Source organism: Pectinophora gossypiella, unplaced genomic scaffold (assembly GCF_024362695.1).
Source record: "Pectinophora gossypiella unplaced genomic scaffold, ilPecGoss1.1 Pgos_33, whole genome shotgun sequence".
In the NCBI taxonomy this organism is placed as follows: Eukaryota; Metazoa; Arthropoda; class Insecta; order Lepidoptera; family Gelechiidae; genus Pectinophora; species Pectinophora gossypiella.
In genome coordinates this window covers 1025446-1097534 of record NW_026063243.1, presented here as the reverse complement: position 1 = coordinate 1097534, position 72089 = coordinate 1025446, and the positions used below count along the sequence as shown (strand labels likewise).

Genomic DNA, 72089 nt, shown 5'->3' with positions numbered 1-72089 from the left:
TGTAATAATGATATGATAAAACTTATTTTGGAAAATTCAAAATTAGAGAAATGTCTTACAAAAAGGGATACTAGGATCCAACAACTCATGCATATTTGCTCATCTACGCAGCTACCTTCACTGCCTGAAGTTACTGATACAATGGAACAACAACACTCTCAAATAATAGATAAAAATGAAGAATCTAATCCTAACAATGACACTGGGAATTTCAATAAACATAACATAAATCTTAAGCACAATATAGACCTATCTCAATATTGTCGGTTCTCTCCAAAATTTTTGAAAATGCACTTGCTAATAGAATAGAGACTTTTTTTGTATTGAACAACTTTTTTACTAATCGGCAATACGGATTTAGAAAAAACTTTAGTACAACTATGGCAATACGTGATCTGGTGGGTAACATTCATCAATGTTTGAATTCTGACCTAAAATGTATGGGTATTTTTTGTGATCTTAGCAAAGCATTTGATAGTGTTAGTCATGATATATTACTTGAGAAAATACAGTACTACGGGGTGAGGGGTGCCGCTTATAATCTAATAAAATCATATTTGGACAATCGAACACAATACGTACAACTTCAATATAGCCATCAGGATACTGGTGAAGATGTTAAGGTGAAATCTGACAACATGGTAATAAAATATGGCGTACCTCAAGGATCAGTATTGGGCCCACTTCTATTCCTGATATATGTTAATGACCTTTCCGTTAATATAACTAATGGGACTGTTTATCTATATGCCGATGACACGTCTATATTCCTGGCAAACGACACATTTGATGTCCTTGACGCGACAGTGAAACACACGTGGAAAGAGATCAGTGACTGGTTTAAGGCAAATGGGCTAAAAATGAACTGTGACAAAACTCACTATGTCACCTTCAAGCGCCATACAAACAGTCAAGACTTTGATTTCTCTCTTTCAGCACAAAAAATGGAAACTGTCCGCTTTCTCGGCGTGAAATTAGACAGTCAGCTCAGGTGGCTTCCTCAAATAGAGCATGTGAAAAAAAAATTAGCAAGTGCATGCTATTCATTAAAATCTATGCGTAGGTTGGTTGACTCCCAGACTTTGAAGTTAATGTATTACTCCTACTTCGAGAGTATAATAAGATATGGACTCGAAGTGTGGGGAAACTCAACGGAGATCACGGGAATTTTGCTTTTGCAGAAAAAAGCTATGCGTATTTTGGATAATGCTGGCTATCTGGAGCATTGTAAGCCTATCTTCAAAAAACACAAAATATTAACGGTCGTTTCGCTTTATATATACTTAACACTAATTAGAACTTTTAATGATAAACATAAATATTTAGAGGTAAATCAGAACCATCGGCGTCAAATGCACAGAGGAAAACTGGTGCAACCTCGATATCGTTACGGCGTTTTTAAAAGTAGCTTTCCTTATCTTGGTATCCGTTTGTATAACGCGCTTCCTTCTTGTATACGTGATAGTCCAGGTCCAAAAGAGTTCTCGTACAATCTAAGAATTCTGCTACTTGCTAATCCTCTGTATAGTCTGAATGAATTTTTTGACCTTTGCGAAACATCAAAATAATAATTTCGTTTTTTTTATGCAATACATGTTTTATTATTTATTTATTTATTTATTCCTATGATATATTATTGTAATTTTTGCTATGTTGGTTAACTATATGTGCGTGTCTTACTCTATAATTGTCATAGTAATTATTGTTAATTTAAGAGTAATTATTATGTGTGTGTGTGTGTCTCTTATGTTTGTATTTATTGTCCTGTAAATGTATTGTGAACTAAATAATTGAATAATGTACCTATTGTTACCTTAATTAACTTATATTAATTTGCATCCGATGTATATGATTGGTTATTTGCAAATAAATGAATTGAATTGAATTGAATTGCTACAGATCGAGGCACGGAGTTCCTATCAACGACATTTAAAGAGGTATGTAAACTCTTAAATATTGAACAACTAAACTCCACAGCTTATCACCACCAAAGCATAGGAGCGCTGGAGAACACCCACAAACATCTGGCAGCTTTCTTACGTATACAAACGGACAACCATCCAGGTACGTGGAGCACGTGGTTACCATTTTGGAGTTTTTCTTTTAATACCACAGTACATACCGAGACACAGTACACACCTTTTGAACTCGTATATGGTAGAAAATGCTGTTTGCCTAGTAATTTGACAGGACATGCTGTAGAGCCATTGTATAATCATGAAAATTATGGTTGTGACTTAAAATATCGCATTCAGTCTTCTCAAAAGAACGCAAGGAATAATTTGTTAAAGAGTAAGATAGATAGAAAGAAAAAGTATGATGAAACATGTAACCCAATAGTTTATAAAACAAATGACTTAATTCTAGTAAAAAATGAAGTAGGAAATAAGCTAGATAATATTTACTTAGGTCCATATAAGGTATTACAAGACCTTTCTTCTAACGTAGAAATTGACGTCAATGGTAAGAAAATGTTAGTTCATAAGAATAGAACCAAGTTTTATTTTACTGATTAAGATGTATTATTTAAGTTCTACTATGTTTCTTAATTATCTTGTAATGGTTCAAGGCTAACATTGAAAAAAAAATGTAATGATTTACTATTTTATTTTTTTCTTTTTGTGAAAGGAGGTGTAAGGTCTAAAGACTATATTCTCTATATAGGTACTTATTATTCTTACTAAGCTACTATAATCTAATATGTTAATTTACTAATATAAATGCGCATTCTTTCGTCATTACTCGAGTCGTTTACTTGTCTCCCCGTTCCCTCCTCACATATTTCCAACCTACTACTGTGCATGGACAAATGGACACAACACTGGGACATGCGGCAACCTACGGATATCATCTATCTGGATTATGAGAAAGCGTTTGATCGAGTACCTATAAAAAGGCTTATAAGTAAACTTGATCACTTTGGAATCAGGGGCAAACTTTTACAATGGATTACTGACTTTCTGACCAACCGGATATTCAAAGTAAGAGTAGGAGAAGCGCTGTCTGATGCCCATAATGTTTATAGCGGGGTGCCGCAGGGATCTGTGCTCGGGCCAATTTTATTTGGTATCTTTGTTACTGACCTGAAGAGTGCTATAAATTCGAACTTATCGGTATTTGCTGACGACACTAAACTTATTGCAAATCCTCTTGTAAGTCACAACGTCATTCAGAGGGACCTGGATCGTATCTCCCAATGGACTAAGGATTGGCTTATAACACTTAATGCTACGAAGTGCACTGTCTTGCACATAGGCAGTAATAATCCTAAACTTAGTTATACTATTGACTCTACGAATATTCAGCCAGTGGAATCGCAAAGAGATCTTGGCGTGACTATTACACATAATCTGAAATGGGATGAACACATACTGAATATAACTAAGAAAGCTAACTCCTTACTATATATCATCAGAAAGGCATTCTATGTTATAGATAAGGAACTGTTTATAAAACTGTACAAAACCTATATTCGTCCACTATTGGAATACGCATTTCAAATATGGTGTCCGTACTTTAAAAAGGACATAATTACACTCGAAAAGGTTCAGAGACGAGCAACTAAGATGGTCAGTTCACTGCGTGACAAAACTTACGAAGAAAGACTCTCACTTCTAAACCTTACTACACTTGAGCAACGCAGAAAGCGAGGCGATCTTATAGAGACATATAAAATATTACATGACCATTACGATGTGGAACAATTAAAGGATATCTTTAAACTCAGCAAAAATGTGAATCTGAGAGGACATTCATTAAAGCTGTACAAGCCTTTGTGTGCTGGTAACCCAAAACATAATTTCCTGCCAAATCGCGTTGTGGACTCTTGGAATAAGCTCCCAGAATCAATAGTTAGTGCACCATCAGTGAACTCCTTTAAACACAGACTAGACATTTACAATAGAAAATAACAATCTTAAAAACAAGTGCAGTGAAGTACACGCATCAGCTCTGAGCTGCTAGTGTACATAAACAAATATAATAATAATAATAATAAAATATAACCGACAGAGGGATTGCGTCCTCTAACATGATGGACTAATGTTATGGGCGATAGGCTGATCCCTTATCACCATAAGGTTCATCATATCCATCTTAGGACTTCGTATCAACAGTGGCTGCAAGTTGTCTTTGATTACTTGTGGCTCTGCCCACCCCATTTGGGATTACGGGCGTGAGTTTATGTATGTATGTAATAATAAAATATAAATTATTACTTAATAAAATAGAACAACAAATCTTCAATTAATAACGAGCCTTAATCCTTAATAACGAGCGGCTGAGTGGGTGGTCAAGGCGCACTTCTGAATTATTACGATTTCTTACTGATGTATTGCTCTGCTCGTGTCTACCATCAGAATGGATGTACCAATTTCCCAAACCCTGGAGGGAGTATTTTCTTCCCGCCTCCGTCACATTTTACGTTTTATATTTGCGCGGGAATGTAACTCACCAATCAGGTGCTACCTCCACAGTTAATATCCCTACAGATGGCGCCACTGTTAATCATAGACTAAATACCGCAGAATAATAACTAAATACCATTGTTAGAGCATAGATTAATAACTAATAACTGGACAAGTGTTACAAAATATGTTTGATTTGTTTAAAATCATGACAACCTTAATGTCAAAACATTGCTTCACTGCACTTTTATCTTGTATTTGCTCATTATTATTCGTATTATTCGCGTTCACACAAGAATAATTATTGTCCGCCGCCATTATGCAAAACAAAAACAAAGCGACACCAGCGCCGCTACCGGTGGATAATGTTACTATTTTACGATATGATCGCTAACGTTTGGCCATATCATGAAGTAGTCATGCATTTAGTTGGTCATATCGTTAAACGTTTTGTGTTCATTGATCTGGCTAAACCACATCATGATGTGGCCAACGAATGTTGTTCTATTTCATGAAATACGACCATTTCATGAAATGGTCGATCATTTCATGAAATGATCAATTCTATGATATGGCCACGATGTATATATTAGGTGATTTCCAAACTACCCAGGAGGTACACCCAGTAGCTCGCTTTTTTTCACGTGGTTCCCCCGCTAATCGAGGCCGCATCCACCTACTTATATGAGAAGTAGGTTCTATCTAATGAGTTAGCAATAGTCATTCAATAAGCAGAGAAATGTGAAAGAAAAAGCAATTTTTAACTAAGCAATTTTCAGCAATTAGCATGCAATAAGCAAAGCAAGTAATTGTCAAACATAAGCGAGTTGTATAATTTAAAGATATTATTGACAATAACAAACATGTACTGAGTTTGTTAATACTTACATTGAGTTATCATCGCTAATTTGACCAAATTATTAGTACAGGTTATCACATTCACTAAATGAAAAATTAAGCAAAATTAAAAATTTTGAAAAAACCCACGACGGTAAAAATCTCATCGAAAAAGAATAAAATAACTCAAAACCCCCGACTTAACCCAATTATTATGTAACGAAATATTATATTAGACTTAAAAATACTTTCTAAAAAGAGTTGATATCTCGAGACATCGGTAATAGATATACTTAAGTACCTAAACAATGAATATGGATGTTTACAGTTTTTTCCTAACGTGTCTGTTTCTCGAAAATATACTTAAATGTAGCGATAATAATTTTACCATAATACATAACCGAGGAATATCCGTCGGGGGCTGCCATTAACCCAGCTAAAGTTTTTCTAGTGACGTGAATACAATTATTGAAGAATTGTAGATGTTTAACGACGACATAAAATACACTTATGAGTATGATTAAATTTTTGTTGAAATTTCATATAGAAAAGGCAGCCCCCGACGGATATTCCTCGGTTATGTATTATGGTAAAATTATTATCGCTACATTTAAGTATATTTTCGAGAAACAGACACGTTAGGAAAAAACTGTAAACATCCATATTCATTGTTTAGGTACTTAAGTATATCTATTACCGATGTCTCGAGATATCAACTCTTTTTAGAAAGTATTTTTAAGTCTAATATAATATTTCGTTACATAATAATTGGGTTAAGTCGGGGGTTTTGAGTTATTTTATTCTTTTTCGATGAGATTTTTACCGTCGTGGGTTTTTTCAAAATTTTTAATTTTGCTTAATTTTATTTCAGACATTTTAGAGAGCATATACGAATCATAATCTATATAATGTGTAGGTAAGATCTCGCAAAACAATAAGTGTGATTCATCCTACCACATAATATTAAGTCCCTTATTATATTATATTATACAGTTGCTTTCTGTTTAAAGTTACCTCTATAACACTCATCTGAGAACATGCACCAATCACCCACGAACTCATTCCTGAAATCCGCATTGAAATCAGACAATACGTTTTAATTTTAATAATATTGCAATATAAACGTTTCACACTAATATAGCAGCGCCTCCTAGTGAGTTAATATCATAAGACTTATCTTAGACCATGCACCATTCAACTACGAACCCATTGCTGAAAACCGCATTGAAATCGGACAATTCGTTTTAATATTATTGCAATACTATTTTTCACTAATATTGTAGCACCCTCTAGTGAGTTAAAGACGTAATTTTTATTATTTGGGAACATGCAATAAGCTACCACGTACACATTGCCGAAAACAGAATTGTAATCGGACATTTCGTTTTGATTATATTGCAACATTGTTTTGCACTAATATTGTGGCGCCCCTAGTGAGTTACAGCCATGACACCTGTCTAAGAACATGAATTCATCAAACACAAACCCGCTATTGAAAACCGCCTCAAAATCGGATCATTAGTTTAAAAGATAGGTGGTAACATTACTTTGCACAAACGCACACACAAACATCTCTCACCCTAAACGCATATACCTGCTCCGTTCCGTCGTGGGTAATAAATGTAATTAAAATTATACTAACCGTAATTAACAACACTTTGCTTTACTTAATACATAACATACATAAACTGCCTATATACGTCCCACTGCTGGGCACAGGCCTCCCCTCAATCAACCGGAGGGGGTATGGAGCATACTCCATCACGCTGCTCCACTGCGGGTTGGTGGAGGTGTTTTTACGGCTAATAGCCGGGACCAACGGCTTAACGTACCCTCCGAAGCACAGAATCATCTTACTTTTTCGGACAATCAGGTGATTCAAGCCTGAAAAGTCCTTACCAAACAAAGAGGACAGTCTCACAAAGTGATTTCGACAATGTCCCCATCGGGAATCGAACCCGGAACACCAGATCGTGAGCCTAACGCTCTAACCACTAGACCACGGAGGCTGTTTACTTAATACTACCTGATTATTGAGTGATGGGTTCAACTTTATGAATTAAATGAGGATTAATTGGATGAATTTGATTCACTTGACCACACAATCCACGTGCCACTTATAGTCGATCTTGATTTTTCTTTAATCTTCTCTTTAATCTTCGCCAATCACTTCGTATTAATTTATCTACAATTTATTGATTGTGATCTGGGATCTTCTCTGAAATCTGGCTCGAAGGACCATGAATATGCCATCAGGCAAAAAGGCATATCAATGCCTTTTTACTGATTTTTAAGGGATTTAGGTAGCAATGAAACAGCACCGTGTTCGACGTAATTACGTGTAATCAATGGAACCGAAAAAAAAAACGCCTGTCAAAAACAATTAACTAATAAAAACTATTGCAAATAAATTGCTATTATAAATTGAAGAGGCGTTTCGGATAATATTTATTCTAAACACTAATATTGTGGCGCCCCCTAGTGAGTTACAGACATGACACTTGTCTAATAACATGAACTCATCAAACACAAACCCGTTATTGAAAACCGCATCAAAATCGGATTATTAGTTTAGAAGATAATTAATAACATTTCTTTGCACAAACGCACACACAAACATCTCTCACCCTAAACGCATATACCTGCTCCGTTCCGTCGTGGGTAATTATACAGTTGCTTTCTGTTTAAAGTTACCTCTATAACACTCATCTGAGAACATGCACCAATCACCCACGAACTCATTCCTGAAATCCGCATTGAAATCAGACAATACGTTTTAATTTTAATAATATTGCAATATAAACGTTTCACACTAATATAGCAGCGCCTCCTAGTGAGTTAATATCATAAGACTTATCTTAGACCATGCACCATTCAACTACGAACCCATTGCTGAAAACCGCATTGAAATCGGACAATTCGTTTTAATATTATTGCAATACTATTTTTCACTAATATTGTAGCACCCTCTAGTGAGTTAAAGACGTAATTTTTATTATTTGGGAACATGCAATAAGCTATTACGTACACATTGCCGAAAACAGAATTGTAATCGGACATTTCGTTTTGATTATATTGCAACATTGTTTTGCACTAATATTGTGGCGCCCCTAGTGAGTTACAGCCATGACACCTGTCTAAGAACATGAATTCATCAAACACAAACCCGCTATTGAAAACCGCCTCAAAATCGGATCATTAGTTTAAAAGATAGGTGGTAACATTACTTTGCACAAACGCACACACAAACATCTCTCACCCTAAACGCATATACCTGCTCCGTTCCGTCGTGGGTAATTTTTTTTTTTTTTTTATTTTTTTTTTTTTTTTTTTTTTTTTATTTTTATATAATTTGGAGAACTTACAGACTAATTATACATTAAATGAACTAAATATACATGAAACAATGCTAATAACAAGTTCCCGCCAATAAATAAAAAGGTAGGAGAGAAATTAAAATAAGATAAGAAAAGTGGCTAGAATGATACATAAAGATAATAGCTAACAAGGAAAAGGAAAACAAAACCCTAAGTCAGTTCGAATGCAGGTGGGTTAGTCTACTAATCCAATTTAACTTAACCATTATTATTTTATGAGTATAATTATAACATGAGTAAATTTATTGAGTCTCAAAATATTCTTGTGTTAGAATTCGCTTAATAGATGCAATACTAGTGTGGAATAAATCTATGCTGTTAGATGATTCATTAAAAGAGTTGCTCGCACGTATGAGAAACGCATTAGATCTATAGTTAGTTCTCGATCGTTGTATGTGAAGCAATGGACGCTGCCTTAAGCCTAGAGTGTTAGTCCTCAAATATATTGAAGACAGGAGCTCAGGACTGTCGTACGAGCCATTCGCCAGCCCGACCAGGTAACATATATCACTGATATTTCGCCTTGTGTGTAGGGGTAAGAAATGATAGCGCCTACAGCGATGAGAGTAGTCAGTAGACCTTTGTCTCGATTTAAAATCTAAGTAACGCAGAAACCTCCTCTGAATGCACTCTATTCTATTCCTATAAACGTCGTATTGCGGATTCCATACGAGAGAAGCATACTCGAGATGACTTCGCACAAACGCACAGTAAAGTATCTTTATTGTCTTTAGTTCCCGAAAATTGGCAGATGTTCTCATTAAGAACCCCATGGCTTTATGTGCTTTTGCTGTAATACTTTCGATTTGCTTATCAAATAGTAACTGAGTATCAAATATGACTCCCAAGTCTCTGATTGTTTCAGTCTTAGTAATGTTTTTATCTTTTAAAATATATCCCTGATTAAAATTTGTTCTCTTCCGCGAGTATGACATGTAAAAACATTTAGGTATATTTAGGTCAAGTTTGTTTGCTGAGCAATAATTTTCAAAACGATACAGATCGGCTTGTAGGTTAGTAATATCATTAATATTCTTTATAACTTTTAATATTTTCATATCATCTGCAAATAATAATATTTTAGAATGAAGAAAGCATGACTGAATATCGTTAATAAACAAAATAAATAGCAAGGGACCCAACAAGGAGCCTTGAGGGACACCCGATGGTACTGGTATCCAATTGGAAGTATAACCTGACAATACAATAGCCTGGTTGCGGTTTTCGATATAGGAAGAGAACCATCTATAGAGATTACCATGTATTCCTGCATGGGAAAGTTTCCTTAAAAGTACTGTGTGATCTATACGATCAAAACACTTGCTATAATCGGTATAGATCACATCCACCTGATATCCATCATCCATTCCCCTGGAAATAAAGTCACTCGCCAGTATGAGATTCGAAGTTGTTGAACGTCTTTTTAGAAACCCATGTTGAACATCACTGAACGAACTTCTCATCGCAGTGTAAAGCTGGTTATAAACTACTCTTTCCAACACTTTGGCGAATATGCATAATTTGGATATTGGTCTGTAGTTTCGAACGTCATCCTTTTTCCCTTTCTTGTGAACAGGGGTGATAAAGGCGGATTTCCAAATACCGGGTACAATACCCTCGTTGACCGATCGCTTAAAAAGGATTGTAAGCGGTACTACCAGCTCTTTAGCACACGTGACAATAAAAATAGGTGGAATAGAATCTGGGCCTCCGGATTTATTCAAATCGATAGTTTTTAGCAGTTCGAGGGTCTCAGAGGTAGAAATTTCAATTGAGGAAATACTGCAACTGGTGCCAACACTGGGTGGACAATACGAATTATCATCATTACCGTTCAGAAAAGTAGAATTGAAATACTCCGAAAACAGATTGCATATAGTGTCACCCGTATTGGCAGATATATCATTATATTTCATAGTGCTTGGAAAGGAGGTATCTTTATACTTACTTTTAATATACGTCCAAAATGACTTGGGGTCCTTGGCAATTGCGAACTCTATTCGAGACATGTACGTGTCAAACGCTAATTTTTCAACAGCAAGTTCGCGTTGTCGTAAGAGTGAGAAGGAAAGATAATCAGAACGATTATTGTAAATTTTATATTTACGATGAAATTTATCTTTTTCTTTTATAATTTTTATAAGGGCTGGCCTGTACCATGGAGGGTATGAACTAGGCCTGACGCACTTTCTCGGAACAAACTTGTCTCTAATTTCGTAAAGTCTGTCATAAAATAGGCTGACGGCACGTTCAAGGCTACAAGATTCTAACAAAAGAGACCAGTCGGTTTCACATAAAGCCAATATTATATTCGCATAATCCCCACGATTGAACATATACTTTAGTCTTTTAGGCTCCTCTAATTTATGTATCTGCACAAAATCAGCCTCAATACATAGCGACTTGTGTTGCTTATCTTCCGGCACCAACGGCAAGTTACATGCACACACATTAATGACCTCATTTGAAAGAGCCAAATCCAATATACGCCCGATATGGTTAACTTCTTTATTATACTGGTTTAAACAGCAACAGTTTAAGACGTCAATAAGATTAGTGACTGATTCACAATGATTATTTATAACAGGACGAAGCTCACGCTCTAAATTAGTAGGAGTCCAAGTTACATGATTCTGTAAATTAAAATCACCCAGCACAATAAATTTATCACAGGGGTTAGCCATGATAATATCACTTAATTTATTGGCAAAGTTATTTAACTGTTGACTAATAGAATTACCTAAGTTCTCATCGCATATGTATACTATGCACACATGAATTTTATAGATGACCTTAGGCCTTTTATTTGTAACTGCTAATGACAGCCACAAATCCTCAGCAGAACTACTCCAATCCGGTCTTTCCATAACTGTCAAGTCCCGCCGTACAGCCAACAATACACCTCCACCCTTCTCCTGCTGAGTGCGCTCATAATCACGATCCCGCCGGTAGACGAGGTATCTCGAGTCAAATAACTCCGAACTGTGAATGCTATCTAATAACCAAGTCTCGGACAATGCTATTACATCATAAGAATTCAAGTAAACATTTCTCAAAAACTGACTAGTCTTGGTACGCAGGCCACGTACATTTTGATAGTAAAAATTAAGCCCCGGCATTTTTATATATAGCAATAAAAATATAAAATAAGTAGTAGTACACATTACAAGTAATATGAAGCGACGTAGACATAAATAAAACTTCAACTACGAAGTAGTTAGTAAGTAATAAACCAGTTGCGATATTGAATAGCAGAGTAGGCATAAGTGAACCGGTCGTCCGGTAACGAGCTAACAAAAGGCCCGCACGATTAGCGTCAAGCGACAATGCATATTCATAGAAGGCAATAGCGTTCAATATACGGTAATTGTAATCATCCATATTGCAGTAAAATATCAATTTTATACCCACTTCGACCCAACAACCTACACAGTAGAAGCCACACTCAGTGTTTCCCAAAGATTGCACACCTGCATTCAAACTTAACATAGCGCTTAGACTTATCATAAACAAAAGCAATAATAAAAACAAGGAAATAATAGGTTTGAAGGTTAGACAGGCAATAACTTTGATAGGTCTTTCTCCGTCTTTATATGCAGTATTGCTGATTCGTCGTCTCTTCGCACAAAAATCTTCGAAGTCTTCACCCAAACATACTTGAAACTGTGTTCATCAGCCATCTTCTTGGTCTTAGATAGGAGAGCCTTGTTTTTGACAGTTAGATGGTCGTTGACAAAGATCCTCTGAAACCCTTCCAATCCCAAGTTGGTAGGCATAATTGATTTATTCTTCATAGTCAGCCTAGCGGCAGCTATAAAGTCTTCTTTTACGTACCTATTGTTAAAACACACTATGATAGGCTTAGTATGATTAGGGTCTTTGGTCTGGACGCGCGTAACAAAGTTGATTAAATTTTTGGATATCGGGTATTGGACTTCTCTTCCCACTTTGCAAACAATATCGATCAAATTTTCACCTTTCGTCTGAGGCACTCCTTTAAGTTCGATATTATTTAATCTATCCCATTGCTCCTTCTCATCCTGCACCACAACCAGTTTATCTATTGCAGACTGCATCGATTCCAACTGAACGACTCTAGACTCCACCCTCTCTAAGCGAGTCGCGAAACTATCCACAGCATTGTTAGCCGATGTAACAGCAGCCTTTAAGTTAGCAAAATCATTCTTGAGCTGTTTAACATCATCTATTAATATAGATAATGGAGCAAGTTTGTCCGACAAAAGTTTAATTTCTTTAAGCAGTGTCTCGTAGTTTGCCTCAGGAGATGGTGGAAGAGGAGAAGCTGGAATTTTGCACTTCTGACAACGCCATGTAGCCTTTCTACCCCCCAGTTGACGATAGCCTTTCTCCGTGATGCCGCCACAGTGGAAATGCATCTCTTGGTTGCAAGTGCTGCATAGCGCTCCATCCGTCATCGGGTCTCCGCAAAAACACTTTTTTAATTCAGAGCTCATGATGAACTTTGAGAACCACTTATTTTGTTTGCACTCGAGACCGCACGGAACACGTTCTTGTGGTAAGGCGACAACACCGAGACTGCAATATAAACGTTTCACACTAATATAGCAGCGCCTCCTAGTGAGTTAATATCATAAGACTTATCTTAGACCATGCACCATTCAACTACGAACCCATTGCTTAAAACCGCATTGAAATCGGACAATTCGTTTTAATATTATTGCAATACTATTTTTCACTAATATTGTAGCACCCTCTAGTGAGTTAAAGACGTAATTTTTATTATTTGGGAACATGCAATAAGCTACCACGTACACATTGCCGAAAACAGAATTGTAATCGGACATTTCGTTTTGATTATATTGCAACATTGTTTTGCACTAATATTGTGGCGCCCCTAGTGAGTTACAGCCATGACACCTGTCTAAGAACATGAATTCATCAAACACAAACCCGCTATTGAAAACCGCCTCAAAATCGGATCATTAGTTTAAAAGATAGGTGGTAACATTACTTTGCACAAACGCACACACAAACATCTCTCACCCTAAACGCATATACCTGCTCCGTTCCGTCGTGGGTAATAAATGTAATTAAAATTATACTAACCGTAATTAACAACACTTTGCTTTACTTAATACATAACATACATAAACTGCCTATATACGTCCCACTGCTGGGCACAGGCCTCCCCTCAATCAACCGGAGGGGGTATGGAGCATACTCCATCACGCTGCTCCACTGCGGGTTGGTGGAGGTGTTTTTACGGCTAATAGCCGGGACCAACGGCTTAACGTACCCTCCGAAGCACAGAATCATCTTACTTTTTCGGACAATCAGGTGATTCAAGCCTGAAAAGTCCTTACCAAACAAAGAGGACAGTCTCACAAAGTGATTTCGACAATGTCCCCATCGGGAATCGAACCCGGAACACCAGATCGTGAGCCTAACGCTCTAACCACTAGACCACGGAGGCTGTTTACTTAATACTACCTGATTATTGAGTGATGGGTTCAACTTTATGAATTAAATGAGGATTAATTGGATGAATTTGATTCACTTGACCACACAATCCACGTGCCACTTATAGTCGATCTTGATTTTTCTTTAATCTTCTCTTTAATCTTCGCCAATCACTTCGTATTAATTTATCTACAATTTATTGATTGTGATCTGGGATCTTCTCCGAAATGTGGCTCGAAGGACCATGAATATGCCATCAGGCAAAAAGGCATATCAATGCCTTTTTACTGATTTTTAAGGGATTTAGGTAGCAATGAAACAGCACCGTGTTCGACGTAATTACGTGTAATCAATGGAACCGAAAAAAAAACGCCTGTCAAAAACAATTAACTAATAAAAACTATTGCAAATAAATTGCTATTATAAATTGAAGAGGCGTTTCGGATAATATTTATTCTAAACACTAATATTGTGGCGCCCCCTAGTGAGTTACAGACATGACACTTGTCTAATAACATGAACTCATCAAACACAAACCCGTTATTGAAAACCGCATCAAAATCGGATTATTAGTTTAGAAGATAATTAATAACATTTCTTTGCACAAACGCACACACAAACATCTCTCACCCTAAACGCATATACCTGCTCCGTTCCGTCGTGGGTATAAAAAATATGTGTTTTTATCAATTGTAACAATGCTTGCATGACCTAACCAACCGTTGGTGTTGTGGACGCCAATCTTCAAGAGACAAGTGGACGGGTGTGAGGAAAACTGGCAAGATGAACACGTCGGTGTGGGTGCGACTGGTGCACGGGAGAGAAGTGGTGCTAGTTGGCAGATGGAATTAGGCATCACTCTCTTGCTTCAGTTAAGTTCCACTCAGATCAGGTGGGTTGTCGCGTGGATGAACATCGCATGGGTTGGAGTAATTCTGAGTAGAACTGTCCATGTTGTTCCCTTCATCGTAGGCACTTCAGTGGACTGTGGATCAATCAACAATAGTTACAAAAAAAAAAGAAAAAAAAAAAAAACGATAAATAAAAGACGTAGTCACCACTCAATGTGTATTGCAAGACTGGAGTACCGACATTAATTACAAAAGTGTAAAGAAATACATCTACCTGCTTTCTTAAATATATACCAACACCTCCACCCTTAAAACTACATTACATTAATCAGACCAAGCTGGGTATACAATCACAACTGTTTTTTTTATTGTGTACATATAATTTTATGCTTGTAATGACAATTATAACAATTATGTGACTAACTATGAAATGCCACTTAGGTATAATTACAATTAACTACCCCAGACAATTGAAGGTAACTTAAGCATAATCATCAAAACCATATCTAACAGGAGGCCTAACCACTCTTCGTGGTCGGCTTACACAAGTCCTGTTCTCCGACACACTGGGTGGTGTTTGAGAGCTTAATGTCGTAGCCGATGCCGCCTGCGTGGCGGCCGGTGACACCGGTGTCGTCAATTCTGCAAGCTCCTCCAGGCCCTCCTCCGGTTCGTCTTTTTCCTCAACGGGTATTATCAACGAACTAGATCGTCGAACGGTAGGTATTTGCGGTGTACGTATATCTAAGGTTACATCAGACACCCTACGCCTTAATTGGCCGATATGCCTATGTACCTCGAGTCCATTATCGCATTTGACGGAGTAATCAGTATTCCCTAATTTGTCTATGACCTTACCCGAGAGCCACTTGTCCGCGGAGCGGTAGTCGCGGCACCACACACTCTCGCCCGCCGCGAGCTGGCGGTGCCTGCGACTGTCGTCCCCCGCGTCTGCCTCACTCCTCCGCCGCTGAATTTCCCTCGCCCGACTGGATCTATCAGGCTTCAATTTATCTAAACGCATTCTAAGACTTCTTCCTAGTAATATTCTAGCCGGGCTGTCCCCCGTTGTGTAATGTTCAGTATTCCTATATGCTATCAAAAACCTACTTAAAGCCGTTTCAACATAAAGTTTTTGTTTAAGAGCTTTTTTAATTGTGCGTTTACAAATTTTGACTGCGTTTTCCGCCGCACCATTTGACGCTGGGTGGTAAGGCGCGGAGAAAATATGATCTACGCCATTTTTTTTTAAGAAAGTTTCAAATTCAGTACTTGCAAAGGGTGGTCCGTTATCACTAACAATTTGTTTAGGCAATCCGAACCTAGCCCACATCTTCCGCAGCTCCGCTGTCACCGCCCCCGCTGTAGTACCTTTCATTTGAATGGCCTCAATCCATTTTGAACAAGCGTCCACCACGATTAAATATGTCATGCCTGAGATTGGACCTAAGAAGTCAACATGTAACCTTGACCAAGGGCGGTCAGGCCAGGGCCACGGACAGGGCGCATGCGCAGGCGGCGCGGTGGCCACGCTGGCGCACACGGCACACGCGCGGCACGCCGCCTCCAGCGCCTCGTCCACTCCCGGCCACCACACGTAGCTCCTGGCCAACGCCTTTGTTTTCACGATCCCCATATGGGACTCATGTAACTCCCCGATTACTTTAGCCCTACAAGACGGCGGAACGACGACTCGGTGCCCCCATAAGATACAACCTAACTCGCAATATAATTCTTCCTTCCTATTGAAGTAAGGTTTTAATTCCCTAATGTCTACATCCGTAGGCCAACCATCCATTATATAACTTGTTACCCTACTCAATATCGGATCAGAAGCTGTTTATTTTTTTAATATTTTAGAATCTAATAAGAGAGCTTCAGTCGCAAAATGTAAGTATGTTTGTTCAGGCAATGCCTCCTCGGCGGCGATAGCCTCCTCCTTGTGGGTTCTAATCATATGCGACAGGGCGTCCGCTGTATTTTTGTCAGTGCACACGTATTCGATTTTGAAATCATATGCTGAAAGTTTAATGGCCCATCTCTGAAGACGACTCGCGGCCGTGGATGGAATTCCCGTATTAGGTCCGAAAATAGTCACTAAGGGTTTATGATCAGTGCGGAGTATAAATTGTCTACCATACAAGTACTGGTGAAACTTATCAACTGCAAATATAATCACTAATGCTTCTTTGTGAATTTGACTGTAATTCTTTTCGGCCGTAGTCAACGCTCGCGAGGCATATGCCACCACTTTCTCGCCACCGGCAGCGTCCGCGCCGGGCTGCGCCAGCACCGCGCCCAGCCCGCGTGCGCTCGCGTCGCATGTCACTATCACCGGTCGCGACCCGTCATAGTGGACCAACACGTTCGCACTACATAATACATCTTTCACCCGTATAAAGCAATCATTATGAACTTTCTCCCAAGTATACTGCATGCCCTTTTTAAGCAAGTTATAAAGTGGCCCTAGATAGGACGATAAGTTTCTTACAAATTTCCCGTAAAAGTTTACCATACCTAGAAATGATTTTAATTCGGACGCACTGCGTGGTGGAGACATTTCGACAATAGGTTTAACTTTATCCGGGTTAACCCGTACGCCATTCCTATCTACAATAAAACCTAAGTACTGTACTTGTTCCGATAAAAACTCACATTTATTCTTTTTAATCTTCATACCGTTACTTTCTAATATGTTTAAAACTCGTTCCACAGTCTTCAAATGACTTTGAATATCTTTACTTTTAATCAAAATATTATCAAAAAAAATGACTACATCAGGTATTTCCTTCAACAGGGTTTCCATAAACTTTTGGAAGATACCTGGGCTGGAGGCCAGACCGTAGACAAGACGGTTATATTTAAATAAACCTCGATGCGTGTTAATCACAGTATAAGCCCTAGAGGACTCATCAGGTACCAACTGGTTATACGCTTGCGATAGATCTAATTTCGTAAAATATCTATTTCCACTCAGATTACTGAATAAATCCTCCATTTTGGGGACCGGGTACCTATCGCTACCTAATAAAACGCGATTAAGGGTCACCTTGTAATCCGCACATATACGTATACCGCCATCCGCTTTACTTGCTATCACCAGAGGAGTGGCCCAGTCGGAGTGATCCACAGGCTCCACGACGCCGGCGCACTGTGGAATATTTGGGTGTGTTTCGGATCAAAAATCTGTAGCTCCGTCAATTTTAAAGATAGAGCGATGTAATTTTGCACTAATATAAAGGAATATATAAAAATTCATATAAGTAACGTTTGGTGAATTGAAATTACGCGTAATTTTTTTTATTAAATAAAGAAAACTCACAATCGTTTAAAATGCTATATATTTATTGAAATTTATATTTTTAGTTATATTATCTTACCTGTATTTCTTAACACTAATTACTCAATTAACATAACTTATCATATTAATGATAAAATAAAATAAAAAATGGTACAGTACCTATAGCTATACATTATGCTAAACATAGGAATGAATCAAAATTTTCTTAATATTATTAATTTAACTAGCTATGTAATAGGGTTTCTTGTTAGGTTCATTGCTTCTTCATCTGTAAGCATTTTGATTATTTTTGCGTTATCAAAGTGATTCAAAACGAAAAGCTTTTCAGAATCCAGCCAATTTGTGTTATTTTTTAAAAATATATTATTATTGCGTGTTGCTTCTTTCCAGCGTCTATTAAACGCAGGGATGATAGTCTGTTGAATTTTACCAATTATAAAACATATATTGTCTTCTGATACTTGTTTTTCCTCCAAATATGTCGAAAGTGCCGCAGTCGTTTTACCGCCTTCTATATAAGATTCTATTAATTCACGTTTACTACAGTTAAAAGTAGACATTTTGAAGAGTAAAATAGCCGTACTATACGAAAATACCACTGAAATTGTAATGGAAACATATTTTGTTACCTCCCTTTATATATTGTTTCAGAATGTGTGCATTAATTCAGATATCTATTTTCTCACGGAAAATGACACCAAAATGATAAAAACTTAACAATATAAAATAATCAATAAGTATTGTTAAATCAAGTCAACCACGAAACCGCAATTGATAGCAATTTCCGTTCCCTGACTAGGATTCGATTTTATCTCATATCTCCAAAGTTCGCAAAAAATCGCAGCTAATTTTTATATACAGGGTGTTAGGGACATCGTAACGAAAAAAAAAAATGGAACGCCTATTTGATTGTACTAAAAACGATGGTGGATGTTTTTCTTGTCGCAAATGTTTAATTAAGATTTTGAATTTTTACTGTGCCGCAATGTAAGGCGAACAACGCGGCACACAAACGTTAAACCTACGCACGGCTACGTTACGAGTGCGTGCGTGATACGATGTTGTATCTAGGTAGGAGTTTTCATTCTCTTGTATTTAGATGCTTAGTGGTGCAACGTTTAAAAATGTTGAGTTTGTTGAAGTAGAACACCTACTGCCACGATTTTTCACGCACGGTACCTTTCACCTACCTACCAGTTATTAAAACGTTCCTAACTTATTAACAATAAAAACCCTACTCTTGCCTTACCTTAATTGTTATTCCTTCGGATGAAGTACCTAGGTAGGTACCCTAGAACATGTCACGTCACGTAGGTATGCAACATCGCGTTTCCGCGGTAGGTAGGTATCACACGCACTCACAAACACAACACCTTGCTCTTTAATAAACATCAACAATCTTCCATACTTTTGTGCAGTAAATGGTCTATGATCTATCATCATAGTCGACACTACTCATTTACAGAATAAAACAAACACAAAACACTCACAAACACGAAAAAAATATCCTCGAAAAACATCACGCGATTCGGGTCAAGCTTAGTATTCGACTGAGCGGAAGCGCGCGGCGGCGTTAGCGCAAAGCATCAAAGGCGCGCCGACGACGCGCCGGCCGCGGCCGAGTCGAGCCGACGTCTAGACAGAGAGAGAGAAGTATGTTTATGGTGCAAGTGACAGAGAAAGAAATAGTATCTGTTCGTATGCCTACTTTATTGGCGAGCGTTGCCCTTGACCCGTGCGCCGGCTATTCACCTGCGCATAGCTGAAGTTGTAGATACGTTATTATTATTATTATTGATGACATTGATAAAATTTAATAATTAGTATTTTTTATTTTTTTTATTTTAAGTGTGCGTTCTATGCAGCTTAAAACACAATATGGGACTGAAAAAAATCTAATTTTTTTATGAATTTTGCGACAGGAAACTTCACTTGATACCTATCAACTCAAAGAAATACCTAGTATCTGTTCGTAATGCCTACTTTATTGGCGCGCGTTGCCCTTGATCCGTGAGGCTATTCACGTCCGAGTATCCATCAAGACAGATCAAACAAGCCCTAACTCGGAGGTCTTGCGTCCCAGGATCCTTTAATTATGTCTTAGAACCTTCTTGGCCTATGTGGTCCAGTGGTTGAGCGATGGGATGCGGAGGGTCCGGGTTCGTATTCCGGTGGGGACATATCACAAAAATCTGTTTATAAGGCCTTTGGTTGGGACGTTACAGGCTGATCACCTGATTGTCCGAAAGTAAAATGATCCGTGCTTCGGAAGGTACGTTAAGTCGTTGCTCCCGTCTACTAGGTACTTATGTAAGCACGTAGCCGTTACATGAATATTGTACACAGAACAGGATAGGTTTAATTAGTTCTTTACTGATGATTTAACAATGAGATTTAAAACACGAATAACTTAGTATGTACTTAGTACCTCGGTACCAACATGTAACAAGAAAAATAAGATCACTCCTCTCGGACAATTTTTTTCTTTGAACATGCCGAAATTGCCTACGCGGCGGAGTTGCCGAACTATCGATAGGTAGATTATCAATTGTTGAACTTGAAAATTTTCTAAACTATCGAAAGTAGTGATAGTACATTTAGATCGATACTAGCGATAGTACCGATAGGTCTTGCTTTGTAACAATAATGGGTATTGATCTAAAAGATCTATCGATAGGTACCTACTATTGGTTTTTTTTTAACTAGGTATCGATAGAATATCGATAGGCAACACTCTGGCGGAGTGTCCGCCCAATTCTAGACGCGATCTCGCTCGATTTTTGTGTAGCGAGGTTTTGCGTAGGTACTTACATACTAAGTTGGTGGATGGTTGACATAGTAGGTAACTAATTATGTAATCTGTGGTGGTTGTGTTAGTTGGTTGTTAGTTATTCTAATGACAACAAAGAATACAATTATTTACTGTTTCAACTGTTTTAGGTAGATAATGGCCCCGATTCCTATGAGTAAATGAATGAATAACCCGGTCGAACCAAAAAGGTATCTCGCTGGTATGCAAACCGTTTGACGTGTGCTGTCAACTTAATTCTGTCGGTTGTTTTAGATTTCTGCTTAAAATTGACGTGTATTCCATAATTTTTATGCCTGTTGATTATCCGTCCATTTAAGAATAAGAATAAAATAAATTTATAATTTACGATAGACAGAGAAAGAAATAGGATCGGTTCGTAGTGCCTACTTTGTAGGCCGCGCCACCGCCGCGCCGCCGCCGGCGTGCGGCGCGGGGCGCGCGGAGCGGGGCGTGCGGAGCGGGGCGCGCGGCGCGCGGTGCGTGTGGCCGTTGACCCGTTCGAGCAGCTGTTGTCTCCATTACATCGAACATTTTCGATAATTTGTCATTATTGTTTTTTTTATTGAAATTTGGGTTCTATGCAGCTAAAAGCACAATATGGAATTGAAAATAATTAAAAACAAAACTCAAAATTTCATGAATTTTGCGACGGAAAATTCCACTAGATATTAACTCAGAATCATGGTCTGAATCATCCCTCTCAGTATTCGTTACGATGTCACTAACACCCAGTATGTTGTTGATAAGTAACTAAACTATCAATTAACATTAAATTCAAAGCACCGGTAAGCGCCGGTAAATGTTAAAAGCTTCGACGAAGTTGAAGAAAACCTTTTTTTTCCTCCATTTCTTCTTTAATTTTTTTTACGTACATATTCGTATTAAAAACAATCAATTTAATTTGTTTAAATTTTCCGATAGATAAGCTTTTCAAAAATATATAATACCATATACCTTTCATTTTAAGTTTTAAAACTATCTGACTTTGAAAATCGTCAATGAGGAACTTGATATTTCCCAATTTCATGAACCTTAACTTTACCACATGAAAACAACTACTTTCACCAAATATAATATGAATTACGCTACAGAATATGAATCTTCGACTTTCGAACTATTAAATTACATTGATAGAAGGACCTATTTCAATAAGTGAAAAAATGAATTTTGATACGCGTTTGTTCTACCATATTCCATAGTGCGGCGCACAGCATGGCGTCCAGCTCAGCGTCCACGCGGGGCCGCAGCGTATACGGCACCGGCCGCGCGCGGTGGTACACCGGCTGAGCTCCCTCGCGCACGTGCAGCCGCACGGGGGAGCCGCGGTACCGTCCCAGCGTGCCGTCAAACAATGACTCATGCCTGGAAACAAATTGATTTATTATTTTATTTTTATCAATGTTCTCCGAAGTGATTTTATACAAACTTAGCCTTGGTATTTCAATGTTTAGTTCAGAGAGCCACTGTCGACCTAACAGGGTGGTAGTTCCCCTTCCTATCACATACAAGTCTAAAGTTTACTTTGCATCTTTATAGATTACTTCCACCTTTATGTAACCAAGCGGTCGAACTACTGATCCGTCATAAAACTTTAATCTACAAGATTCTAAAGGCACATTACTATATTTTTCCCGGTACGTATTATCACTTATACAAGACAACGCCGAACCGGTATCCACCTCCATCTCTAATAATGAATTATTCACCAATAATGTCATACATACCGGTTTGTATTTAGCTAACGACATTTGGTAAATAGGTTCATCGTCGTCGTTATCGCTCGTCTCATTCCCCGGCCGCTCGCCTCGATTGTCCTGATCAGCTGACGGCGCGCGCGGCGCTGCCTGGCTGAGGCAGTAGGTACCGGCGCCGCCGCCGCGGGCCGGGGCCGCGCGCCTCGCCCCGCGCCCTGCGCCGCGTCCGCCGCGACCGCCCCGCGCCCCGCGGGGATAATTACTGGCTGTTCCCGCCATATCGAGTCTTGCATTTTTCTCCGGACACATTCTTCTAAGGTGACCTATTTTCCGACAATGGCTGCATTCGAAGTTTCGATACTTACAGCTGTCTGTCTTATGCCAATTATCGCCGCATGCCATACACTTATGGTTTGTATAGATTTGATGTATCTGTGACGAATATGTAGATGTACAAGCCGCATCCCGATCGACTGCGCCCGCGTTTTTCTCCGCCGCTTCGAGTGTTGTTGCCAGTTTTACCGCCTTGGTGTATGTAATGCTATCGTCCTCTGCAAAAAATCTTTGCCGCGTAGACTCGCTCATTATTCCACACACAAATTGATCGCGTAGATTTTCTTCCAATCCTGAGCTGAAGTCACAGGATTTAGCCAGCTTCTTCAACTCGGCCACGTAATCCGCGATTGTTTCTCCATCTACCTGCCGACGCTGGCGAAATCTGTATCGCTCAGCCAAAACAGACGGCTTTGGCTGAAGGTGGTTCTTCATAAGTCCTACCGCTTCTTTATATGTCAACGTCGAAGGCTGCTTAGGACTTGCTAAAGTTGACAATAGCTGGTAAGCCTCTTCTCCCATTACAGCGATTAACGTGGGTAACTTGATATCGTCCGCTATTTTATTCGCTAAAAATACATATCGAGTCGCTCACAGTACACAGTCCAGTTACCATTTCTAGTGTCAAACTCCTGTATCTGCCCCACAGTCATTTTTAACTTAATGCACGCAATTGTTCGTCCAAAAAAAAACACACACCCCGTTCGCCACTGATAAATAAAAGACGTAGTCACCACTCAATGTGTATTGCAAGACTGGAGTACCGACATTAATTACAAAAGTGTAAAGAAATACATCTACCTGCTTTCTTAAATATATACCACGTGAGTTGGCTGTCAAACCGATATGACGTGCCAGCCGAATCTAGCGACCAGGTATGCAGGGGGGGAGGTATCCTGTGAAGTAATCATATCAGCAAAGGTGAAAATGTCGATTGGGAGTGAAATGGAGGGAGAAGGGGAGCTGCAGTCAGCGGTCACGATCTTGCTGTAAATAGACTACATGCTCAGTTTACGTGTAGTTGTAACTGTTCGAAGTTAATTGAAAACGATCGATATGCAAATTCCTGTTTAATGAAACAAGTAATAAATGAACAGGCAGGTTTGTTTTTTCGGTGTTTAAATGCTAAAGACTGTTGTTTGTTTATTGATTAGCAGTGGTATGATGGATTCTTGGATACTGATGAATGCTAATAAGCTAAGTATTTAAAACAAAATCACATTCAGAAGCACTAAAAACACATTAAATTAAAGAACGAAATAATACCTTATGAAATGTTATTTAATATAATATAAAGGATGGAAAGAAGAAATGACAAGAATTCTATTTAGCGTGACATGGCTCTAACCAGTTCAACTGGAAAACATAAAACCATGTAATCCCTAAGTTTTTGTTTAGCTCATGCATACACGATATTATGTTTTTTGAGGAACCGTCTCATGCGAAACAGTGTTCTATTGAAAAGTATTGTAAGAAGAAATGCAAAAAACACCATTTAGCGTGACATAGCTCTAACCAGATCCACTGGAAAACATAAAACCATATAAAACCTAAGTTTTTGTTTAGCTCATACACGATATTATGTTTTTTGAAGAACCGTCTCATGCCAAACAGTGTTCTATTGAAAAGTATTGTAAGAAGAAATGCAAAAAACACCATTTATCGTGACATAGCTCTAACCAGATCCACTGGAAAACATAAAACCATGTAAAACCCTAAGTTTTTGTTTAGCTCATACACGATATTGTTTTTTGAGCAACCGCCTCATGCGAAACAGTGTTCTATTGAAAAGTATTGTAAGAAGAAATGCAAAAAACACCATTTAGCGTGACATAGCTCTAACCAGATCCACTGGAAAACATAAAACCATGTAAAACCTAAGTTTTTGTTTAGCTCATACACGATATTATATTTTTTGAGGAACCGTCTCATGCGAAACAGTGTTCTATTGAAAAGTATTGTAAGAAGAAATGCAAAAAACACCATTTATCGTGAAATGGCTCTAACCAGATCCACTGGAAAACATAAAACCATGTAAAACCCTAAGTTTTTGTTTAGCTCATACACGATATTATGTTTTTTGAGGAACTGTTTTATGCCAAACAGTGTTCTATTGAAAAGTATTGTAAGAAGAAATGCAAAAAACACCATTTAGCGTGACATAGCTCAAACCAGATCCACTGGAAAACATAAAACCATGTAAAACCTTAATTTTTTGTTTAGCTCATACACGATATTATGTTTTTTGAGGAACCGTCTCATGCGAAACAGTGTTCTATTGAAAAGTATTGTAAGAAGAAATGCAAAGAACACCATTTAGCGTGACATAGCTCTAACCAGATCCACTGGAAAACATAAAACCATGTAATCCCTAAGTTTTTATTCTGCACTTACTATGTGTATTATATTATATATTATTGTATATTCATGGTAAGTTGGATTTACTGTAGGTGTATGCAAATTAATAACAAGCATATTTTTTTGTTATTTGCGTCATTAGAAGTAAATAAATAACGAATGTAGACTTTAAAAAAACTATTATCTTAAAATATTACGTAGGTAGTTTGTTGGTTATGACTGTACACATATGAATTAAACTATTTGCAGTTACTTTCATTTCTAATAACATTTGGTGTATTTGGTATCATTTAAAACTAAACAATTTTACCAGAATATATAAAATATGACTCGCTTTCTATTTTTTTAACTAATGGTGTTTTCTTTTACCTTTCAATTTTTAAATATTTTTTTTTGTTTTAGCCATATTTTATTTGAAAATTTGAATATCAAAGTTTCACGTTGTTAGGTAGTGCTTTCTTCTCCAATTATTGTTTTTCCAAGTAGCAGGTATTTTCTAGCAATTTCACTTTATTTAGCCTGTATACATGTATTAATTACTTTATGTATGTTTTTGTATCGATGAGTGATCATTCTTCTGTCAATACTGGTGAGACCCGCTTGTGGGAGGCCAGAAATTAACATGATCAAATTTGTTTTTGAATTTGCTTAGAATGGTATAGAACATTAATTGCTGATTATAGGCTTAATTATTTTTACATACACCATTAAAGGTAAAGCATGGTCGTACTTAATATCCTCCTGCGGCTTAGATTTTCAAACACAATAGCGAAACAATGGGATTTGGTTGAAGGACTTTTTTCATGTTTAGCCCATCTGACAGTCGTCATATTTACCCATGTTTATGAATGAAATTGTTCGCACTGCCGGATACAGGTAATTACTGACCTATTTTATTGCACAACACAATAAATAATGTTCTAAATAACACTTTTCATTTATATATTTGTAGCCACAAATCTGTGCAATTGATGATGCGTCTTTGCTGACACAATGACGATGACGATTCATACACCATTGAATGCTAATGTATAATATACTGTATCTATAGCGTTTATGTGTACTCATTAATCGATTTCCAGCTTGGCAATTGTTTAAGTTTCTGAATCTTTCTTCGAGCAGATATTTGAAGTAATGTTATTTCTTAAAGTTTCCTTGATGATGAGTAAACAGGCATCCGGATCCGGAGTTTTCTTTCTTCCTTATATTTATTATTTTAAGGCCTTCCTTGTTTTTTGTTCCTTATATTTATATATTTTTTTTGTTTGTTTACTTAATTCTAACTTAAGTTACTAATATACGCTAGTATAAAATACTCTTTAGTACAATTTTAAAGCAAATTATAATTTTTTACTCATCAATATAATTTGCAAATGCTAAATACATTAAAATGTATACACTACACATTACACAAATTTAATCGGTTATAAAAACTTATTTTTCATTATACATTTATTTTCCTAAATTAATGCATGAAAATATCAAGGCGTTTGTGTTATAAAATAGCTACTCCAACTTACCATGAATTTCGTATTTTTTTTTTTATTATTATAGTAAATATATTTTGCTTACTGCTTAGTGAATGATAAAAAAATAAGTGACTAAAATGACAAAGATAAATTTTACTTAATGTAAGTTAGGTATTGGGTAAAATGCTTTCGAATGATGATTTGTTTAAATATACTCGTAGAGGTATAATTACTGCATAACTTATTGCTTTAAGTTGAGAAAGTAGCACTTAGGAGAAAAATGTATCAATAAACATCATTGGTGTCTTCATCGAAATATTTTAGTATTAATTTATTGTTTATATACGCACTTAAATTTGGTAACAAAATCATTTGTATAGCGTTAGCGTTATAAAGTAAAAAATGAACATCAATAAATCATACGTTTGCTTACAAAAAATAAACAGTTTTAGCGCTTAAACACTGTAACAGAATTCTTTTAAAAATAACTTCGAACAATTACCGCTTTAATACACCTAAACTAAACATTGTCCACGTACAGCGAGATCCTGAATACTGATTACGTACTCCCTCCTTTCCAGTCCTAAGCGACATTCAAACCTTCACGGACACGATCATTCCACAGGATACGTCCATCCCTTGTATCCCAGATCGCAAGAATCGGCTAGCACGGCATAGCAGCTTGACAGCTAAAACTCACGCAACCATTGTTGAACGACCTACAAAATCCACCGAAAATGCCTACGACGATGGGAACAACACCGACAGTTCTACTCCGGATCATTCCAACCTGCGACATTCATCCATATGACAGCTTACTTGATCTGAGTGGAACTCAGCTAAAGCAATCGAGTGATACCTGCCTCCATCTTCCAGCCAGCTCCACTTCACTCTCATGCACCGGTCGCACCCGCAGCCTAGTGTTCATCCTGCCAGTTCACTTCACGCCCGTTCTCTCGTCCCCTAAAGATGAGCCTCCACAGCGTTAACGGCTGGGAAGGGCATGCACACATTGCCAATTGATTAACACACATTTTAATTCAGTGATTGTGACTAATGAAATGGTAAACCTAGCTTTGAAATTCAATGTAACCATCATCAAATCGAGTGCAAGCTTGTTAAAGTCAGTTCTATCGTTAAATTATACGAAAAGAAGAAAAAACAAGATAGAATGAATATAAATAATAATAAATAATTCGCAATATACGATAATTTCAGCACATGATTTAACCGATCTAAAAAAACCCAACAAGCTTAATAACAGAGATGAACTGTTCAGTCTTTTCAAGAAATGCCACCCTAAATAAAGTTACGTTAAACTTAAAAGTTCTGATATGATAACGTTATTCGAGAAAGGTTGGTCATTTTCGATTCGGTGCCTGGGTAGTAGTACTTTTATGTCACGTCTTTCGCGAACGCGACCTAAAGCTACATACAATTGACCGTGACTAAACATATCAGATCTAAGATCGACCCCAACGCCCCAAATAAAAAAGGATTATTTAGAATACATACATACATCAATTCATGCTTACATTTCCTAACGGGTTGGACAGAAACAAATATAATGATCAGAAGGATGTAAACAAAAAATGTGGGTTCCGTCACATTCCCAGTACATTTAGCATGCCATGATATTCGTGGAAACTGAGATAAAGCAGTAAAGAGCTTGTAAAAGAAGTTTTTTAGTCCACCTTTTGTTACTGCTAACTGGTGATTTTGTTTGGTTCACATCATAAAGTATTTTGAAATAATCTAAAGGAATAAACCAACAAGTAAGGTATCTACCCAGAGCGGGATCAAGTGTGTTAGTAATTTGACTTGGGCAATAAACTGTTTGGTTGCTGCCATGTTATTTATCCGCTCGCTTGCCCGCCCGGCCTTCGACCTGCGCGCTACTTTGCCCCGTTTGCCGACCGCCGTGAATCAACTTTGCCCGTTCGTTTTCGCTACTTAGCGCGGTGCCGTGCGGCGTGGCTCGAGTTCGACGAAACCATTCATTGTGACTCAACTTGTTATTAGAACCCTGTCAAGTGTTGTTTTCTATGTTTAGAATAAACAAAGCTATTTATTTAAGTGCTTTGTTTATCGATATTTGACTACAGTGTAAAGTTATCATAGGTTGAACACAGAGCTAGTGCGTTTTTGAGCACGATTTGTGTTTGAACGATCATATTTCAAAAATTAAAGCGATAACATAGGGTTTTTTATTTTTCATTACAATATATATACTATAAACATGAGGATAGTAAATAAAAACATACACGTGTTCCTACAAAAATATTTATTTACAGCTCTTTTATTTTGCATAAAAATTTGGCGGCGCAACCGTAATTTTAGACAAACTTTTATCATCACAGATGCGCAAATAATACATCTAGGCCTACAATTTAAGTAGTATAATATAGATTATTTTATATTCTTACGAAATATACAAACATCCAATCGATAGCGTAAGCCATTACTGAAATATGTTAAAATTAATGCTGCAGGTCTCATTCGAACAGTGAAAGCAATGTAGTTTTACAGATTTTTTGTTCTACAAAATAGACAATGTAAAAACAATAATAATTAAACCAAATAGAAAATTTCAAGCCCTTTCTAAAAATATATCACACTTGTGTATTGTACTGTATTACAAAAACATATTCAAGAGTAAACAACAACATTGGCAGCAAATTGGCAGGCTACACCAATATTTAAGGTGCGGTACACACCGACCGAGTGTGATCCGGAAAATATTTTTTCCGGATCCAGAGTTTCGTCGATTTTGTTTGTTGTTGACTGTCTGTGACATCAATCCCAAAACACCGTTAATTATTACTTCCGTAGTTTATGTATTTCAAATTTCGGCATTTTTGTTTTGTAAGAATATGTGCTGTGAAGTTTACAATAAAGATAAATTAAATTAAATTAAATTTTGACTTTTTTGTTTCGATCTTATGTAGATATATTGATTTTATGTAGGGTGCAAAAAAATTAGCTGATCAAACTTCAGGGTGTGATTTCACCCATGAAACTGAACAACTTTCCCCAAGGAACATAAGTCGAAATATGAGAAAAAAATTTGAAAAATTTGACTCAGCAGATGATGCAATTTGTATGGGAGGTCCAAAATTCTTTTCATATTTTGACCTATGCTCCTTGGGGAAAGTTGTTCAGTTTCATGGGTAAGAATCACACCTTGAAGTTTGGTCAGCTAATTTTTTTGCATCCTGTATATTTTGATACGTACTCTGACATAGACTAGGTAGTCGGATCCGGAGTAAACAAAAAAAAAACCAAAAAAGCTTGCACTAAACGGCGGGATTCTGCGCTAGATTAATATGGTATGCCTCGTAGCATCCTATGATACACAGATTAACATTGCAGGTGGTACACCGCCATACCGTCGAGCGCTGCACTTTGGCAGCGTAGCAGAGCTTGCAGCGCTGTTTTTTTGTGTTTTTTCCTGGCATGTGCATATTCCGTATGCATGCCGCTGGTGCTGGTCGTGCCGCCGGTGCTAAAGACCGGGAAGGTGCTGCTGATCTGCTGCTTTGCAGCAGTTGCTTTGCCAACTGCAGGCGGAATTCACGGTAACGAAGAGCGTGAGTGCGGTTGTGGTTGAACATTACAAAAGCATTATGCACTGATACATTTACAAGTCGGCGGAAGAATTTTTTGTACCAGATTATGTTTCTTGATCTCTCAATGGGATAGGCAGACAGCATTTGGTCTTTGTGGTCGATGCCCCCCATTGAGAGATTATAATCAAGTACAACTTGCGGTTTATACCGGTAGTAACCGTATTTTTCAATTCCGCCGACTTGTATGGGATGGAAAGAGGAAATCATTGCCACAACATTTTTGTCCATCCACACAACCACACTCAGGTCCTTTGTCGTACTGAATGCTACCTCACCCTGCTTCATGTTTTTTTTTGTTTTTTTTTTAAGAGTTTCGGGGACAAACTCTCGGTTGAGTCGTAGAGTACCCATCGAATCAGTCTTGTGCTGAACTTTTAGGATCCGAGACAAAAGAGGCGCATTATAAAAATTGTCCATTATTAAAGTATGGCCTTTATCAAAAAGTGGTCTCGTTAAGTTCAGCACAATCTGGGACGTGGCACTCTCCGGCTCGTCAGATTCTTGCCCGCGCTCTTCCGGCTCCCCGTCTTGTACCACATGTGTGTGGCCTTTGCCCGTGTAGACCTCCATCCGCCATAAATATCCAGTCCTGGATTCACATAATTCGTAAGACTTTATACCTACTCGAGCTCTTTTTGTAGCAATTTTTTGCGCAAATGAGAGGCGCCCCTTCCAAAGAAGGAGTGACTCGTCAATTGCTATATTTTGCTCAAGAACGTATAAAGACTTAAATTTTTTGTTTAGGTGCTCAATGATGGGCATGATTTTATCAAGTTTGGTGGACGGCACGGGCAAAGTGGTATTGTCTATAAAATGGAGACAACGTTTGATGATGACGAAACGGTTATAAGTCATTATTTCTTTAAAATTGCCTATTTGGAGTTCTCCAATCGCGGGATACCAATATTCTCTCTCCACATAATCTATAACCAGTGACTGTAACATTAAAACTGCTAAAAACCGTAGGATTTCGTCACTGGTCACGTCTTTCCAACGGCTTAATCTAGAATTTTTCTTGGATGGTATGGTTGACATTATTAGCTGAGCACCGTAGCGGTTGGTTTCGCGCACGATGTGAGCAATAATATCAGCATCCCAAATCTTGAAAAAAACATCTAAGGGAATTAAATCGGCGTTATCAAACGTTGGTCCAGTAGATGGCACAGTAAATGCTTCCCTGACAGACTCAAAATTTTCCGGCTCGCCTCGCCAGTCAAATTGAAGCAAATCCACTTCCGATCCCACCACGTTCCGAAGCTCTTGGTCGGCAGCATTGTCCAGCTCCTGTATCGCCTCATCTAACTCTTGTTCAGCAATACTGTCTAAGTCCATCGGAAAATCACCGATTTGTTTAGGTTTCAAGGAAATATCGATCATACCGACCATAATATCCGCCAACTCATCTTCATCTATTTCGCTGCCTTCGCCAGGCTCTATGAAGTCTCGCTCTATATCGATATCGACGTCTGTTGTAAGTAAGAAAATAAATTATTTTAGGATTTGGTTCACCCTATCATCTTATGGAGGCGATACATGAAATTCAAATAAAACTTTAAGTTACCCATATCGTAATTGCTTCTTCCAGAGCCAGGCGCTGTTTGAGTGCCGGTAGAAGCTGAAACAGTTATAAATTTTTAGAAAGTAAGTTGAAAGGAAAAGAAATATAGGTATTTTTTAAATAATATCATATCAACTAACAAGGTGTAAACCCCAGGAATTCTATCTCAGCTGGCAAGATATTTTGAGGCGATGCAGTACCCTGGATGATCCCCGTTGAGGGCGAAAATTGGATCTTGCGTTTCCTGTCAATAAAAAATTGTAGAAACTGTAAATTTTGTTTATAATTTGTTTTAGAATCGGCAAAAATTAATTTATTACAGAAACAGAATAACCTACTTTGCTTGAGATGGGGTCCCTGCAGAAGGAACGGCCTTTAGGAGGGGAGGGCATATCTCCTCATCCTGGGTGATTTCTGGAAGAAAATATCCGGCAGGTGTGCCCTCGATGTCATCATCCTCATCCTCCTGCTCCGCGGTGGTAACTGGAATAAACAAATAAATAAAGTATTACGTAAGCCGGAGCAAAAACTAACATCTGCTATAAGAAGTTTTAGCCTTACCTGTAAAATGCTGTGGCGGGCTTATAGAGCCGGCAGGTGTGCCTTCGATGTCATCATCCTCATCCTCCTGCTCCGCGGTGATAACTGGAATAAAAAAAATAAATAAAGTATTGCGTAAGCCGGAGCAAAACCTGACATCTGCTATAAGAAGTTTTAGCCTTACCTGTAACATGCTGTGGCGGGCTTATGGAGCCGGCAGGTGTGCCCTCGATGTCATCATCCTCATCCTCCTGCTCCGCGGTGGTAACTGGAATAGAAAAATAAATAAAGTAGTACGTAAGCCGGAGCAAAAACTGTCATCTGCTTTAAGAAGTTTTAGCCTTACCTGTAACATGCTGTGGCGGGCTTATGGAGCCGGCAGGTGTGCCTTCGATGTCATCATCCTCATGCTCCTGCTCCGCGGTGATATCTAGAATTTAACAACGAGGATATTTACTAGAGAGAATGAACACAACATAATATGCCTAACTTTAAACATGATTGAGTTTAACTCTGTTACGAATTCTAGGTTTTGACTCAAATGAGATTTTGACAGATGAATGAAGTACCTACGGAAATATTATTAATAAAGTATTATACATTTACCAATCGGGCGTTGCTGTTGCAATTCCCACGGCTGACGTATACGTGGAGGAGGGACAGTTGGTACCCCAGGTAAAAGTGGGCATGGCCTCCACATCCGCGAGTCTTCACTGCCTCTTCCTTTGCCCTTTCCCTTTCCTCTTCCTCTTCTGTAAATAAATAAAAAAATGTTGACCTGATACCATGCACATGTTCAACCCAAACAAGCTTATGAGCAGTTAAAACATTGAATTTATTTCTAACTTTACTTACTGTGGTTCTGGAGCATCTGGCATTTTAAAATTGCCTACTTGCTTTGCATCGCGTAGCCTGGACAGTTCCTTTTTTTGATTCTCAGACAGCAACTTTTCATGTTTTTTATCCTTATGCCTTGCCATCTTGGCGACTTTCAATTGCTCTGTCAATGAAGTAGGCCTAAAATCCAAAATTTTATGAATGAATGTTACTGGAACAATTATATACAATAAAGTTAATTTATTTAGATTTTACCGTTGTGAAATTCCAGATGGGCCTGGAGAAGGTTCCACTGCTGGCACTTCTACGTTTTCATCTCCAAGACTAAACATAAAAAAATATTTTAGTGAATGTCGGAAGTTTTACTTACAATTAATGATTTAGTTTGAATTTAATATTGCTTACGGTGGAAAAGACAAAGATCGGGCACAGCGTGGCCTACGGCCACCCCTACTACCACTGACACCGTTCCGACCACCACCTCGAGCACCTCCGCGACCTCTCGCCGCTCCCAAGCCCCGACGTGGTCTCATAGCACCCTGACCACTTTGGCTTACAATTTCTGTATCACATGCAATAAAAAACAAAAAACCAAATAGAAGACAAAAAAAAAATAAAAACCAGCAGCAAGCATTTCACATTCACAAGCGGTAAAATTTAATAATATGGTCAATTTCGGACAAGCGTATAGAAAAAAAACCAGTCCGGAACGCACGATTACTCCGTCAGCACCTAACCTTAACTGCATATAAATAAAAAAACATTCAAAAACATTTTAAATAAGCCAAAGTAACGTTAAATATATTTTCCGGATTTCGGTCCCGCGATCTCACGGTGTGCACGTAGCCTTATATGCACCATTAACACTTGTTAGTCAGATTTTAATATTTCTGACTCAAAAATGCTTCTAATTTTAACGTCCCGGCTAGAATTTACATGATCATAACGTTAATAATCATTTTGATAGTATTTAGAATTATAATACAACCCAAATACATCAAAATTGAAGATAAAACTATTACGTTAGCCGGGAAGCGCGCGCCAAAAATATACCGTCAACTTTATCGGGTTCAGAAAAGGACAAATTTTATGTTTCACGCTGAAAACTTTATTTCTACAGTTTAGTAGTTTACTTACCTTGATAATAATAAAAATCCAAGTAAAAATACTCACCGTAAGTATTTAAATTCTTCACAAATCGGCACAACACATAAATCACAGCACTCGCGAACCACACATTCGAAAATGTCAACTTCAACTTTGTTTTTTTTTAATTTTTTTCTAGGAATGGAATACGGTTTTATGGTTTTAGTTGGTTGGAAATTTATCAAAGAAGCAGGATAGATATATATAAACACGCTAATGAACGAGGAAGACGGATATAATTCATAAAACTAGAGAAAGGTCTAGTCGAAAGCGCTTGTAGACCACTAGTCCACACGGGCAATTTAAGCACAGGTAATCTTGTAGACTAGTGGTCTACGGGGCATATTAGGTGCAGAAAGTGTGTAGACTGGTAGTTTACGGAGCAATCAAGCGGCTATACCTGATAACATTTACCTTGCTTTGGAGGCCTTCCTTCAGTGTACTTCTGTAGTTCCATTCCATAGATAGGTACATTACTTTTGTAGTAATTTTAAGTCTTTCAGGTCAAAAGGATAAGAAGAAGCAGGCAGTGCAGCCTGCACTGCGCGCCTGGTAGGAGTCATTACAGTTTTGACACACACAGAGCTAGGTATGTGTTGATGTTACACGTTAATCGTTAATATCACTGGCACTGCATTGTTTCAAGCATCCACCACACGGTCCAGTTGAAAGTAGTGTTTAAGATTGACACAATTAGATTGTCCTCTTAGATAAATGTTTGGATTAACTTTGAAGATGATACTCATGCCAGAGACATCATCATACCAGCTAAGAGTCTTTTGTTTCGATGGGGCCTCCTCGCAGTCTTCTTTCTTTTACTGGTCTTGGGCGGTAAACGACGTAAAACAAATATTTCTCGTTGATCCTTCTATTTGTATATTTAGAAGGTTCTTTATCGCTATTTAAGCTATTTTGAGAGCGGCAAGGTCTTCCTAATGATCTGCAGGTGAAATCAGTGGCCGGAATTCACAAAAAGCGCCGAAAAACTGATTCATGTACTTAATTTTAAGAAGTTTAATTTTATCCGGCAAGTTTAGAAAACCGTATAAAATTAATTTAGAATAAGAGTTTAACGTCAAATGAAATGTTTGCTAGAATAGCTTTTTGTCGCCTAAACCTAAATTGAGTAATTTAGAAACGTCATTCCTAAATTTAAGATTAGGCGTCAACTAAAATGTGCCGCCAGAATGCAAATCCAGTTTTTGACATTTAAACCGTAATCTTAGCTAATTTAAATTTAAGTTTGCCTTCCGGAATCGGCACCAATATAAAATAATATAAAATAATAAAATTATATGACTCTTTTAATCATTATAATTTTAGCTATATTAGGTGACATTCATTGCCACTATGAAGTTTATTAAACAACCGGATTCGTTGCAAATTGACACTTTTTGTTTAGACACGCAAAACAAAAATATCCGTCATGGTAAACTATTACCTAATACAATCAGGTGTATAGTGTGCGGACCTTCTAATTGCGGGAAAACAAATCTTGTTATTGGTCTTCTTTTGCATAAGGATGGGTTGCAATTTAAAAATGTTTACGTGTATTCAAAAACATTAGATCAACCAAAATACATATTTTTGGAAAAAGTCCTAGACATGGTGCCCAGTGTCTCATTTTCAAAATATAAGGATAGTGAAGAAGTTCTCAGCCCCCAGGATGCTAAACCAAATTCAATAATTATATTTGATGTCGTAGCGTGTGAAAATCAGAATAACATGCGAGATTATTTTGCGATGGGTAGGCATCGAAACATAGATTCGTTTTATTTAAATCAAACTTACAGTAAGGTTCCAAAACAACTAGTACGAGCCAATGCTAATTTGATTATTCTGTTTAAGCAAGATGAAATAAATATGAAACACGTTTATGATGAACACGTTAACACAGATATGTCCTGGAAAGAGTTCCGTGAAATGTGTTCTAAAATATGGAGTGAACCATATAGTTATTTGGTGATCAATAAAGATTGTCAGAAAAATGAAGGATGTTATAGAAATAAATTTGACAGTTTCGTATTTTTTTATTGATCATATCATTTTTCTGATATATAATGTGATGTTACTTGGTAAATCGGGTTATTTTGCCTAAAGATTTAGCAGAAGCACAAACTTATTTTCATAATGGAAGCTTGTTTAAAACGCCAAATAGTCAATGCAGCAGAAGCTGTTAAAAAAAAGGTTAAGAAATTGCGAAACATTAATAATAATATATCGTTTATTTCAGATTTAAAAATCCATACATTAAAAAAAAATATACCACAAACAATTAAAATAGTAAAAGTCAAATTCAAATTACAAAATAAACAATTAAAAATTAAAAATCAATAAATAAAAATCAATAAATAAAAACGAAGTGGTCCTATGCGGTATGGCGGCCTATCCACACCTTAAGAAAAGGCGAGTCCCACCGGTCCACCAACGCCCTCAGGATGCCGTTAGGGCTGTCGCGCGCCCTCGCTAGAAAGGAAGCGCATCGCTTTCTAATAATGGCTGCAAAGCCGTCAATATGCGCTACCGCGAACATTCCCGACGCACTACAACGCCGCGGCAGCCCCATCAGGACCCTGAACGCGTTGTTGTATTGGACGCGCAGGTCGCCGTATGCCCGTCGCGTACAGTCAGCCCACAGGCTGCACGTGTAGAAGCTCTGACAATACGCCTTGAAAAGCGTTACTTTTACTTGAGAACTACATCGTGCGAACCTGCGAGCCAACATATTACAACGTATAACACCATATTACAACATTGAAACCGAAAATGAAAAAGCTTTGAAATCTGTATTCAGACCTATAATAAATAATTTAGAAAAAATAGAAAATTAATTATTCAAATGTTCGGGCCCATCGATAACCCTGCAGCGCCATCTGTGATGTCATAAAATTACGTTGTAAACGTCAAAAATCACTAGATGTCGCTACAAGGCTCGTCTGGTCCGAAATGCTTCGTAACAGTGCTTGAAAATAAGTGCTGCATGCAAACAATACTACTTTGTGGGCCTGGAGATGTTTCCCCTCGTCCGCGAGGGTGACATCAACTAATGTTTGCGTGTTCAGCAGCGTTGTCCACATCGAGATGAAGTTCGGCTGGTGGTTATTCCACCTCAAACTATATTGCTGAGACATCTTCGACACAGTTTTAATGGTTTTCTTATTATATTTATACCGTGGAATTGCCAACCTGAGGATGTTGAGGGGCGAGTTGTGGGCCATGCCCTGCAGCGGGAAGTCGACGGGCCGGGAGTCAATATAGCTTACGGGCACGGGGTGCGGTGGGCAGATGAGCGCCATCTGCTGCTCCTGTTGCGGTACGTCATCCTTGACGAGGTCCCTCGGCGGCGGCGGCGTCGTGCGCTCTCGTTTGATGCGGCTCTTGATGCTCGGCCGGTTGTTGGGGTAGCCCTTCTTTTTGTATTCGAGCCATAGAGTGTGGTTGTTGACGCCGAAAAGGCGCGCGGCCTTGCAAAAGCCTATGCCGCCGAAGCGCACGGCCTCGAGAGAGCGCTAGAAGTTTTCCTCGGACCGTGGGTTGGTGGCGCGGCGGCGCTTCTGCTGCTGCGGCGGCTGCTCGGGTGCGGCGGCAGCGTCCGCCACGCAGCTGGGTCCTGGCGAGGGGCCTGCCACGCCGCCCACTCCGCCCACGCCACCAACGCCGAGCGCCTGCCCGTACTCGCTCAGCCCCGCGTTCATGTACTGGCTCATGTTGTTCATATAAAAAAAACAAATAAACTGTAAAAAATAAATAAATAAATGTACATCGCCTCGCCCTGCAGACCGGTGCTACCCAAGCACGCATTCGAGTACCGCGGGTACGTATGATCCATCATACTCCACTGTCCTCCTTGAGCCATTCCTGTGTTACCCCCCATTCCCAATTGTTCCAAGTATTTTGTGCTTCGGATGTTTGTTGGGAACCGTCGACGGCCCTGTCGTCGTGATACTCCCGGCTGCGCCGCTGCGGCACCGAGCTCAACGTGATCGCGTCGCCGCGCACCACATTCACCGATGGGCCGGACTCCTCGCGGCCCTCTTCCTCCACCATCTGCCCCGAGCCTGCCGAACTCCTCCTTCGCCCCCGTTTCCGCCTCGGCAAAATGCTTGGCGAGGCAGCGTGTCGCTGCGAGATAACGGAGTCGGTAGGGAAGTCAGCGGACGTGCCCTGTGACCGCGTTAGCAGTGTCGAGTCCGGCATCTCCGTCAGACCCTTTATCTTTAGAGTTTTCGCTGTATCCAGCACCTGTGGGAGCTGTTCCTTTGTGACATTAACTTCGCCGTAATACATAAAATCGGCCATTGTTCGCAGATCTGCGAAAGTGACATCTTTCAGGATCACGATCGGATGCCGAGACGGGTTGTACATAAACAGTGCCTGAAAATAAGTGCTGCATGCAGACAATACTACTTTGTGGGCCTGTAGATGTTTCCGCTCGGCCGCGAGGGTGACATCAACTAATGTTTGCGTGTTCAGCAGCGTTGTGAACATCGAGATGAAGTTCGGCTGGTGGTTGTTCCACCTCAAAGTATATTGCCGAGACATCTTCGACACAGTTTTAATGGTTTTTTTATTATATTTTCTTTATGTCGCGGGAGTGACGGACGTCCGACGTAAGCCGAAGTCGGTATGGATATATCAATATATCCTAAATAGAATAAATCTAAAGAGAAGTTATTTTTTGTCTGTCTGTCTGTCTTTCTGTATGTTCCTTATAGAAACAAAAACTACTAGACGGATTTTGACGAAACTTGGTACAATTATTCTTCATACTACTGGGCAGGTTAAAGTATACTTTTCATTACGCTACAATTAATAGGCGCAAAGAAGTGAAGGGAAATTTTGGGAAAACGGGAGAAGTTACTGCATTTTTTAAGCTTCCGTCGCGTGTGCAGCCTTAATGGTTAATGTTACATAGAAATCATGTATGACGGAAATATCTTCTAAATATATACGTCGTAGCAGTGGTGTCAGAAAGGGTCGGCGTTAGAAGACAATAATGGCCATCATTAGTATCACAATCATTTTATTTACTTCCACATAGTTTTTGTATTACGATTAGATAAAGTCACAGCATAAGGTTCACACCCACGGCAAAATCACGGTATTTGTAACGGTTACACAGTTTCTCGAAATCTAGCGCGCCTAAGAACGTTAGCGCGAAGGGGCCCTCCACCACCCATGGTTCCTATATTCGGACCGAATCATCGCGACATGTGTACGTACTTGTTAGGTGCTCTTTTCCGATCACATTTCTTGACGTCCCTACAAGTTATAGGTGAGCGACTATAGCACTCCACTTTCCGATCGTAATTATTCGACACGTCCGCTCATGACGATGGTTAGCGGTAGACTACCCGACTAGAACGGCAGTGCACGTCCGCTCAACACGACGACTCTGTAGTGACTCCCGACTTCACCCCGCTCTGGTCGTACGCCACCTCTCGTCGGAGCGTTGCAACTTCATGACGGAAGTGTTGCCACTTCATCATAGTGTCTGATTTGATCAATTTCTCTTCTTAATTCATAGCTAACTCCGATACGGCCATCCTGCGCGACACACGTCTTCGTGTGTTAATCTCAAACAATATACTACAGCACAGTATCAAAGTTCGCTCGGTCATTCCTGACCTAACATGAGACTATAAAGGACTCTGCCCGAGCTCTATTTGTGACTCAACATGAGCTCTACTTGTGACTCTACATGAGCTCTACTTGTGACTCAACATGAGCTCTACTTGTGACTCTACTTGTGACTCTACATGAGCTCTACTTGTGACTCTACATGAGCTCACATTACATCATGATAAATCATCAACTAACAATACACGGACCATTGACCAGTATTCACATACACACACAACCAAACTTGAAAATTAAATTACTCTTTACACTAAAATCAGCAGAGTAACGATATCTCACAACCAGGCATCACTACCACCTAAATCGAGCGGTAGCAACTCATGCCAGTTACACCAAGTGACGATATCTCAACACAGTCGTTGCTGCCACCTAAATCGAGCGACAGCAACTCATACCACTTACACCAAGTGACGATATCTCAACACAGCTAGCACACAAACTTTACATTTTAGTTGGTAGAATAGTGGTCAATGGGTTACACAATTTCTTCTACATCACTAATTTCTAATTCGTTTGACTGATTCTACGGGAGGTCAACTTGACTTAGAATCAGGTACAATGTCATGACCAAATACAAAGTCAACATGACATCCGGGCCTCGACCGCATACCTGTAGTTTCTGAGACGAGCAGCACAAAAGTGGCTGCAGCCCCGAACACTACAAGTGCGCAGCTTCCTATCAGAGTTGCTCCGAAACAGGTCAATGGGTTACACAATTTCTTCTACATCACTAATTTCTAATTCGTGTAGTTTGCCTAATTCTACCGGAGTTCAACATAGACAGATTCAGGTACAATGTCATGACCAAATACAAAGTTAACATGAAATCCGGGCCTCGACCGCATACCTGTAGTTTCTAAGACAAGCAGCACAAAAGTGGCTGCAGCCCCGAACACTTCAAGTGCGCAGCTTCCTATCAGAGATGCTCCGAAACAGGTCAATCATAGCTTTCGTTACTCAATCAAATTAATCAACATTATAACACATCTACTGCAATGACAACAGACTGTAATATTCCTCCCCAAACTGCGGTTACGCTACAAAACAGTCATGAGTCACAACATCCCCTCCCGGGATGGCCACCATGGTCCACGAACACAATACGACAGAGCACCCTGGTATCTCACACACACAAGTCATAAAGTCACAATGTAGCCACCAACACCTTGAGGAAATATTACCGAACTTACACAATTAGGTACTGCTTCGGTATGATCATCATTTAGAATGTTTTGCTCCAATTTTCTCACTAATGATTTACTTTGTTTCGGGCATTTTCTAAGCCTATTTCATTTAATCATAATCCAAATCATTTTACTTCGCAATGTTTACTTCACTTCATTACGATTACCAATTTAACTAAAGTTTACAAAAGAGAACTTTCTGCACTATATTCGTTTGTATCCTATTACAACTTCCCATTTTTCAAATCAGGTAAAACAGATACGACTCACCAGGACTTATAAGAATTTCCGATAAAAGATCAACCACTGCTCTTGTGACATGGTTTAGGTCTTCAACAGCGCCAGTGCAGCAAGTCCGGCTGGTATACAACGCGCTGCCACGATGTCGTCACTTTACGCAGCTCAGCCCGCGCCACTTGCATAGCCGCTTGCAATACACCAGTTGCCGAACCACGTGTCAAGTTATGACATGAAACAAAGAATTCACTGTGTTATTGTATTCACATGACTTTCTTTCAATCGGTTTAAAAAGATTCGATGAACGACAGTAGATTACAAAACACGTTATTTAACGAGACTTAATTATCATGTCATGACTAACCTCCTCCTGTTTGGAGTGAGAAAATACAACTTGAACCACGCAGGTTAAGCGTATCTACACCAATTCGAAATATTTTTAGACCAAAAAACAAAGATTTAACAATGATGAAAACAGATTGGAAAACGCGGTATGATTGACACCGATTGACACAATATGTCTCGTCAATTTTCTTTTTAAAGAAAGGGAAATAGTAATTTCAAAGTTAATTTTAAATCAATTTCCTCATTATTAGAAACGAAAATTCACATAGCAATGAAGACAATAACAATAAGGTTCCAATATGAAAACGACTCACCGTAATAACAGTTTTCAAGTTGAGGTACTGTTAGGTTTAATTAAATTTGTCGGCGTTAGTTATGAATTAAGAAGAGAAATAGATCAAATCGGAAAATAAAATGAAGTTACATCACTTTCGTCATGAAGTTGCAACGTTCCGACGGCAGGTGGCGTACGGCCAGAGCTGAGTGAAGTCGAGCGAGTCACTACAGAGTCGTCGTGTCGAGCGGACGTGCACTAGTAGTATATTATTGGATATTCTGTCCCACCTATCGTTCGCTCTGCTCACGACCGTTCGCTGCGCTCACTTAGGTGGGTGGAATGCCCAATAATATAAGATTAACATCGTAATGTGTATATAAGGTAAACTAGATGTCGCGTGGTTCGCTCGCAGCAAGCTGCTCGCGTGTCCTGTATTAGTTCGAAGCTTTGTATGGCGGCTTCATCTTGTTTAAATAGGTCTGGTAAAATCAAAAAAGTTCTAGGTGCTATAGTTTTGCCAGGCCGTAGGGTGTCTCCCTGATGCGGAGCAGTTTTCCAAGATGACGTTTCGATCACACCCCTATACATCATTTTTATAACCGAGACATTTTCTGGAAAAACAAAATTTCGTATGGCGGCCATCTTGTTTTTCGGCCATTTTGTTTTTTTTTTACCGGCAATAAAATTTGACTAAGATTTTAATAGGTTTGGTGGAAAAAAAAATGTTCCAGGTGCGATAGTTTTGCCAGGCCGTAGGGTGTCTCCCTGATGCGGAGCAGCTATCGAAAACCCAGACGTATTTTCATACTTGACATGACGTTCCGATCACATTCCTATACATCATTTTTACCCCCGAGACATTTTCTGGAAAACCGAAATTTTGTATGGCGGCCATCTTGTTTTTCCGCCATTTTGATTTTTTTTCACCAACGATTGAATTTGACCCAAGATTTAAATAGGTTTTGTGAAAAAAGAATCATTCCAGGTGCGATAGTTGCGCCAGGCCGTAGGGTGTCTCCCTGATGCGGAGCAGTTTTCCAAGATCTGGAAGTTTTCCCATACTCACCGGGAGGTTTTGATCACTTTTCTCATACATTATTTTTACCCGCCGACGCTCCTTCTGGGAGAACAATTATGTCAGTGAGTCAGTGAGTCAATGGGTTTGCAGCTATATATAATGGTGCCGATTCCTGCAAACACCAACTTAAATCTAAATTTATCTTATAAAACCTAATTTTATTTTAGTTTAGCAAAAAGTGCAATTCTGGCTTTCCGGTCGTCTAAATTTAAAATATTTTAACAAGATTTTTGACACGCTTAAATTTAATAGAACGCTACGAGGTCTATGGTCAACCAGCTGGTGCCGTTTTTTTCGTAAAGAATTGGTAAAGAAGAATGAATGGAAGTGAGTGAATGAAATCGTCATTCGAACAAAAAAAATACATGTTTTTCTTATAATTTCGTACGAAGGAATACAAAATCATAATTTATGTGTGTTTTGGCAGCAAATACAATAAATAAATGCAATAAAACATTTTTCTATGAATTTTAAAACATACATCTGGCATTATTCTAAACCATAAAAACACAACGTCAAGATCATACTTAAAAAAAAAACGTGTAGAGATTAGGTATCGTTAGGTTTTCAAATCAAAAATACTTAATAAAACACAAAAATGACTAAATAAAAGGACGTCGATGAAGAGGAAGACCAAGGCGGAACTAGTAAAAGTGGAAGTTGTGTTGTATCAGAACGACGGAACTCGCTGTGAATGCATATTAACAGTCCTCAACCAACAAGACTCCTATCTTCTTCTTTGTCGTTCCCACACTGCTGAGGATCGCGACCACAGGTTATGGTTTTCCACTTGGTACGGCTATATGCTGCGTGCACCGCCCTCTGTATGCTGCCGTCCACCGTCTTCTTCACGATGTCAGACCACCTCGTAGGCGCCCTTCCTCGCGCACGTTTGCTATCCATTTGCCCAACGATGATCTGCTTCTCCAGACTGTGCTTCGGAGACCGCATAATATGTCCGAAGAAGCTTAGGGCACGATTCCGGCATATTGAGGAGAGCCGCGTCGTGATCTTGAGCTCTTTTAATATGGACTCATTCGTACACGTAAATAGCCTTAAATTACCAAGTAGAGAAAGTCCACCATGAGGTGAGCACGAAGTTTTGAAGACAGGAGTGATTGTATTAGATTTCCTCCTGAGCAGTTGCACTACAAATTTAGTGATGAAGAGGTGAGTGATCGAAAAAATATGTCATAGAAGAACTTGTAGACATCATATTAATCTGAGTTACTTGTATTAATCAGATTTTTTACTAATTTTCAGGCAATACTTGACAGAAACCTTAAGTTGGATGACATAATTATAAAGAAAATCAATAAGAGGATGAACTCTTTTAATGTTTATAAAACAATAGTATGGAAGAATTTTGATGCATCTTGGAGCAATGGCAACATGTAAGCATATTCCTAGTTAAAAATATATATTTAAGTGAGTGTTGCTCGTTTTAAGTGGATTTCCTTTACGGCTGATTAGGCTCAGGCCTAGGACGGCCAGATATGAGGAACGGCTAATCCTGTTTTTTTCTCTAATGTGGTTTGTAAGATCAATGACCAACCTCATCAACCTGCTGCTGTGACTATTTGGGTGTCTCGGACTAAAGGCTTACTTATCTAATGAAATGACTATATAGGTACTTAAGTAATTAGTAAGGGAGTCAATACTCTCTCTTTGTGAATTTGCCTCTTATGTATGAAACCGTTTATCATGCCAGTCATAGTAACTAAACACATAACGGCCTCCGTGGTCCAGTAGTTGAACGTTGTGCTCACAATCCAGAGGTCCCGGGTTCGAATCTTGATGGAGAAAAATCACAGAAATCACTTTGTATTCCTTGTTTTGCTAGGACATTACAGGCTGAACACCTGATTGTCCAAATGTAAGATGATCAGTGCTTCAGAAGGCATGTTAAGCTGTTGGTCTTGGTTACTACTTACTAGTGTAAGTATGTAATTGTTACATGAGTCATGTCAGGGGCCCTTGGCGGCTCAATAATAACCCAGACACCAGGGTTGATGAGGTTGGTAATCCATCTTATAACTCACATGATAGAAGAAGAATAGTAACTAAGGAAGGGATCTTCTTCAGTATTATAATGGGCTAGGTAACGGACTCCAATACGGGTTGGTGGAGGTGTTTTTACGGTGTTTTTCTTTTTTGGAGCAGCATGGTGGAGTATGCTCCATACCCCTCTGGTTGATTGAGGGGAGGCCTGTGCCCAGCAGTGGGATGTATATAGGCTGTTTATGTATGTATGTAGGTAACTGTCTTAAAAAACTGACTGCATGTTGTCTTGATTTATTAAAGTTTAGAGAGATGGAAGTGTATACAGCACTTATAATATTTGTTTTCTCTTCAGATTTGGGAGTTGAGAGTGACAACGAGCAGATTACATAACAATGGGAGGATAACAAGGGCCTTAACTGAAAAAACTGGTGAATGTTCCCAAATAAACCTCACAGATGTAGAAGAAAGACAAAATAAATTTGTTTATTTATTTTATTTCTGTTCCCTACTAAACTAGTAATAAAACATACTTGTTACAAATACTTTTTGATTGTATTTTATTTATAACATCAAAAATTGCACAGAAAAAAGAAATATTTATATTTGTGATGGGTTGCTTATCTGTCACCACTCTGGTCATTATGACCATCACAAGAGGCTGCAGTTGGTCTTCTTGGTAGTGCACGGCTCAGTCCATCCTGGTAGGGTGGTGTGACTATGTATGTATGTACAGCACCACAATGGTAGGTATGTATGTAAGTATTTTTTTATACTCCTGGGTTCTTCTTTCTTTATTCATCACCATCTAAAACAAGTATAATGCTTAGATAATTATTCTAATAAGAAACAAACATAAATAGCCTATTTATTATGTCCCACTGCTGGGCATGGGCATCCCTTCAATCAACCGGAGGGGGTATGAAGCATACTATATGCTGCTCGACTGCAGATTAGTGACGGTGTTTGGGCTAAATAGCCCGGGAATAGCTGCTTGACGTGCCTTCCGAAGCACAGAATCATCTGACTTCTTCAGACAATTGGATGATTCAAGCCTGCAATTTCCTATCCATACAAAGGACCTTGACAGCCTCAAAGTGATTTTGATGATGTCCCCATTGGGTATCAGACCCGGATCTCCTGATTGTGAGCTATGGTTAGAGAACCATTAGACTAAGGAGGCTGTTATATATATAACTCATAGGTAGACAGATTTGCATTCATATTTAATGTACTTACATACCTGAGAGAACATTAGGGATCCATGTCACAGACGTCTTTTTTGTTATAATTAAAACACATAATAACGGGTTCTTACCGCGTTTAAATGGGATATGAGACTCCCGATATTTCGACACTGTTGCAAGTGCCTAGAGTCTTTTTTGTTATTGGTGGCTCATAATTACAATTCAGGATGCAGTGGCTATTAGGACTACTTGCAAATGTCAAAGTCAAAGATTTATCACCTGAAATAAAAAAGGATTATTTAGAATACATACATACATCAATTCATGCTTACATTTCCTAACGGGTTGGACAGAAACAAATATAATGATCAGAAGGATGTAAACAAAAAATGTGGGTTCCGTCACATTCCCAGTACATTTAGCATGCCATGATATTCGTGGAAACTGAGATAAAGCAGTAAAGAGCTTGTAAAATAAGTTTTTTAGTCCACCTTTTGTTACTGCTAACTGGTGATTTTGTTTGGTTCACATCATAAAGTATTTTGAAATAATCTAAAGGAATAAACCAACAAGTAAGGTATCTACCCAGAGCGGGATCAAGTGTGTTAGTAATTTGACTTGGGCAATAAACTGTTTGGTTGCTGCCATGTTATTTATACCTGATAACATTTACCTTGCTTTGGAGGCCTTCCTTCAGTGTACTTCTGTAGTTCCATTCCATAGATAGGTACATTACTTTTGTAGTAATTTTAAGTCCTTCAGGTCAAAAGGATAAGAAGAAGCAGGCAGTGCAGCCTGCACTGCGCGCCTGGTAGGAGTCATTACAGTTTTGACACACACAGAGCTAGGTATGTGTTGATGTTACACGTTAATCGTTAATATCACTGGCACTGCATTGTTTCAAGCATCCACCACACGGTCCAGTTGAAAGTAGTGTTTAAGATTGACACAATTAGATTGTCCTCTTAGATAAATGTTTGGATTAACTTTGAAGATGATACTCATGCCAGAGACATCATCATACCAGCTAAGAGTCTTTTGTTTCGATGGGGCCTCCTCGCAGTCTTCTTTCTTTTACTGGTCTTGGGCGGTAAACGACGTAAAACAAATATTTCTCGTTGATCCTTCTATTCGTATATTTAGAAGGTTCTTTATCGCTATTTAAGCTATTTTGAGAGCGGCAAGGTCTTCCTAATGATCTGCAGGTGAAATCAGTGGCCGGAATTCACAAAAAGCGCCGAAAAACTGATTCATGTACTTAATTTTAAGAAGTTTAATTTTATCCGGCAAGTTTAGAAAACCGTATAAAATTAATTTAGAATAAGAGTTTAACGTCAAATGAAATGTTTGCTAGAATAGCTTTTTGTCGCCTAAACCTAAATTGAGTAATTTAGAAACGTCATTCCTAAATTTAAGATTAGGCGTCAACTAAAATGTGCCGCCAGAATGCAAATCCAGTTTTTGACATTTAAACCGTAATCTTAGCTAATTTAAATTTAAGTTTGCCTTCCGGAATCGGCACCAATATAAAATAATATAAAATAATAAAATTATATGACTCTTTTAATCATTATAATTTTAGCTATATTAGGTGACATTCATTGCCACTATGAAGTTTATTAAACAACCGGATTCGTTGCAAATTGACACTTTTTGTTTAGACACGCAAAACAAAAATATCCGTCATGGTAAACTATTACCTAATACAATCAGGTGTATAGTGTGCGGACCTTCTAATTGCGGGAAAACAAATCTTGTTATTGGTCTTCTTTTGCATAAGGATGGGTTGCAATTTAAAAATGTTTACGTGTATTCAAAAACATTAGATCAACCAAAATACATATTTTTGGAAAAAGTCCTAGACATGGTGCCCAGTGTCTCATTTTCAAAATATAAGGATAGTGAAGAAGTTCTCAGCCCCCAGGATGCTAAACCAAATTCAATAATTATATTTGATGTCGTAGCGTGTGAAAATCAGAATAACATGCGAGATTATTTTGCGATGGGTAGGCATCGAAACATAGATTCGTTTTATTTAAATCAAACTTACAGTAAGGTTCCAAAACAACTAGTACGAGCCAATGCTAATTTGATTATTCTGTTTAAGCAAGATGAAATAAATATGAAACACGTTTATGATGAACACGTTAACACAGATATGTCCTGGAAAGAGTTCCGTGAAATGTGTTCTAAAATATGGAGTGAACCATATAGTTATTTGGTGATCAATAAAGATTGTCAGAAAAATGAAGGATGTTATAGAAATAAATTTGACAGTTTCGTATTTTTTTATTGATCATATCATTTTTCTGATATATAATGTGATGTTACTTGGTAAATCGGGTTATTTTGCCTAAAGATTTAGCAGAAGCACAAACTTATTTTCATAATGGAAGCTTGTTTAAAACGCCAAATAGTCAATGCAGCAGAAGCTGTTAAAAAAAAGGTTAAGAAATTGCGAAACATTAATAATAATATATCGTTTATTTCAGATTTAAAAATCCATACATTAAAAAAAAATATACCACAAACAATTAAAATAGTAAAAGTCAAATTCAAATTACAAAATAAACAATTAAAAATTAAAAATCAATAAATAAAAATCAATAAATAAAAACGAAGTGGTCCTATGCGGTATGGCGGCCTATCCACACCTTAAGAAAAGGCGAGTCCCACCGGTCCACCAACGCCCTCAAGATGCCGTTAGGGCTGTCGCGCGCCCTCGCTAGAAAGGAAGCGCATCGCTTTCTAATAATGGCTGCAAAGCCGACAATATGCGCTACCGCGAACATTCCCGACGCACTACAACGCCGCGGCAGCCCCATCAGGACCCTGAACGCGTTGTTGTATTGGACGCGCAGGTCGCCGTATGCCCGTCGCGTACAGTCAGCCCACAGGCTGCACGTGTAGAAGCTCTGACAATACGCCTTGAAAAGCGTTACTTTTACTTGAGAACTACATCGTGCGAACCTGCGAGCCAACATATTACAACGTATAACACCATATTACAACATTGAAACCGAAAATGAAAAAGCTTTGAAATCTGTATTCAGACCTATAATAAATAATTTAGAAAAAATAGAAAATTAATTATTCAAATGTTCGGGCCCATCGATAACCCTGCAGCGCCATCTGTGATGTCATAAAATTACGTTGTAAACGTCAAAAATCACTAGATGTCGCTACAAGGCTCGTCTGGTCCGAAATGCTTCGTAACAGTGCTTGAAAATAAGTGCTGCATGCAGACAATACTACTTTGTGGGCCTGGAGATGTTTCCCCTCGTCCGCGAGGGTGACATCAACTAATGTTTGCGTGTTCAGCAGCGTTGTCCACATCGAGATGAAGTTCGGCTGGTGGTTATTCCACCTCAAACTATATTGCTGAGACATCTTCGACACAGTTTTAATGGTTTTCTTATTATATTTATACCGTGGAATTGCCAACCTGAGGATGTTGAGGGGCGAGTTGTGGGCCATGCCCTGCAGCGGGAAGTCGACGGGCCGGGAGTCAATATAGCTTACGGGCACGGGGTGCGGTGGGCAGATGAGCGCCATCTGCTGCTCCTGTTGCGGTACGTCATCCTTGACGAGGTCCCTCGGCGGCGGCGGCGTCGTGCGCTCTCGTTTGTTGCGGCTCTTGATGCTCGGCCGGTTGTTGGGGTAGCCCTTCTTTTTGTATTCGAGCCATAGAGTGTGGTTGTTGACGCCGAAAAGGCGCGCGGCCTTGCAAAAGCCTATGCCGCCGAAGCGCACGGCCTCGAGAGAGCGCTAGAAGTTTTCCTCGGACCGTGGGTTGGTGGCGCGGCGGCGCTTCTGCTGCTGCGGCGGCTGCTCGGGTGCGGCGGCAGCGTCCGCCACGCAGCTGGGTCCTGGCGAGGGGCCTGCCACGCCGCCCACTCCGCCCACGCCACCAACGCCGAGCGCCTGCCCGTACTCGCTCAGCCCCGCGTTCATGTACTGGCTCATGTTGTTCATATAAAAAAAACGAATAAACTGTAAAAAATAAATAAATAAATGTACATCGCCTCGCCCTGCAGACCGGTGCTACCCAAGCACGCATTCGAGTACCGCGGGTACGTATGATCCATCATACTCCACTGTCCTCCTTGAGCCATTCCTGTGTTACCCCCCATTCCCAATTGTTCCAAGTATTTTGTGCTTCGGATGTTTGTTGGGAACCGTCGACGGCCCTGTCGTCGTGATACTCCCGGCTGCGCCGCTGCGGCACCGAGCTCCACGTGATCGCGTCGCCGCGCACCACATTCACCGATGGGCCGGACTCCTCGCGGCCCTCTTCCTCCACCATCTGCCCCGAGCCTGCCGAACTCCTCCTTCGCCCCCGTTTCCGCCTCGGCAAAATGCTTGGCGAGGCAGCGTGTCGCTGCGAGATAACGGAGTCGGTAGGGAAGTCAGCGGACGTGCCCTGTGACCGCGTTAGCAGTGTCGAGTCCGGCATCTCCGTCAGACCCTTTATCTTTAGAGTTTTCGCTGTATCCAGCACCTGTGGGAGCTGTTCCTTTGTGACATTAACTTCGCCGTAATACATAAAATCGGCCATTGTTCGCAGATCTGCGAAAGTGACATCTTTCAGGATCACGATCGGATGCCGAGACGGGTTGTACATAAACAGTGCCTGAAAATAAGTGCTGCATGCAGACAATACTACTTTGTGGGCCTGTAGATGTTTCCCCTCGTCCGCGAGGGTGACATCAACTAATGTTTGCGTGTTCAGCAGCGTTGTGAACATCGAAATGAAGTTCGGCTGGTGGTTGTTCCACCTCAAAGTATATTGCCGAGACATCTTCGACGCAGTTTTAATGGTTTTCTTATTATTTTTATACCGTGGAATTGCCAACCTTATTTGTCTGGATACTTTTTCTAATTGTACACGAACTTTGTCTTTATGTCGCGGGAGTGACGGACGTCCGACGTAAGCCGAAGTCGGTAAGGATATTGTGCGATCTGCGCAATTTACAGGTGTCGCTGATAGAATATATACATGGTGTAACGGAACGGGGGTATCAACCCGAAGTGTGCCTTCTCTGTCACTATCTACAAATCACATGCGAGAGTATTGGCTGCCTAAGTTCATATTTGCATTAGTTATGAGCAATTGAATTCCAGGTCTTCATGTAATAAATTCAAATTTGCACAACACTACGTAGCAATCAGCTGTTCAAGGTATTTAACTTTTGAGTGAACAGCTACCACCTCTTTTATTTCTGCCTGCCCTAGTAAAGGGTAAATGTGCCAGTGATGGCCATACTAATAAATATTTTTTAAACTGTTTTGTTTCTTCCTTGTAAGACCGAGGTTTCCAGACACAATAGTTAAACAAACAATGGGCTTTGATCCCGGTTACTGCTTACTGATGTAAGTAAGTAGTCGTTACATGAGCCATGTCAGGGCCTTTGGCGGCTCAATAATAACCCTCGCACCGGGATTGACGAGGTTGGTTATCCACCTTACAACCCACACGATAGAAGAAGAAGATGTGAACATACATAAAACACGCCTTTATCCCTAATGGGCCAGACAGAGCCATAAGTAATCACACATATCTAATATCACACTTATTGCGCTACTGAGTTGGGCAGAGTCACTTTGCTGTACGAGTTTTGGCCAAAAATGTAGTCGATTACCTACAATAATAGTTTATAAAGAAATGTACTTTACAATGCATCTCGTCTCCTTGTGTATCATGCTTTATTTTATGATTAAGTACGTAATATCAGGCTCCCATAACACCGTCATCCAGGTCAAATTTATGGGCATCACGCTAGCGGCGAATGCGTTCATGGCTAGTTACGTACGGGACAGTTTCATTAGAATACTTTCAGAGTTTTGCAGGCCCTAAACATGCAGGCCCTACTTTGGTGCCATTTACTAAGCCATCCGCGAAACTAAGATTACGCGTGATTACACAAACACAGTCTAATTTTAATTGCAAATCGAAATCTGGAACACCTTGTCAATTAAATCTTCTAATCTGTTGAACTGCCTTGCGATTAACAGCGGGGTTTTTCGTTGTGTATTTCCTGACAGCTTCGCGATGCGCGTTTTCTTTACTTGGTTTCGGTCCGCGTTTCTGTTTTTTGGGTCGGCCACCTTTATTTTTAACGCATTGGCTTTCGTCTTGATTACTGATTCTTTCTAATAGGACAACTGGTTTTAAAATTGTCAGTTTTATATCACTTGTAGTGTCATATACATCTACCGGATTTGAATCAACTTCCAATTTACTAATATCAAAATTTTGCACAGAGGTTTTAAGCGGGGCCAGGGTTGATTGATAGTTCATCAAAATCGAATCTAAAGTTTGATTCTCATTCAGTAATGGTGATGATATTAAATCTACTAAAATGGATTGTGACGTTTCGGAACTAACCTGCGTTTCGTTTTTCCATATAAGGTCGTCATTTAATACTCTTAATCAGGTCAATGAGTATTCGGATCCGTCGTAAACTTCATTCGCGAGCAAAAGTTTGGCTAGCGCTTCGGTTGAATTACATTTAAATAAACGTGCTACGTAAGGACCATCCTCTGGCTTACCCGTTCCTATATTAATGTTGTTGCTGTTAACTGCATGGCTGTTAAAGAAATAATATTCACCATTAAACCGCCAAAAACTAAAAGTATAACCCTGACCCGTAAACAATATGCTATCAGTACTGTCGTTGTGATTTGAATTGTTCACATTATAAGCGAATTGCGAATCTACAGTATAGTCATTAGTATTAAAAAACACTCTATTGTCCAGTATATTCATTAACGTTAATAAACCTATGTCTTTATTCGCGGGAGTTGTAGGATACGTATTAGAAATGATCCAGTTGTCCTCCATACTAACTATATGTGCGACGTTATCCCCGACGCGAAGCTCATTGGGTAATTCATCTGGCATAAAATAACTGACACCCCTCTGAAGTAGATATTTTAACTGCATGTAAAGTGTTTCCCCCATTTTTAAAATTTTATCAATTTCGGCAGTAGTGAAAGATGCGCGATTATGGAACACAGAATAAATTGAAGCGCATGCTGAGATAACCGTACATTGCGAATTATTACCTTCATACATATCGGAGCCTTGGTGTGTTAGACCTAAGGATTCAGTAAATTTTAGATATTAATTTATTTAATAGGTAATACACCCTATTATTGACACCCCTACTGACTATTAAGAAAAAAAAAGAACATTTTGATATATTCCTTGCATTTTGATATATTCGGATTGATTTTGAAAAATGATTAGACCGTACCAATCATTTAAGGTTCTATAATTAGGCAGTTTACCCTACATAAGTACTTAAATTAAAATATCAATTATCAATATTATCATTCTCCAACAATCTATTTTTTAATAAAACAATTATTCACCGATATTATTATAGGGAATGCAATAATTATTATATGAGAACTAAGTTACCTACCTAATATAAAAAAAACTACGCATATATATAAAATTTCAGTCGGATCAATAAACCTAGGTAGGTGATTTTTTTAATAAGTAGTTAAAATGGCATTCGTTTAAGCACTTTCACACAGTGCCGCCAGCTCGTGCCGCACAAAGCCGCCGCCGATAATCATTTCAGTCGCGACGGTCATGTAGAGCACACATTGTGGTTGAACATCAAAGGTCGATGAATCAAGTCGACAACATTGCCATCGTAGCTGTGGCTGAAGTAAAAAAAATACGAGGCGCCGACTTTACAATATAGAAAATGGCTAAGCAACTTTCTCGAAAAAACACATACTTAAGATTACGCCTATTTTCCGTTGGGATCGGCCACGCAATTCCACTTACTACGATCCTGACACGTCACTTTCGCTTCTACCACTGAAACAAAAATCTTTTGCTACCATATGTAAAGTGAGGTGTAATAGGAAATGGGTGTTATGGTAATACCGATATGTTTCAGAAAATTTATAAAGTGGTGTTTACCTGAAGGGCACAGCTAGATGTTATAGACCGGTGAGCATGAGACAAAGAAAACTCCCTTGAATTTGTACAATGTATATTTTACAATTATAGTTATTAAAGTACAACCATGGGCAGGTAAAAACCCTATGGAGGGAGACAGGTCGCGCTTTGGTCCGTCAGGTTAATTGTCACTCCGTAACAACCATGGGATATCACTATGTTTAAAACACTGTCCGTACACCTGTAGGCACCTCACTTACTCGAGGACCTCCGACTATCAGGCCTACCTGAGGCGTTCCGGAATACCATACAGGTGATGCGTTGAGGCCGGCTCAGGCCAGGGCGTGCTGGACGATGGCGGCGCAGCGGGCCAACTGTTACGCAGCTGGCGGGCTGCACGTCCACCGGTCAACCTCGCAGTCCTTCACCGAGCCTTATCCGGAGTGGAGCTCCGCCGAAATGAAGCTTGAAATAACTCTCAAATGCAGAAGAAAACAGTAGGAATCTTCATTCACAAAATTTGTTGAAATAGTCTGATCCAATCATAAACTTCTTCATAGAACTTAAAAACGTCAGAAAATTAAACAAAACTTTAAAGACGTTAAAACAATTAAAACTCAAAAACTTTATAAACGTTAAAAACATAAAGAAAAAAACCCCATCTGCAACAAGGAATGGCAATGATTAGCATGTGGTTCAGCTGACAGCGTGGCAAGGCAACTCACGAGTGTAAAACAAAGAAAATAACTTACAGGTTCATCCGGGATAGTTGGGCATCGCTCGGATGAAACCTAAACCCACCCACTGGACCTTAGGCGATGGGATTTCAGTGATATTGCTGAAAACAAGGACCTCGAGGTTATCACAAAGTTGGTGCAAAAATATGCACGAAGAATTGCGAGGACTCACCATCTCGGTTAAGCTATTTCTATTAATCAAGACATCGGCTCTTGATGCCGCCGATACATTGGGGCTTTAATTTGCCCACATTCGGGTTTCGGCAATGGAGTCTCCGGCGCTCTCGCGACGACCCCACTTTCCAAAACCTGTCTCAGCTCAGCCAGCTGTCAGTCTGACACAAGAACCACGAACAAAGTTGCCAAACTAGAAAAAATCTACCAAACCATAAATTCGCCGAATCAACGACAATAATCGACCGACTTGTTTGATCCCAAAATTTAAACAATATAATTATAATATATCAAAAATAAATGTTGCAGATAATTTTAATATACCAAATTTTGAAGAAAATAAAATAATTAAAAATATTCGGGCCCATCGATAACCCTGCAGCGCCATCTGTGATTTCCTGCGGGTAAAATATAAAAACAACGTTATATCGTCAGAAACCACAAGATGTCGCTACAAGGCTCGTTGGTCCGAAATGCTTCGTTACACCACTCTTATCAAAGTACACTCATTTATGCATGCTCGCCGGTTCCCAGTACTCTTGACCGTGGCTTTTCTTTAAACATCCTGAAATTAATCGAGGTATGTACCACCTAGGCCATCCACTTCGGATTTTACCACTTACATCCGTATAATAAATCTTGGCCTTGTCCAACCTATCTAAGCGTCCTTTTGTCAATTCTCTTCACTACATTTTCTTTTACAACAATCCCTTAACACACTATTTTATCATTCAAAGTTATTCAAAGTATAATAAATATTCAAAGTAACCTTTTGACAGTTTTAATAAAATATCAAGCAATTAATTAATTACATCATTGTAACATAAATATTTAATTCAGGTACCTACCTAATAAAATGACTTTAAGACCAATGACATCGAGAGGGTGACGTACCGGTATACAAACATTCAACTCAATTGATGTAACGCAACGCAAACCCTCGTTATAAAATATTTAGAAGACATGTCGATTTACTACACTGCACTTTACTTAAATAAAGGATTATACAGTCTGTTCTCTGCCTACCCCAATGGAAAATAGGCGAGATATTATGTATGTACGCAATGCAGCACTCTATTGACGGAATATTTCGAAAATTAAATATAAAATAACAGGAAAACGTAATATCAGTTTTTGTTCTTCTTTTGATCTTGTTGCATCATAGCGTGGGATTATTTCAGACTAATACAGGTGAAGTAGGTATGTATATTTGTCAAAAATTAAAAAAAAAAAAACTAGGCAAGTGCGATTTGGACTCGCGCACCGAAGGTTCCGTCCACAGAAAAGGTTAGTAAAAGAAAACTCTGATGGCGAAATTCAAGTATCTAGATATTCACTTAAGCTATAGGCATCAAATAAAGAATAATACTACGTTAGAATGGTCTGTCTCGCTCGTACTTATGCGTTAGATGTGTATCTACGTATGATACGTATACATACTTACATACACAGATTTTTCCTTTACTAACATTTTCTGTGGACGGAACCTTAGGTACATATACACATAAAATATAGTATAACATAGTATATATACCTACCTATATTATATTTTTACTGTATCAGGGTTGTGGAGGTATCGTATTTTTTAGACACTCATTGTATTCGGCGTTTTCCATATCTTTAGATAGATGTAAAGTAATAAACAAAATAATTATAAAGTTGTTACTTTATAGCTGTCACAAAAAGTAATAAAAAAAAATAAAACGGACTTCAAAATCTGTCAAATAAAAAGTAAGAAATAATATTTAGTTGAATACATTAGAATCTAAATTTTGAAATTACTTTTTATTTGTATAAACTCGAGTGTCCCTAATAATATTAATAGTGTCCGACACACCCTTAACCGTTTTCCAATTTTCTTTAATTTACTTTCAAACCATTAGTATCCATACTTACTTAAGCTCTAAGCTTCTATTAGTATAGTCGAAACACAAAGTTCCTAATTTTTAACTGTTTTTCAACCATAAGTTGGAAATTTCTAAACCAATTTTGATGAAACTTGCATTCTTTTCTATGTTGGACGATACTTAATAAAAAAGCATTGCAATACGATTTGTAGTTTTTACGAAATGCATGGACAAACATACAGGCATGTATATGGAAAATTTAACACACATTACGATATACATATGGATCAAATTAATAACCTTTTTTTTTGAAGTCGGTTGAATTAGATTAGTTTCCTTCAGTCCCCACCACATGGTCATCAAGATATATAACCATATCCCTAACCATATTCAAAATATAGACAAACCTACATACACCCTTTAACAGTAATTTAAATAAGTTTATTGTAGACAAATGTTATTATAGCATTCAAACTTTTTTTTTAGATAAACTAAATACTTCAAAGCTTCGATATCTATATACTTACTTAATAACTTGTTTGATATAATTTTGTTATTATAAATAGCTGTATTATATAATTAAGTAGGTAACTTTATAATAATTTTGTTACCTAGTTACTACTTATTTCTATAATTCTTAGTTAGATAGTTAATATCTTATAATATTATTATAAGATTGGTTATAGTTGTATTTAACCATCTGTAGTAACTTGTCATTTTTGATAAAATACGCTACTTCTTCTACACATAAAACAGACATAATTATTTAGTTGGCTTTTTCACGATTTTAGAGAAAGGTTTAACTTTTCACACAGAATATTAAGAGAGTGACTGGTATTAGTATAGCATAGAATAAGTAATAATACTACGGTCATAGGTTAACTTTTGTGTGTATTATAGGTAATTTGTTACAGATCTACTTATTACAGATCATCTCATAATGAGTGATGTTACTGTTGTGCTACAACATGGGTTGCTGTCAAACCAGAATCACACTCGGATTGTTATAATTCAAAAAGGATACAATCTTATTATTATTATCTATAGTGTTATGATCTCATCTAAATTTATCATAGGTTAATTAACTTATTTCATATACCTACCAACATACTTATATAATCTAAAAAAATATTAATAGTAATTAACTATCGCCTATTCTAGTCACACAGCATAAGTAGGGGCAATGCAATTGATTTAAGTAGGTAGGTACCTATTGCCTGTTATTAAGTAAAGTTTTTTCCATGACTGATGTAAAGCAGCTATTTTATCATCATAAAATCAATCGATCGTTTGGTAAACTGGAATTAAGCTCGTTAAAATCTAAATACTTACCGGCACCGATGCAGGTTGCAGCAGGCTCGTCGTCGACGCGACGGCGACGCATTGTAGAGCACGATGGAATTTCGACGCTTGAACGCTTCATCTATAAACAAACCACTTCTGTACTATTTGTGTTTATCTAATAGACAATAAAATAAGAATTATAGCTTTAAGTAGGTAGGTACTTGCCTTTTAATGTTTCACTTTCATTATGTGAAAAAGAGAAAATCAGTACAGATAGTTAAAGATCTTACAATTATAATAATTATGTTTATATGGCTAACTATTTTACGATTTTAAAGATTATATACCTAAAAATATTTATAAATAATTGTTAAATTATCAATAACAAAATCGACTTACCTTTGGAAATCTTGAAATACAAGTGAAAAAACGCTTGTCACTTTTTCGCGCCAACGGTTTGGGTACTGAGTTTACTTTTTTTTTCCATGAGACAAAGAAATTCTGGCAAAGCAGATTCAAACAGCCAATATCGAAAAATATTGAGGTACTTTTTTCTTCATTCGGTCGCATAGATGTCGATGGAATTAATAAATAAGCAATATAAAATCTAATTGCTTTTTGTTACTTCAGTACAATTTAACTTTTTTAAATAAGCAATGAAGATTGAGTAGTTTCATTAATTTTTCCATTGTTTTTTGGCGGGAAAGTTGTTTTCTTCATTGAATAATCTATTTATATTTAATACGAAATGAAGAAGTAATCGAAAAACATTCACTTAAGTGTTATCGTATCGGAAAAATATATAAATATAAAGTATAAATAAACATTCAGTAAACAAAGTGGTACTATCTATTTTCACTTCGTCCCAAAAAGCCGCTTCATAACTCGAAAATTTATGCGGACTTTTGAGTTAATTCATATCACAAACCTAAAGGTCTATGTAACCAGGCCAAAAATTTCCAAAAAGAAAAAAAGATGAGGCTATAATTATGACATAATAATACATTTGCGTAACCTGTGGATTCCATTGCCAACCGATTTGAAAATATGAAATAGTATTTTATGCAACAGTTGTATAAGAAGGGTCAAAAAATGCGAGTGGCGTGAGTTGCGATGTGAGCCTTGGCGAACATCGCAATAAGAGACGCCACGAGCATTTTTTGACCTAGTTATACAACGTTGCATACAATACTTTTTCTACGACGACGTCATTTTTCCTTTTTATTTTATACTTTTTAGTGTTTTGAAACGAAACACAAAAATTTTCCAATTTATTTTCCAACGCGCGGGAAAATGGCGGCAAATGTATACTTTTTTTTTATAGTATATCTATGGCACCAAACAAAGTAAAGGTGCCAGTTTCCAGGTCAAAAAAAAAAAACAACAACAATGCTTTTTTGGCGACATTATAGTACAGTTACACTTTGTAAACAATGCTTTTATAGGCCATAGAGCGTAGACTTTTTCAAAGAGTTTAATTATGTATGTACTTATATTAGACTTTTTGGTTATTTAAATGCCAGATTAAAGTAGAGGAGTAGAAAAATACGTTTATTGATTTTAACGAATTTAACGTACCTAGTATAGTATTTGGCTGTATGGGTTATGTTTCCTTTGCCTATCCTATGTACAAAATAACCAAAAAAAACTAAACATAATGGTCTTATGGTCTCGTTCTGTGGTCTCGTTGCCGAGAAGTTCTCTTGATAATTTCCTGCTTTTTGGCGGGAAACGGGAACGGGACAGTTGCTTTCTTCATTGAATAATCTAAATAATTAATACGAAGTGGTGTTTTGTGGTTAATGATCGCATTAAGTTAGTCGGAAGACATTCGCGAGTGTTATTATATCGGAGTATTCAATGAACAAAGTGTATCTGCCTATTTTCGCTTCGTGCCAAGAAGCCGCTCCATAACTCGAAAGTTTATGCGGACTTTTGAGTTAATTCGTTTGGGGTTCGGAGTGGGAGTCTACTCCGAGGGTGGGGGCTTAGGTTTCATGATCATCACCTTTTATCATTTCATTAATCATCAAGAAAAAAAATACGTAAGACATGGCTGTATGGGCATAGTTCCCTTTGCCTTACCCTTCGGGGAAAACCAAAACAAAAAAAAAAGATAATTTCCTGTGCTACTTTGTTAGAATTTGTAGCTTACAAGTTCATCGTGCGAGAGCGTCGATATTCTACTGTAAAAACTTCCAGAGCCATTGTGTGTTTTGGATAGAGCCGATATGATAAAAAGTTTGTGGATAATGTTCGTTGATAAATTGCAATGTAAGTAACATACAATCAAATGACATTGTTATTATATATGACACTGTTATTATATATGACACTGTTATTATATAGTTATTTATTTATAGGTGTGAATGCTGATCGACTTTGTCATACTAACTTATACTCATACTAAGAGATGTAAGCAACAATAACAAGTTTCCTGAAGAATGTTCCAATCGGACAGTTACAAACAATTATGTCTGTATAAGTTGTGGAATATCTTTGGGAAAGCAGTCACGAAGATAAAATCACAGGCCATGGGCTTATGGAAAGAAGTGAAGAGTGGTATTATATAGAAAAACAATCTCCGAGATAGGTATTAAAGTATTAAGTATTTTAATTTATGTTGTACATGAAAAAAAATGTGTTTCAATCATAATTGTTATAAGGCAATCCTTAATTATGATTAAAACATTGTTCTAATTTTAATTTATTGTTGCCAATGTTTCAGTTCCATTTCTACACATTAAATAATATTGATACAATCGGGCATATTGTGCAATATACTATTAAAAACATTCGTGTTTGCTTTCAGATGCCTGATGGATGCCCATGTATGCGTTGTTTGCAGGATGAGCTCACCTCAAAAGCATTAATATCTAGTGAACATAAAAGCTGTGTTAGGTGTGTTGTTGCAATGTATATATTTATTAACCCCCAATGCAAAAACAACGGGGTGTTATAAGTTTGAAGTGTGTGTATGTGTCTATCTGTGGCAACGTAGCTCCCAAACGGATGATCCAATTTTAATATGTTTTTTTTTTGTTTGTAAGTTATATTAGTCGAGAGTGTTCTTAGCTATGTTTGGTAGAAATCGGTTCAGGTCTTCGAGGTCATCAGAGATGTTTGTTATGTGATAGGAATGTTACACGTTCAGTTTGCTTGCAAGCATAGGTATGTGGGATAAGTTATTTTTTGCTTTTTATAGGGTTTTTAATTTTTTTCACTTTTTTTCATAATAATTGAGTACTTTTGTTTTGTCGGGGTTTTTTTTTTTGTTCATAGATGTTGGTAAACTATGAGTTTATATCACTTTATAATTATAATTTATATTATTAAATCATTAAATAGATAAAAAACCTTTGTATATTTTAATGTTATTGTTAAGTTTATTCTCTACCTACTTACTAATATGTTACCATATTAAGTCTGTTCAAAAATCATAAATAGGTACTTGTTCTTCTTCTATCATGTAGGTTGTGAAGTGGATGACCAACCTCATCAACCAGGGTTATTGCTGAGCCGCCAATGTCGTTGGATCAGCCAGCAATGTCCTAACTGAATCAGGGATCACAAAGAAATTTTTGTGTTTTGTCCCCACCGGGACTTGAACCTGGGACCTCCGGAATGTTAGCCACTGGACCACATAGGCCGAGAGTATATGGTTAAGTTGCTGTTTTATTTGAACTATTTATTTAAATGTAGGAATATTTTGTATGAGTATGAATAATATAATAAAACAAATTATTTCTAAAAATATATCTTTCATTATGTTTTTAATAAAATTGTTTCTTTTTAAAATTATTTTGATAAATAAAAATAGTAATCACGTCGTTTAGCACCACTTCAACTGATAGGATCTCACAATCAATGTTTTTTGTGGTATCAAAATTGTTAGTTACATTTAATTTTTGACCTCTTGGGACCAGATTTTCACATCAAACATCCTTTGGTGGTCTTTATTGGTCTAAATGCAAGAAAATATAATTACAAAATCTATAGGTACCAATGAGGGACTTTCCAGGCTACGTCCCCAAAAAAAATAGATGGCGCTGTACAGATGTGCGATCGTATAAATATGCCTATATACCCTTGCCATTACATTTAAATAATATTTATTTACCCGAGCAATGAGAAAATAGGTATTTATCATGTTAAATCTGGACAGCGCCATCTGTATTTTTTTTTTGAGAACCTAGCCTGGAAAGTCATCTATTAGCTTTTTTATAAAATATTTCTATTACCTACCTAGTTACTAAATATGCAAGAGTAACGTGTGTTATTGGTGCTGATTCCAGTACACACTATCTAAGTTTATATGAAGTTATACCTGTCATTTTATTATCAGCTGACGGGTAAACGACAGGCTTAAAATTTATGGAATAGGTTCACAAGAATTTTAGGCAGAAATTAAAAAACCCCAGCAAAAGTTGACAGCACACATGTCACCGGCGATAGAAATATGTTATGCGAAATAAAAGTTGCTCCAGGTTTTATAGTTTTGCCAGGCCGTAGGGTATCTCCCTGATGCGGAGCATGTCACCGGTGATAGAATTTGACCAAGATTTGAATAGGTATCGTGAAAACCAAAAAGTTCCACGTGCGATAGTTTCACCAGGTCGTAGGGTGTCTTTAATATACTTTATTGCACTTAACAACTAGTTACATCACAAACAAGAAATGGACGTTTACAAGGGTGGACTTATCTCTAAGAGAGATCTCTTCCAGCCAACCCAGAGGTAGTATTAGAGTAACTGCGGAAGAATAAAAAGAGGTGCAATATATTAAATACATTATAATAATTATATCTACATATAAAACCGTTTAAAAAAATATATATACACAAACATATGCCTAAGCCTCTATAAATATATACACATATAAAATATACTATACCTACATACATACCTATTATATCCACTCTACAGTCGTTGGTAATTATAGCTACCGATTCCAAATTCACCTCAGCAGTCGGTGGTAGCTATACTTACCAATTGTCGGGGTTCCGTTAGGGTGACCAATTTTACGGATTAACTAGTTTTACAAGCTAGTATAGATTATAAAATTATACTAGTATTGTGTACTATAAAAAACCTTACTAGGTGGTATTTGCATCTCTTCCCTATGAGTTGATAACATTAAAAAAACAACTTTCAAAGTCAGACGAGTGTTGGTCGAGTCTACTGTCAACTACTGTGTTTGCGAGTGAGTGTTTTAAACAAGAAATATGCCGTAAGTATATAAAATATATTATTTTTATTGATTAGCATACACCTTGAATATATCCTCTACCGTTTTCTACAAAAACCTGAACATTTAAGCCATGATTTTGTTCCAAAATCATTAAGAGAAAAATATCGTATCAAAAAAACGTCTCCTGAGACAAAAATGGAGGCAAATTACAGAATATTACACGACGCATTATATTTTAAAATGTTTTAAATACATCACGGTTACTTATTAGTTACTCGTGGAAACAAATTATTTACCTAAATAAACAATTATTTCAGCAGATGCCCAGGATTTAGATTACAGGGTACACCAAATTTGGTCAACTTTTATCATGGTAACTAAACCTACCATCGACTTATCTGGGTTTAAGGGTTCGTACAAACGGAGCGATTATCTTTCTATGGCTGCTTGAACGCGCTTATTTTTTGTTTGAGCTTACAGTTACTTTGGTGTTTGTATTTGGAGCACGTTTTGGTGTAATTTTTTAAGTGTTCGTGTGACATGATTTTTGTGTGGTTTATTAATTAATTTAATAATCAAATGCTACAATACTAACTTTCATACTAATCCAAATCCTAGTGGTTAATTTTGCGGTTTTCTTGTATGACATTTTTGTAATACTGTGCAAGCATAATGTTTTGATTAAAGGTACTAATTACTAAGTATTTATTTTAGATTACCAAACAAAAAAGGTCGCGACTTGAGTCCGACAAGTCGCGAATCGGCAAGTCGTCAAAGGTAAATATTATTTATTTCTGTTTTCGTGATTATAAAGTATGTATAACATAATAATATGCTGTTTTACGTTTCAGTGTTCAAAGAGGTAGAGGTCGAGGACGTGGACAGGGAAGAGGTGGGCGTGCACACAGAGGAACCGAAGTTGACAATGTAGAGTAAGTATTATTGCACACAAATTCAATTTATAACTAGCGTTCTTTTATCTTCAGTTCTAAACAGTGACTGCTTTTTTTCAGAGATGTTATAGCTGAAGTGAGGGCACAGAGACAAATTACGAAAAAACGTATGACTAAACTGCCAGTAGATATCCAACAGGAGTTTATAGACAGAAAGCGGCAGGCGCAATTAGATCGCATATTATTGCCTGATGCGCCTCCACGAAAGCGCCGCACGCAGTAAGTAATCTTCGTTATTGTTATTTATGTTATTGTCATGTCTATATGTTTGCTTTTGTTTTAGACGTCCATCGCCAGAACGCGGTGCAATAGAATTTATTTCGAATTCTAATGCACCTTCTGGCCAGGTAGTCTCCGTGCCTGTGGCTTCGACTTCCAATGCACCTGTTGGCCAGGTAGTCTCCGTGCCTGTGGCCACGGACGACTTCATTATTATTGGTAATTTAAAGAGATTAACTTGTATAGTTTAAACACAATAGATTTAAACCCGCACTTAATTGCTTTGTTTGTGATCCAGCCCCCGAAGCCACCGACGTCGCTGGCGGAGAAGTGGTCGGGAACACCGACGAATTTTATATGGGTAAAAAACTCATTAATAATCATATAAAAGTGTAGTTATCGTCTTTAAACCCGCATTTATTAATATTTTGTTTACAGTACCGGCACCCGAACCTGCCGCATCTATTGTCGCTGCGCCTGCTCCCGTCGTAGCACCCGCTGGTGACGACGACTCAGATATCACTGGTAACAGGTTAATACAAAATTGTGGAGTGTAAGCGTACTTGAACTCGCATTAAATTATATTCTTTTGCAGAGGTCCGCCCGTCTATATTTTCGGCGCCAACTGCCAGTACGTCGAAAAGGAGTGTAATAGGTGAAACACTTTTAATTAATTTGACTATATCCTTATACAATTAGTCCCTGAAAATGATAAAAAATCTGTGCTAATATTATAAATACTTTTTCAGCTATGAACGACGATCACTTTGCCGAGACTGTGACTAGCTGGATGACAGACTTTTTTGATAGTGAGGACGAAGACTTACTCGATATCGACAGTAATGACGTTGACTTGGGTATCTCACTCTCGACACAAAGTAATACTCGTACAGCCACTGACTGCGCAGCAGACGATGATGGACTAACTACTGAACAAATTTCTTTACTTCTTGCGCAAGAGGAAGCTGATGACATATGTGTGAGAGACTTGGCACCTACTAACGATTTTTTTGAATTTAATTGGACGTGTGACAGACAGACTTTTACTGGTAAGCGAGAAGTCTTTACTGGTTCGCCAGGACCGACATTCACGGTTACTAACGACATGACTCCGACTGATATTTTTTATAAAATGATTGACACTGATTTTGTTGACATGCTGATACGACAAACAAACCTATACGGTGAACAAAAACTGACAAAACTAAAACAAAACCGAGAAACGAAAAAACATACACGGACTTTGCGTTGGACACCGACTGACCGGGACGAAGTGATAGCGTTTTTAGCATTGATTATACTTCAGGGATTATACCCCAAAGTGACGGAGGAGTCCTACTTCTCTTATGACGGGTTTGGGACTACTCCTTTCTTTGGGCGAATAATGTCCTACAACAGATACTTCCTGTTAAAAACGATGTTACACTTTGTAGACAATGACTCGACTGAGGACACGACAAAACTTAATAAGATAAGACCTGTCATCGACTATTTTAATGCCAAATTTTCATCACTGTATTACCCTAAACAGAACGTGGCTATTGACGAGAGCTTGCTAAAATGGCATGGGCGACTTAGTATTTCTAAAAAAATAGCAACCAAGGCCGCTCAAGTAGGTGTAAAAACCTATGAGCTATGCGAGTCGTCATCAGGCTACCTATGGCAGTTCAGGGTATATACTGGAAAAGATGGCCCCAACAGGAAAAGACAAATGCGACAAACTGACGACCACAACACCCAGCAACAGACTGAGGATCAGGACACACAGCAAGAGCGACTTGACAACAGTGACAGCCAGCCACACCGACCTGAAGACCGCGTCATCCAGCAGGACCAAGCTAATGACCCTGACACCCAACAAGACCGACATGACGACCAATCGAGCAGTACGTTTCGTCCGCGAAATGCTACTTCTCAGATTGTTTATGACTTAATGAGACCACTACTTTACCGGGGACACACGCTAATAATGGATAATTTTTATAATGCTCCATTATTAGCGCGTTGCCTTAAACAGGAAAAGACTGACGTATTTGGGACTCTGAGATTATCGCGAGAATTTGTTCCCGAAAGTTTAAAGACTATGAAAAAGACTGACATGCGATAAGGTGAAATAGTGGCATCTTACTGTTCCGATCTGTCGGTGATGTTGTGGCGTGACTCTAACCTCGTTAGTATGATCTCCACTTACCATCCCCTTCTAATCGGATCAGTGACTACGTATAACCGTACGCAAGTACATAAGCCGGCTGTCGTCCTTGACTACAATAAATCAATGGGAGGTGTCGACCGCAAAGATCAGTATCTTGCCAGTCAAGCTCTTGAGAGACAGAAAACTAAAGTGTGGTACAAGAAGCTGTTTAGGCGCCTTTACAATGCAGCAATCTTTAACTGCTTTGTGATTTACGATAGTAATCCCACACACAAACTTGATCACCGTCAGTTTAGGAGGACGCTGGCTGAAGACTTGCTACGGTTGCACAAAAACATTGACTTGACGACAGAACCCAAACTAATTCGACATAGACAGACGACTCAATTGGTGGCACGCCAAACAACGCGACCGTACGTGGCCTCGAACCATTTTCCGATGAAAACGGGATCCACTGCCACACGTTGTTTTCTGTGCACTAAGAACAAACGACCGTCTAGGACTGCATATAAGTGCGAGGAGTGTGACGTAAATCTGTGCATCGTGTATTGCTTTAAAGCCTATCATAAGCCTCCTCGCACTTCCACCACCAACCAGGACAATACTGACGATTGAGATTTTTGGCGACTTTTGATTAATACTGACGGTTAAGACTTTTGACGCTGACTTTTGTTATTACTACTTCTCCGGGCAGTTGGACGACCTGAAGGCTCAAAAATACACTCATCGGTGTATACGTACGCGTCCAACATACTCCGAAGCGATGGACCGGCTTATCTAAATTAGGTCACCGTAAAACTAATGGAGTTATTTTCAACTAACTATAATCTGTATAGATTGGTCTTGGTAATTCGTTCGTTGTTTTATGCCAGGACACTCACAAAATTATGCAAAATAAAGTTTTTATGTATGGGGTACTGGCTGGTTATAACTAAGTTACAAATTACAACTTTTCAAGAGAAACTAAATACAGACTTTCCAAATTAAAATTTTGTATGGAAAACGATGGGCCTTAGTAAAATTACTATGTTTTTGCATTTTATGTATTATGTATCTTATCGACAAGGTGTTCAGCAGGAGCAGGAGCATTCAATTATAAATTAGTTTTAATTAATTTAATAAATCTTAATTTTTCTTCTGGCTTTCTTTAATTCCATGCACAAAATGTGCATGTTAATCTTACCCTTTATTGGTAACTATAGTTACCATAGACTTAAAAAGGTAGGAACGCTCAGTGTAAACAGAAATTTAGCGAGGGCGGCCATCTTGGTAAGAATACGGTGTTACAAATAAGTCGTGACCAGGTGTTATATTTATATGTCTTGTGTTTAAACTAAATAACATTAAAATATAATTTGAATACTAGTAAAAAGTGTAAAAAATATTACAGTTCCTAGAACATGATACTTTACATGCTATTAACAGGCATGGCTGGGATAACTGAAAAAATGAGCGGATTCTGTCAATTCTAATTGGATTTGAGATAGATTTTATAATGTGATCTTTTTTTATTTTTATCTAATTAGAATCATTGCACGTCTCGCTTGCTGTTTCTGAATTTTCTTTATTATAGCCACAGTAGTTTTTGAGTTACACGCCTTTTTATAACACGCCACGATATCGCTCACCGAACGCCGCGCCAGTTCGAAATGCCTGGACTGTTGAGGCTAGATTTGCTAGTGCGCCTGGACTGTCAAGTGGATATATATATAACAATATACTTAGACTACGAATATTCTATGGATAAAAAGTGCTCTTTGACTCTCTTCTTAAAAATTAGGTAAGAGGAACTCTCCTGAACTACCCTCGGCAGCCTATTCCAGAGCATGGCTGCACGGACGGAAAATGAGTGAAAGCCAAAATTGGTATTGGTCCTAGGTATCTCCAGCATCTTAGTAATACATGGACGCCTAGAACGTGAGGGAGGGGGCAGGAGGTGGAAGCGGGACCGTAGATAAGAAGGGGTACCAGGATCATAGAGAATTTTGTAAAGGAAGGAAAGGATGTGCACATCACGGCGAAGTCGGATAGGGAGCCATTTTAACGACGCACGAAACTCGGAAATATGGTCATACTTGCGTAAGCCGAAGATGAAACGTATCGCCAAATTTTGAAGATGCTCGAGTTTGTTAAGCAGCTCCTCGGTTACATCCAAGTAACAGACGTCCGCGTAGTCGAGAATCGGGAGCAGGAGAGATTGCGCCAGCATAATCTTGGTGTGAAAAGGGAGGAAGAATTGGAGACGCTTGAGAGAGTGAAACGTGAAGTGCATACGCTTGCTCAGCTCATTAATATGAGAAGACCAAGATATGACAATCCATTATAAGCCCCAAATTTTTCGCCTTCTCAGAATAGGCAATAGGGATCCCGTCGTAGACAAGCGGAGGAAAAGAATTCCAGTCAAGCATACTTCTGAGTCTACTGCTACCCACGATCAACGCCTGTGATTTAGCGGGATTGACAAGGAGACCAAAAGTAGTGTCTCCCTGATGCGGAGCAGTTTTTCAAGATCGAACAGTTTTTCCATACTCAGCTTGACGTTTCGATAACACCTCCCATACATAATTTTTACCTCCGAGACATTTTCTGGAAAAACGAAATTTTGTATGGCGGCCATCTTGTTTTTTCGCCATTTTGTTTTTTTATTCACCGGCGATTGGATTTGACTAAGATTTAAATAGGTTTCGTGAAAAAAATATTGCTCCAGGTTTTATAGTTTTGCCAGGCCGTAGGGTGTCTCCCTGATGCGGAGCAGTTTTTCAAGATCGAGCAGTATTGAAATACTCAACATGACGATCCGATCACATCCCTATACATCATTTTTTCCCCCGAGGCATTTTCAGGAAAAACGAAAAATTTGTATGGCGGTCATCTTGATTTTCCGCCATTTTGATTTTTATTCACCGGCAATTAAATTTGACCAAGATTTAAATAGGTATCGTGGAAATTAAAAAGTTCCACGTGCGATAGTTTCACCAGGCCGTAGGGTGTCTCCCTGATGCGGAGCAGTTTTTCAAGATCGAACAGTTTTTCCGTACTCAGCTTGACGTTTCGATCACACCTCCCATACATCATTTTTACCTCCGAGACATTTTCTGGAAAAACGAAATTTTGCACGGCGGCCATCTTGTTTTTTCGCCATTTTGTTTTTTTCTCACCGGCGATTAAATTTGACTAAGAATTTAATAGATTTCGTGAAAACAAAAAGTTCCAGGTGCGATAGTTTCGCCAGGCCGTAGGGTGTCTGCCTGATGCGGAGCAGTTTTTCAAGATCGAACAGTTTTTCCATACTCAGCTTGACGTTTTGATCACACCTCTCATACATCATTTTTACCTCCGAGACATTTTCTGGAAAAACGAAATTTTGTACGGCGGCCATCTTGTTATTTCGCCATTTTGTTTTTTTTTTCACCGGCGATTGGATTTGACCAAGATTTAAATAGGTTTCGTGAAAAAATTATTGCTCCAGGTTTTATAGTTTTGCCAGGCCGTAGGGTGTCTCCCTGATGCGGAGCAGTTTTTCAAGATCGAACAAATTTTCCATACTCAGCTTGACGTTTCGATCACACCTCCCATACATCATTTTTACCTCCGAGACATTTTCTGGAAAAACGAAATTTTGTACGGCGGCTATCTTGATTTTCCGCCATTTTGATTTTTATTCACCGGTTATTAAATTTGACCAAGAATAAAATAGGTTTTGTGAAAACAAAAAAGGTCCAGATGCGATAGTTTCGCCAGGCCGTAGGGTGCCGCCCTGATGCGGAGCAGTTTTTCAAGATCGAACAAATTTTCCATACTCAGCTTGACGTTTCGATCACACCTCTCATACATCAAATCAAATCAAATCAAATATACTTTACATCATTTTTACCTCCGAGACATTTTCTGGAAAAACGAAATTTTGTATGGCGGCCATCTTGTTTTTCCGCCATTTTGATTTTTTTTCACCGACAATACAATTTGACCAAGATTTAATATATAGTTTTAGGGTCAGAAGTGGTAATAATTTAAAAAAAAACAAAACTAACAATCACACTTTTTATTTGAATTTAAATTTTAACAATCACTTAAATACAGAAAAAAAGAAACAAAAACAAAATAACCTCGCTTGAAAATGCAACAGAAAAACAGGAAAATATCGAACAAAAATGGCTCACGTGACCTGGAACGTAGTCCTCTACCGATCCGTAGGCTTCGACGTCTCTCGAGCAAATGTCCGCCAAACGTCGTTGTCTTCTCACACACGAGTGTGTGGGGAAACCTTCTGAAGCTCCTGCTCCTTAAGGTGGTAGTCTGCGCCTTCCGCAACTACGGAAGGGTCCCTAGGTTCAGGCCCCGCCTTCGCGGTCTAGCCCACCGGGTGAGACCCCGTTGGGGGAGGCCCAGTGAGCCGCCTGCGTTTAGGCGCGGGCTGGTCTTCCTCTTCTGTGTCTTCAGGTTTCTTCTGTTGCCCTGGTTCCCTCTTCCCGGGTGAGAGTAGATCCCTCGGGTAACGATGAGGGCGCTTCCTCCTCGGAGGAGGCGCGGTGGGGTCATCTGGCGGTCGTGTGTGGTGCGGAGCGATGGCCTGCAAGTGGTCCCACGAGGAGAGAGCCGCCCGGGTGAACATGCTGTCCGCTATTCCTTTGATGAACTCGTCGATTCCCTTCCAGCTCAGGTCCCGGTATATCGTCGAGTTTCTTAGGTAGCGGATGGCTCCGACAGCTGTTCGCAGGCTCAGGTTCTCCTGGGCTCTGAGTTTCTTCTTCTCGTGTTCGGCCGCGAGGCCGTACCACGCCGGCGCTGCGTACGTTAGCCGCGACCTAACGTACGCTTTGTACACCATTAACTTGGCTCTGAGCGGCAGTCTTGATGTGAGGAGACGGCTAAGTCTCCTTCTGGCTATCTTAGCCCTGGATGCGGTCTCCTTCACATGCGCGCTCATCGTTAGCCCGCGGTCGATGGTGACCCCGAGGTACTTTACCGTCGGGGACCATGCGAGCTTCTCGCCCATGAGGGTTGGGGGTGGTGGTAGAAGGCTGTGCCCTGTCAGCAGCGCTTGAGTTTTCCCCACGTTGACCTTCAAGCGCC

At 38.6% G+C, this 72089-nt stretch overlaps 2 protein-coding genes, 2 long non-coding RNA genes and 3 pseudogenes across 11 annotated transcripts; 3 read left to right on the top strand and 4 right to left on the bottom strand.

The window, feature by feature from the left end:
* Positions 1-15394: 15394 nt before the first annotated feature.
* Positions 15395-16549, bottom strand: LOC126381021 (uncharacterized protein K02A2.6-like). Its single transcript, XM_050030580.1, has one exon. It carries the CDS (start codon positions 16547-16549, stop codon positions 15395-15397), a length of 1155 nt encoding a protein of 384 aa, XP_049886537.1.
* Positions 16550-31503: 14954 nt separating this feature from the next.
* LOC126380978 (uncharacterized) lies at positions 31504-34984 on the bottom strand (annotated as a pseudogene).
* A 1974-nt stretch (positions 34985-36958) lies between these two features.
* Positions 36959-39829, bottom strand: LOC126381020 (protein bric-a-brac 2-like; annotated as a pseudogene).
* A 3782-nt stretch (positions 39830-43611) lies between these two features.
* Positions 43612-45897, top strand: LOC126381003 (uncharacterized). 2 transcript variants are annotated; one of them, XR_007568635.1, is made up of 3 exons: positions 43612-44521; positions 44615-44745; positions 45708-45897. It is a non-coding gene; the product is annotated as an uncharacterized LOC126381003 (long non-coding RNA). The 2 variants fall into 2 exon arrangements; XR_007568634.1 differs by having other exon boundaries at positions 43612-44745.
* Positions 45898-49328: 3431 nt separating this feature from the next.
* Positions 49329-51401, bottom strand: LOC126380986 (protein bric-a-brac 2-like; annotated as a pseudogene).
* Positions 51402-60539: 9138 nt separating this feature from the next.
* On the top strand, positions 60540-62256 carry LOC126380990 (uncharacterized). Its single transcript, XR_007568616.1, has 3 exons — positions 60540-60776; positions 60866-61095; positions 61315-62256. It is a non-coding gene; the product is annotated as an uncharacterized LOC126380990 (long non-coding RNA).
* A 1394-nt stretch (positions 62257-63650) lies between these two features.
* LOC126380977 (uncharacterized) lies at positions 63651-68154 on the top strand. 7 transcript variants are annotated; one of them, XM_050030552.1, is made up of 10 exons: positions 63651-63731; positions 64013-64035; positions 64407-64469; positions 64544-64624; positions 64706-64864; positions 64929-65083; positions 65163-65225; positions 65303-65389; positions 65460-65519; positions 65614-68154. In XM_050030552.1, the coding sequence occupies exons 5-10, from the start codon at positions 64755-64757 to the stop codon at positions 66969-66971; spliced, it is 1833 nt and encodes a 610-aa protein (XP_049886509.1). In that variant the 5' UTR covers positions 63651-63731; positions 64013-64035; positions 64407-64469; positions 64544-64624; positions 64706-64754; the 3' UTR covers positions 66972-68154. The 7 variants fall into 7 exon arrangements, with proteins under 7 accessions (XP_049886509.1, XP_049886506.1, XP_049886505.1 ...); XM_050030549.1 differs by having other exon boundaries at positions 64013-64065; XM_050030548.1 differs by having other exon boundaries at positions 64013-64102.
* The last annotated feature ends 3935 nt before the right edge of the window (positions 68155-72089 follow it).

What these genes read in the sequence shown, in the direction of transcription:
- LOC126381021 (XM_050030580.1), bottom strand. Translation starts at nt 16,549, where the DNA reads ATGGGGATCGTGAAAACAAAGGCGTTGGCCAGGAGCTACGTGTGGTGG.
- LOC126380977 (XM_050030552.1), top strand. Translation starts at nt 64,755, where the DNA reads ATGACTAAACTGCCAGTAGATATCCAACAGGAGTTTATAGACAGAAAG. An exon ending in CCACGAAAGCGCCGCACGCA is followed by an intron (nt 64,865 to 64,928) that starts GTAAGTAATCTT and finishes CTTTTGTTTTAG; the next exon opens with ACGTCCATCGCCAGAACGCG. An exon ending in CGACGACTCAGATATCACTG is followed by an intron (nt 65,390 to 65,459) that starts GTAACAGGTTAA and finishes ATTCTTTTGCAG; the next exon opens with AGGTCCGCCCGTCTATATTT.